The sequence below is a fragment of the Pyrus communis genome, chromosome 11 (genome assembly GCF_963583255.1).
Source record: "Pyrus communis chromosome 11, drPyrComm1.1, whole genome shotgun sequence".
NCBI classification, from domain to species: domain Eukaryota; kingdom Viridiplantae; phylum Streptophyta; class Magnoliopsida; order Rosales; family Rosaceae; genus Pyrus; species Pyrus communis.
Genome location: NC_084813.1, coordinates 3,537,836 through 3,602,948, shown reverse-complemented (window position 1 = coordinate 3,602,948; position 65,113 = coordinate 3,537,836). Strand labels below are relative to the sequence as shown.

General features: G+C 36.0%; 7 protein-coding genes across 7 annotated transcripts in view; 3 read left to right on the top strand and 4 right to left on the bottom strand.

Moving 5' to 3' along the window:
• LOC137708620 (uncharacterized) overlaps positions 1 to 1,648 on the top strand; it is a 1,739-nt gene extending 91 nt beyond the window's left edge. The window contains exon 1 of the mRNA XM_068447739.1: positions 1 to 1,648. This exon is cut by the window's left edge and continues 91 nt beyond it. Coding sequence (XP_068303840.1) covers positions 242 to 1,042 — 801 coding nt within the window. The 5' untranslated portion in view covers positions 1 to 241 and the 3' untranslated portion in view covers positions 1,043 to 1,648.
• Positions 1,649 to 4,974: 3,326 nt separating this feature from the next.
• On the top strand, positions 4,975 to 10,893 carry LOC137708056 (uncharacterized). Its single transcript, XM_068447036.1, has 5 exons — positions 4,975 to 5,810; positions 5,928 to 5,992; positions 6,105 to 7,886; positions 9,687 to 9,798; positions 9,977 to 10,893. The coding sequence occupies exons 1-5, from the start codon at positions 5,654 to 5,656 to the stop codon at positions 10,699 to 10,701; spliced, it is 2,841 nt and encodes a 946-aa protein (XP_068303137.1). The 5' UTR covers positions 4,975 to 5,653; the 3' UTR covers positions 10,702 to 10,893.
• A 311-nt stretch (positions 10,894 to 11,204) lies between these two features.
• On the bottom strand, positions 11,205 to 12,176 carry LOC137749157 (uncharacterized). Its single transcript, XM_068489271.1, has one exon. It carries the CDS (start codon positions 12,036 to 12,038, stop codon positions 11,358 to 11,360), a length of 681 nt encoding a protein of 226 aa, XP_068345372.1. The 5' UTR covers positions 12,039 to 12,176; the 3' UTR covers positions 11,205 to 11,357.
• A 1,252-nt stretch (positions 12,177 to 13,428) lies between these two features.
• LOC137707942 (chloroplastic group IIB intron splicing facilitator CRS2-B, chloroplastic-like) lies at positions 13,429 to 17,680 on the bottom strand. The gene is made up of 9 exons (XM_068446886.1): positions 17,553 to 17,680; positions 17,038 to 17,254; positions 16,865 to 16,949; positions 16,708 to 16,775; positions 15,880 to 15,930; positions 15,691 to 15,764; positions 14,029 to 14,087; positions 13,844 to 13,920; positions 13,429 to 13,631 (listed from the first exon to the last, which is right to left on the bottom strand). Exons 2-9 carry the CDS (start codon positions 17,248 to 17,250, stop codon positions 13,515 to 13,517), a joined length of 744 nt encoding a protein of 247 aa, XP_068302987.1. The 5' UTR covers positions 17,251 to 17,254; positions 17,553 to 17,680; the 3' UTR covers positions 13,429 to 13,514.
• Positions 17,681 to 20,047: 2,367 nt separating this feature from the next.
• Positions 20,048 to 21,644, bottom strand: LOC137708881 (tryptophan synthase alpha chain-like). Its single transcript, XM_068448041.1, has one exon. It carries the CDS (start codon positions 21,440 to 21,442, stop codon positions 20,489 to 20,491), a length of 954 nt encoding a protein of 317 aa, XP_068304142.1. The 5' UTR covers positions 21,443 to 21,644; the 3' UTR covers positions 20,048 to 20,488.
• Positions 21,645 to 24,990: 3,346 nt separating this feature from the next.
• Positions 24,991 to 26,368, bottom strand: LOC137709340 (tryptophan synthase alpha chain-like). The gene has a single exon (XM_068448428.1). The coding sequence runs from the start codon at positions 26,197 to 26,199 to the stop codon at positions 25,243 to 25,245; it is 957 nt and encodes a 318-aa protein (XP_068304529.1). The 5' UTR covers positions 26,200 to 26,368; the 3' UTR covers positions 24,991 to 25,242.
• Positions 26,369 to 40,929: 14,561 nt separating this feature from the next.
• LOC137709524 (plastidic glucose transporter 4-like) lies at positions 40,930 to 47,023 on the top strand. Its single transcript, XM_068448610.1, has 14 exons — positions 40,930 to 41,084; positions 41,368 to 41,644; positions 42,274 to 42,388; positions 42,618 to 42,685; positions 43,036 to 43,168; positions 43,253 to 43,352; positions 43,445 to 43,557; positions 44,278 to 44,371; positions 44,504 to 44,657; positions 44,735 to 44,881; positions 44,969 to 45,042; positions 45,728 to 45,816; positions 45,916 to 46,030; positions 46,602 to 47,023. Exons 2-14 carry the CDS (start codon positions 41,374 to 41,376, stop codon positions 46,782 to 46,784), a joined length of 1,656 nt encoding a protein of 551 aa, XP_068304711.1. The 5' UTR covers positions 40,930 to 41,084; positions 41,368 to 41,373; the 3' UTR covers positions 46,785 to 47,023.
• Positions 47,024 to 65,113: the final 18,090 nt, after the last annotated feature.

Here is a 65,113-nt window from a genome sequence, read left to right as displayed (position 1 = left end):
CCAAATCAACTCCATCTTCTTCATTGGTTCCATCAACAACAAAAAACAATCTTAAGTTCACCACTTATCTTTGTGTGTGGATATGAATTCCCTGTTCTATAAAATCTAGACTTGGACTTGTCCATGTTTAAGTTTTAACGCGACATGTTTTCTTGGTTTTTTCTAATCCCAACTTCTTCAGTAGTCTGAGTATTTTCTGGCTTCGGCTTTTCTTTAAATTCAATTTTAATCTTAAGGGAAAATGGTAGTTGAGCTGTATTCAGATAACCCTAGCAGCATGGGCGTCATGAGTCCTAGGATTTCATTCTCCTATGATCTCTGCCAATCTGATGTTGCATCTATGGAACAGCAAACCGACCCTCCCAGATCCAATTCTTCATCCTCAAGAATTATGAACTCGAGCATGGAGTTCGACTTCTGCGTCCGTGAGAGCTTCGAGCAGGAGTCCTCCTCCGCGGATGAACTTTTCTCCGATGGGAAAATGATCCCAACTGAGATCAAGAAAAAGTCTTCCCATCAGCCAAAGCAGTTGGACCAAATCATGCCTCCATTGCCAACAGCGCCGACTACTAACCAACGTGACACAAAAATAACTATGGCGAAAGAGAGCAAGAACATGACGAGGAGTAGTAGTGAAGGTGATGAGAAGCAGAACTCAAAGTCTTTCTGGAGTTTCAAGAGGAGTAGCAGCTGTGGAAGTGGATATGGCAGAACCTTATGTCCTTTGCCGCTTTTGTCAAGAAGCAATTCAACCGGTTCTTCATCATCATCAAGTGCGAAGCGATCGCTGTTTTCAAAAGAGGGTCAGAATCAGAAGCAGAATTGCAATAAATCTGCATCCAAAAAGCCCTCCTCCTCCTCCTCACAATATTCTGCTGCTTCAATGAGCAATTACCAAAAGCCTCCATTGAAAAAGGGTCAATATGGATCATATGGGGGCAATGCTGCTCCAGTTAGTCCTGTCCTAAATGTTCCTGCAGCTAATATGTTGGGTTTTGGATCAATCTTTTCCAATGGCAAGGATAAGACCAAGAAGAAATGATGATATGCTTATGGGATTGAGTGATTGACTTTTTTTTTTTATTGTCTAATTTAGTTTCTTGGTATTCTTTTTATGTGATTTGTAAATTTGTTTGGACATCATCTGTACGCCGGGGTTTTGAAGGTTGAAGACAAAGAGATAAAGAGGTGCATGAAGAGAGGGGACATACCAAAGGGCATCTGCATAATTCAAGCCACATGCTTGGAGTGCTAAAAGACAAGGTAACCATAGTTTTTCTGGGTTATTCCACATGCTCTTTTCCTTTTTTCTTGCATTATTTGGTCTTCGTTCTCACATATAGATTTATGTGTATGGTTTGTATTTTTAATTTTTCTCTGAACCTGTATTAGTGAAAAGTTAGAATTCAGAGAGGTCTGATCTATGTATTTGAGGAGTCGTTGAAATTTTCTTTGAACTTGAGTTTGGTGTTTCATTATTTTAGCTTGTTCATTTTTGTTTTAATGAATTTTACATTTGTGTGAGAGTATCAATTTCACATAAGAGAAAAAATGGATCTAGTATGTACTTATGAGGAATTCGACTACTCTCTATATTGGGAGTTAGTTTTATAGCAGAACTTCAACTTTTTATAGTATCAGAGCAAATTGTTTCAAGTGTGAAGCACAACAATCCCACGTGCTCCGAGTTATCCAATTTGTGTTATTCTCGTGTAAGGTTTGAAAATTCGTCACATGTGAAGGGGCGTGTTGAGTGTATCAATTTCACATCACGGAAAGAATGGACCTTGCATATGCCTATAAGTAATTAGACTACTTGCCATATAGTCAGTTGGTTTTATGGAGAAACCTCAACTTTTTTCGTGTATGTACAAGATGCATTATATGAATTGGGTTCTCATTAGTTTGTGCAATAATTATTCCAAGTGATCGGGAACATAAATCATGATAAGTCTGAGATAATCGGATAACTTTGTTGATCAATTTGTTACAATATATGAAAGGAAGATTCGATCACAAAATCAATTGGCAATAGAAGAGTATAACTTTTAATAAACTCATGCAAGGTTTCTTATTGGTTTTTTAGTTAAACACTTACACATGCTATGCATTTGAATAAAGGAAAACTAACGAAAAATCCAAAAAAACTTTAGTTTTAATGAAAAATGACAAATAAAGATATAGTGAATAGTATTAGAAAAAGGTAAAAATGTAGTTTTTCGTTAAAAGTGAACAGTACGTGAGTGTTTCGTTAAAACTTGATTTGAATAAAGCACCTATTGCAGATGAAGAGAGAGTGATGAAAAGATTGCGAAGAGCATTTTTATTTTCAAACTAAAGCAAATTTTTGTTTGGGGCTTATTTGTGCGAATGCATGACTAAGCTCGTTTATTGTTGGATTGCTGTAAAACGAGGGAATAAAGTCTTCGTATTCTTCGAATCTGATGAGTGAGTGAGAAGTAGGCCCAAAATATCTTGAAGGAGAAATGAGCCTTATGAATACACTGTTATTCTTCCAGCTGCTCGTATTTGGCTTCCTGGAGTGCTTTCAATAGCTCTGGAAACGGTTGAAGATGAATGGTGAAAAATTCTTAGCATGAGAGTTTGAGGTGTGGTAGCTAAAGATCCACAAGTTTAGACATGAGATAAATGACGTTCGGTTAGGCTTGATTATGAGATAAGGCTTTGTAAGATATTTTGGTTGCGGTTTAGTTGTTGATCATGGTGATGGAAGGGCTTTAAATGTAGAAGATTTGTGTTGAGCATTATCAACGCAAAAAAATTGGGAGGTCAACAAAAATCAATGTGTTCAATTTTTGGTGGGTTTGAGATGTAAAGCTAGATTATGGACAAAGTAACTTGAGCGGTTCACTCTAAAATTGGGCTACGCAACTGTAGCAATATGCCATATATTCGATTTGGAATACAAGAGCACTTACAACAATGCTGTGTAATTTTTTTTTCTCATGGATTCAACTACTTATAAGGGGTACTCAACCCTTTTATATAGGTCATGAGTGAGTTCCAAAAGTCTTGGACCCTTCATTCTATCATCGCCTCATCGTTTAATGGCCCGAATAAGTAAGCACGACCTATAAGCTACTTCTTCACTGTCCATTTGATAAGAGGAGAGGAAGTTTTCCTAAGTCTACTCGTACTGAGCACAATTCTCATCCACGACTTGTTAGATAGCATTTTAGCAAGCGCTAGGTCTGAGAAAAATTTACATCTCTTCATAGACTTCTTTCCTATCAATGGCCAATGCAAGACCTAGAGTTGACGTATGGGCATACCTGTCCTTCAAACTCCATGCCAGAAAGTTATCAGGCTCGCCAACTGTCTGAAGTGGTTGGAAAATACTTTAGTTTATACTCTCGTCTCTACTTATCAATAGACAATCTAAGGTCAAGAGTAGTCATTCAATATTAGTAGTCTTCTTCGTTGCTGCAGTAGTGCTCTGTCTATTGAGATCCTTGGGCTGATTTGTAGGTCTAAAGGTCTTGATCTTCTCATTCTTTAGTGGGCTCTCCAGGCTCATCTATTGGGTGTAACAACATCCATATATTATATTAACAGCATGGCTCTAGAAGGTCATCGCACTAAAAAGTCACCCAACTCATTGTTAAAGTATTTCTTCTTGGGCATGAAGTTGTCACGGTCGGTCGATCCTTAAGAAAATATAGGGTTGGGTTGTTTTTATTGTTGTTTTTTGCAAGTGTACAACGCTCTTTTTACTTTTCTTTTCTTTGCTGAAGCGCTTGTCCTTTTAGAATGCCAATAGTCCTTCAATAGTTCAATTCCTTGCACAAGAGGGAAGTCGAAGCTAGGGGTGGGTGTGATCCAATTCCGCCATCAAACCGGAATTAGAATTGAAAAATATCAATGGTTTTATTTGATTCGATTTTGCTTAAATTTATTATTGAAATTGTACGATTTGATTAATGTTGATTTTGATTTGGTTCATGTTGTTTTATGGTTCTAACAAGAATTAAGAAAATTTGAACCTTCTACTTTCAACACCAAACACATATTTCAACTACATATTCAAGAAAATTTGTGTTCTCACACCTAGAAAGTTTGTGACCGCAAGAAATAAGATTGGGATGTAGAGAGTAAAAATTGACAACTTAAGAAGGGTTGAGGAGTTTTGACTATTAATCTCTTTGCATATGATCACGATGATGCTTCCGTTGAATGGTGGGCGAGAGAAAGAGGAATGGGAAGAGATTAGCGGCACGAATAAGAGATAGGCAAACACGCAGAGAAGAAGAAAATAAGAGAGAAGAAAGGGCAAAGGGAGGGGGAGAGAACATACACGAGAAATGTGTCAGGGTAGGCATGGTAATAGGATTATCAGTTGGGCTATTTGTGGGTATTTAACTTGTTTGATACTTAATAAGTTATAGTTTACTCACAATAAGTCCAATATCAACTACTATGTATTTTGACACGAGAAATAAGTGAAAATTTTCAAAGATTTTCTGTTATCTTATTTTTTTAGTATTGTTAAAAAGACACTTTTAAAAGCGGAATTCTCCATAAATCCTTTGATCTTCATATTTTTGACAGAATTTCAATGCTAACATTATAAAATAATATACCAAAAATATAAAACGGTGAAGAAGGCATGAATAGTTTCATTTTGAAAAAATCCCTTTAATATTTTTCATATTTTATAATATTAATACGATAAGATAAAAAGTTGAGCTGCCGGATAATCTAGAGCGGACAGAGTGGGAGAATCTCTCCCGGCTGCGAGTAAACATTTGCAGAGAGTATCGATTTTTTAAAAAGTTGAAAACACGGGTGCAAGATAGCAGACAGACGTAGACCCAACGAAATCTCCAATACTCTATTTCCAATTTTGTCCCTATTCTATTCCACCAAACCCCCAAACAATACCATTATTTTATTACAACCCCAAAAACTTAACAATATTTTACATTTCGCGCTCTGCAGTGCGCTTGGGCGCTTGGGGTGTACACTGTACACTGTACTTGTCGTCTTCTCTTCTCTTATCCTACGCACACGCTACTGTACAAAAGCCAAAGCCTCTTTTTGCAGTGACGAGACTGCGAAAATGGCAGAGAGGAGTCTTCTCCATCTTGGTTTCGATCTCTAGGGCTTCGCGACGACATACGACGTGTCGTTTGCGCATTCCCTTTTTTCTCGATCGGCGCTTTTCATGGTCGTTATTCCATCGTCGTCATCCTCACCGTCAATCTGAATCGCTTCAGACTCTCTCTCAGCTGCTACTTTTCTCGGTCCATTGCATGCGAAAAGGGGACATATTTCATTAGACCTCGTCGTTTTACGGTGATAGGTTGCTTTCGTTGCTCTGCACTTGCAGGACAGTTGTTGCTGTGCGTCTGTTTTGTTCTTTAGTCGCTTGAAGGAGTGTAATTATTGTACGGACGGCGGGTTTTCTTTGTTTTTCTTGTATGTTTTTGGATATTTTCAGAAACAAAAATTGGGTTTGGGGGAAATGTGAGTGGTCAAATGGGGTTTTTTTAAATGGGATTTTGGTTTTTGTTTGGTAGATTTATTTGAGTTTTTGGCTGCAAAAGGTCTCAACCTTTTGGGTGGAAGGTGAGGTTTTTGGGTTTTGAAAGAAAAGAGCTTTGAAGTTTTTCATCGGTGGCGGGGAAGAAAAATGAATGATTCTATAGGGACAACGGCGTCATCTTTGGCGATAGCAGAGAAGAAGACGCATAGGCCGGGTGGTTGCGTCGGCATTTTCTTCCAGCTCTTCGACTGGAACCGCAGGTTCGCCAAGAAGAAGCTGTTCTCCAAGAAATTGCTTCCTCCATGTTAGTATTTTTCCATCGCGTAAAGCTACATTTCTCCTCTTTATTTCCTATTTAATTAAAAAAAAACGAAATATAAAAAGTTCGACAACATTTTTGTGTGTTAATTTTATGTATCAGCACGAGCAAACAAAGTTTCCAAGAAGTTTAGAGATGAGAAAATGCCGGTTTCGAAGCTTCATTTGGTATGCATCTTATTGCTTCTAAATTTAGATTATTTCTTTGTTTTGATGGGTTTGGTTGTTTTAATTCTCTTTCTTTTGTTGGGCATGCTGGGTATGTGTGTTTGAATGATAGATTGCTGATGAAAACCGTGGGGGTTTCCCAAATGCGAAGAAAAATGTGAATCGTAGCTTTGATTTTGTGCACAAGCATGAATTGCGAGCTCCAAGTTTGGTTGCTAGGCTTATGGGACTTGAATCCATGCCCGCCACACACGAGAAGCCCAAGAAAGCTTCCTTTGCTAATGCTAGGAGCAGCGGAGAGGAGACATTTATGAATAACCGTAGTGGTAATGATAGAGATGAATTGAATTTGGAGACGGAAAATGCAAAGCCTGAATCGAGGCCTCAGAAGCTGCAGAAAATGGGACCACATGAGAAGAGGGCAGTGACTAGGTTTGGAGCCGAGGCACTTCAAATTAAGAGTGTTATGTCGCGCTCGAGAAAGCATCACCCAAAGCTTGCTTCTCCATTGAAGAGTTCGAGTATTTCCTCTGGGAAGAATTCTTCGCGAACTTCTCGGTTGATTGATGCTGCTACTAGAATTTTGGAACCTGGACTTCAGTCTACGAATAGAGCAAAAGGTGCTCTCACTTACTCGCGTTCTTTTCATTATCCTCCAGTGGATGAGGTTGTGGAAGATGGAACAGCAGTTCAATCACTGGGGATTTCTAATCAAGCATGTTATAATGGTGGTGCAGTCAACTCTATGATGGGCCAAACTTCTTGCAAAAGTTGTGGTAATATAGTAGATGTGGACGTAACATCAAATGTGGAGGAACAACAACCTGCGTTCCCATCCTTTGCTTCAAACTTAGTCAATAGCTCTTCGCTGGTAGCAGAACAAATGCCAAAGTCATCCATATCCTCCTTTGGGCAAGAAAATGATGCAATTTTCCAGGGAACTCGGAACCAACCTGTATCAGTTCGTGGTCAAAAGAAAATACTATCCATTGGTGAACCTGTAACAGAAGGGAAGTCTCTGCCACCAGAAGGTCTAGCTTCATGGCAGTTGTCGTCAAGTCAACCATGCAAGCCTCAAAATGGAGAAGCATCTTCTATTACCTCAAAGAATAGGTCTCAGATGCAGCATCGAATGTCACTAGGAAGAGAAAGGATTCCACCCAGATCCAAACTAAATAGTCTTGATGGCAGAAGAGCCTCATCTGCTGCAAATGCTGTTAGAGGGACCAAAGACTTTGTTGCTTTGAACCGGAATCTGAGTGGTCGTGCCCAACCGAGGGTGCCTACCAAAGTGAACGATTCTAAGTTAGACACAGAGAGGAAAACTTTTCCTGGAAAAGATGACTACCCATCACAGCTAAGGACAACAATACGGAAAAGGAGGACGATCGATGATAGTGGCCAAGTTGAAAGTAGTGGTTTTGTTAGTTCAACTTCCACAAGACAGGAGAATTATCAGTTTGATAAGTCAACTGGAAAAGGATTAGGAAATGGTGCTCATTTGATGGACCACACTTCTGCTAGGAATAAATTAGCCGGTCGGAGAGAAGGTAGCAAAGCTAATGGCAATAAGGACACTGATGTTATTTCATTCACCTTTAATTCCCCTATCAGGAAGAAGACTGGAAACCCTACAGGAATGCAAGGTACAAGCACAGACAATTACATAAAGTCACCTCCCCAAGAACCATTACCATTGAGTGGAGATGATATTGGTGCCCTTCTGGAACAAAAACTGAGGGAGCTTGCATGTCAAGAAGATGATGACATGGCAACAGGTGCTTCATCCAAGAGGTCCACTGCTATGATTCTCCAAGAGCTAATATCTGCATTGTCTGCAGATCGTTCTCTTTCTCATGACAGACACATGGCCAATACAGATATAGCATCACCTGTAAGTCACTTTGTTTATTCAACTGTGTTTATTGACTTGGCATTACCTATACCGTTTAAGAAAAAAAAAATATGCCGGAAGTGTAACTATTTGAGTTTGGGAACCAGTTACAACATATTTGACTACTTTGAGAGAACAATGTTTCTAAATTTCAAGGCTTTTGCATTTGGTAACTGGTTTGGCGGCTTGTTTATAATATTACGATTCTAGTAGTTGTCTAATATGATGCATTTTTAGAATTGCGTTTTACATGTATGATTACAATTCTTAATATAACTGATGTATGACTTATATAACTGTTTATCAGAGTTGGCCATTACATGCAATATCTCCCATGGATAATAGTTGGGCGCTTTTCATGGTGGAAAGCGTTTGTATATTTTAGTAATCTTACATTGCATCACTGTTTAATCCCTTATACATGTCCCATGCATCATGAAATACTTTTGAGTTTGATTTACTGGATGCTATATTATAGATATGGAAAGTATTGCTTAATAAGTAGTGGTGACCTACATCAGATAAGCTTAGATATTCATATTCTCGTATAAATTGAAGTTTCTACAGAGTTATCACACCTGCTATTGAGATTGGATGTTCGTGTAATCATAAATGGATGGTACATGGGTTCCAAAACTAAAGTCCCAATTTTTTTGTTTTTCTTTTAATTTAAGAACTTTTTCATGGTTTATATAGTTGGTTGATTTTTTGTATATTTTATGGACACAAACAGAAAAATTCCTGAACTGGGATGACTACAATGGATATATCATTGTTTCCTGATGGATTTCATTAGACTTTCTGGAGCTTTAGTGCTTCCACCAGGCTAGTTTGGGTTATAAGAATGTGTCAGGAATTTGAAGTAGAATGGCAACTCTTTCTTAGTTATGAGGAGTTTGCCTGTGGATTCTGCTTATCAAATCAGAGTCCTTTGGGCATGCATACTCCAGTCTGGCAACAGTAGTTACTATGGCATCTACATGGTATGGAGCTTGTCCATGTATTTTACTTGTAATTTAGATGATGAGTGGAATGAAGAAGAATTCAGGTCTTGGGAATATGTGCTATTGCATTGAGATCAGGTCCTATATTTGGAAAACTATTTCAACAGAGCATGCTGCTTGAACCATTGATTTACTTTCCTCACCCTTTGCTTGTAAATACTATCCACAAGAATTTCATATTGCATTGATGAACCAGGGGCAACTCCTTGGTTATATTCACAAAAGTTACTCTCTTGGTACCTATAAGTTCTAACCAAGTGAAAAAAGTTATCAACTTCAAAGGAATTGCATTCATGAGTTGGTTGCTGGTAGGATGTTTGCTGCCATCTCTTGTGTATGTATTAGGGAAAATTATATGAAGGAGATGCCGAACCAATAGGGAGAAAAAGTGGAGAAAAGGAAGAAAGAGAGGTCAGGAAGAAGAAGGGGTTAGCTAGGATTTAACATTAGTATATTAGATGATGCAAATTCTCAGTAGTACTCTAGTTAACATCTCTAATCAATCATTTGCTGTATGCTTCTTAATTTGTTATTTGCTTCTCCTCCAACTTTTACTGCTTAAGTTTCTGTGGAACTATCGTAGTTAACGCTCGATAGCCTTTGTCATGCAAAATTAGTTGTTTATATTGTCCTTTAATTTAATCCTCACTGTTAACTTCTTGAGAAAGTAGGAATTATTGTCAATCTCTGTTAATGTGACTGCATTGTGCGCAACTTCAGATTTTTCTTCTGCTTGATTAAAAGGTGTTTCGGTACACATTTCTTGACTCATTTAGCTTCTATTGGTCGTCCTCAGGTTCGTGGAAAGACAGATAGATCGGTTGGAATCTTTCATGATGGTCATCATTTGAGCCCTGGGTCTGTTCTTGAAGCTTCATTTTCTTTTAGTAGTCTGGATGATAGCTCAGGTAGAGTACTTGAGTAATAGTAGAAACTGCTATGCAAAACAGATACATAATTTCCTTTTCTAAACTGAGGTGGTAGAGTACTCGGCTAACCCCCTAAAGCTAATTGTGATTTTGTTTTCTTTCGTATCGGTAAGATCCTCTGAATGTGATTCTTATCTTTGTATTGCTTCTGATACAGGGAATAGGTCCGTCTACCCTCACTCAATGGATTACTCTGATGATCAGTTGCAAATGGGTCATGATACTGATAGTGTAGACTCTGCCACTTCAGTGGACAAAAATAAGACTGGCGGTGAGATAATAACTGCTCTTTTCAATAATGTATTGAGGATATTGCATAGCATCGATGCTGGTGGGGAAAGATTGAGTGGAGGCAAGCTCACCCATGCAAATGAAGTTATATTGAATGCTGAACTATTGTTTGGAGACGTGACTCTGCACAATAAGGGGAACATAATGGAAGGTCTTTTCATCAGTCCCTTGCTTCTTGATCTGGAAACTATTGCCGACACCATGATGACAAAATTCTGTTTGTTCAGTAGTTTTGGGGACATCAAAGAACTTGGTGAATTCCTTTTTGACTTTGTCATAGAGTACTTAGACTCAAAATATGGCCGGTGCTGCAATTCCGGATTCAGAGTTTGGAAAAAACTCCCCGTAGGCATGAACCAGAAGTTGATGATTCAAGAGGTTCGGGAGGAGATTCAGAAGTGGACGGATTTGGCTGGAATGATTCCTGATGAGTTGATAGAATGGGATATGAGTCATTCCCTGGGTAAGTGGACAGATTTTAATACCGAAGCTTTTGAGATCGGTTCTGAAATTGACGGAGACATTCTTCAAAGTTTGGTTGATGAAGTTGTGATCGACTTCTGTGAGTGCCAGCTGCTGGGTTCCTTTTGAAATTCATGTCAACTCTAGCTACCATGTTTTGAGTTCGTATGGTCTTTTGATCGGCCATGTCACAATGTTAAATTCTGTCTGTTAAACCAAGCAAATGTATTCTTTTGTACAAATCAATGGAAGGCTTAGTTCAATTTTAAGATCAGTTACCAGGATATGCAAGAAGATTTCACGGTAATTTTTTTTTTCCCGTTTGAGTGTCAAGTAAAATTGAGTTGTATAAAAGTTAAAGCAACCTTTTGCACTCCAACTGGTGGGTTGTCCCGGTAGTTGCTGCCTCTCTCTTCAACCTATTGTATTTCAGGTTCGAACTCTTTCCCCTCACCTTAGTATAGATTAGTGCAATATATCGTTTGTAATTGGCTAAATACGAGAGGAGAAGATGTTTTCATACTCACGTTCTCTCACTCTTTTCTTTTGGTTTTCTTAACCTTCGGATGATAAATATTAAAAGAGAATTAAGGGAAGAAAAATACATCCAGAAGTCGAAACAATCCATCAAACTTTATCATTTACTAGTTACATTCCGAAACAAATTAAAAAAAAAAAAAAGAATTTTAAGTGGTAATCAAATTCCCAGGTGATAAAACCTCAAGCAAAATATTCAGCAATGAAAGAATGAATCGAGACAAAAAAACCCAAAAAGCACCGAACTTTCAGAACTGTCTGTATCCCAAAACAGTCTTTGGCATTGCTCTGCCATTGCCATTGGCCTTCCTTCCGCCCCTTTTTTCGCCGCTAATAGCATTAGCGGCGGCGGTCGACAACCCCTTCAATTCCTCCATACTCGCGTAGCTCTTCCTCGCCATGACCCCTCCGCCATTGTTGTACCTCTTCTCCCCCGCGCTCGCCGACTTACTCCCTCTCGAATTCGACAAAACCCCGTTCGCCGCTTTCGCCGAACTCTTCGCCGGCGGGGTCATCTCCTGCAACGACGGAAGCCTCGACGGCGGCTTGCGGTTCTCTTTTCGCAACACGGCTGAGAAGTCGGGCACCGATTGAGCGAGAACGGAAGACCCTTTTCGCGAATTGGTCAGATGGGTCTGAAACTTGACTTGTTTCTTCGATGGGGTCGATTTCGATTCGGGTTCTTCGAGCTCCTCTGGGCTCATGTACTTCCTCTTTAGCCGCGATTCTCTGAGCTCCGCGTAGGCTGTGTATCTGGGTCCTCTCTCCATGGGGTAGCTCTCGGTGGCGAACCTCAGGGGGGCTGGATGTTGATCTGGGGCAGGGTTCTGGGAAAGAATGAGAGAGATGGGGTCGATGGCTTGGAAGAGAGATTGAAAAGCTGGGTTTTGTTGGTTGGTTTGTTGCAGAGAGCCGTTAGTCTCTGCCATTGTTGAAGAATTGGAGGTCCCAGCTAAGTTTTGTTTTCTTCTTTCGTCTTCTTTCCCTCTCTAGAATCTCAATCAGTTTGCGGAGAGAGAGATTTGAGTTTTTGTTGGTGATTCAATAATGGCATTTGTAGTTTGTGATTTGGGTTTTACTTACTTTGCAATTGAAAATTTTGGATTTGCAACGGTCGATAAATGGAAAGACAGAAAAGACGGTGACTGTGTTCCCTTTTGGTTACTCTTTTTCTTGCTTCTCAACGTTCGGATTTTAAAATCGCTTTGGATACCCTATCGACGGTCTGATTTGACTGAATTTCCGTGATGGATTTTCCAGAGCCGTTGATCTTTTTATTGTTGGTCATAGATTGCCGTAAGATGATATGACTTTCCAAGAAAGTTCTCTCTCTTTTTGTCGTGGGGAAAGACTTTTTAGGATCTTTAGACAAGCCGGAGATTTGTAAGGTTTCCACTTGGAGGCCCGTTATGCCTCCATTGGTCAAATATTGTAAACAATGAGCCGGAGATTTGCTGTGTGCGAATGTGTGATATTCATAGGGTTAATTGTAGCAAATGGTCATTTATTATAGTGGTAAAAAGAAGTTGAGTTTCTGCATGACGGTGTGAGTTGGAACTCCGTCAGTGATTAATTTAACAAAACCTATCGTTTGAAAAAAAAGAAGAAAAAAGAAAAAAAAAAGGCTAATTGTATTTTAGTCTATTTGAGGTGATTTTTAAGATGGATTATGAGGTTTTAATTTTTTTATACAGCACCATGATGTTTTAAAATTTTATCAGTTTATACTTTTGTCTATTTGAACGCCCACCTTCCCATTGAATTAATAAGTTTTTTTTGTTAATGTGATGCAAATATGACTTACATGTTAAATCAATTTTGAATGTCACGCTTACCATATCATCTATTTAATGAATATTCAAATAATTTATTAGAAAAAAAAATAATTAATATAATTTTAAAACCTATATAAAAAAATTAAAACTTTGTGGGCCGCTTTGAAAACCACCACAAACCTAGGGGCTGTCAAATTAACAAAATTGAAACCTTTCGGCTTCAACAGAGGAACTCCTCACTACTGACTGACTGCTAATGCCTGAAATTAACTATATCTCAAGCAGCCCATATCTGTGTTGTCTGTGCCGTCGCAAGAACTCCAGTTTTTTACACTATCCTTCCGAGAACAGCGGCGGGCCGGCGGCAGAGAAACTGGAAATTAATTAACGGAAAGATGCGAATAATTCAAGTGTTGATTCCAATTATACCATGCCAGCGTACTTAACGGAGCTGATGGTAAACTTGACGGAGGGGGCAAAAAGGGACTCAAAACATCGGTCAAGAAGGCAAGATGAGTGCTTTTAACTATCAATACACGACGTGAAAATAAGGTGCCATGGCATTAATATTATGCAGATTACAAACCTGTTTCAGAAGAAAAATGTGACACACAAAAGGATTTGTGCAAATTACACTTTGTGATATTTGTATTTCTGCCTCAAATTAAAACTAGTGATGCTCTGGTCAAATCCATTCAGCACCAGGGTCCTTACAGCTTCAACCCCTTGATCCAGTGCTGCATTAATCTGTTCACATATATAGCAGATATCGGTCAGAATTGATATTACAGGTTGAAATTCACACCAATTGAAGTGAACAGACAATGTAAATTGCAGATGCATGAACATTTGAATGTGCATGGCGAGCGTGCGTGCAAGCAAATATTTTCTGACCATTTAAGTGATCAATGAATTTCCTTAATACCATGAGTAAGAACTATTTAGAAATGACGTTATACCTGATGTCTCTCGACTGTACTGAATCTCTGTAGAAGATAGGCTTTCATGTCCATAGTTCCAGGGGGATTTCCAATACCTGAAACATAATTCATACTCCTCTTTTAGTTTCCAATTAAGGCAAGTATAGACCCTTTTGGACTAAGACACCTAACCATCGGTTGAAAATGGTACTGAAGAAACAAACCTATACACAGCCGAGGAAATTCACGGCAACCGTCCAGATGGCCCATTACACTTTTTACACTGCAACAAGGAGAAAGCAATTATAAAAAGTTTGGAACATGAGAGGAGTGGGATTCAGCAGAAGCGTTATTAATCAGTTTTGTATTGCCTGATATGGAGTTACGTGGATCAGCATTTCTAAAAGAATGTGTCACAAGACAATTAAGTTCAAGCTGTTCATAATTATATTCTTTCCTTCCTGCCTTCCGTATGCTTTCAACTAGAGAGCAGAGAAAATAAGAGAGAAAAGGAGGAAGAAAAAAAAGAAACAGAAGTACTAATATTTTTTGCGTTTGCTTACCAAGAGAAAGCTAATAAGAACAAAATGTAATTTTGGTTAGGGGCAGTACGAGTTGGGCTAAATCTGGCAGATAAAAAAAAGTAGTGGTTTAATAAGGACAGGAAAATATGCAACGCTAACAAGCTAGAGAAGAGTTTGACTTTCAAATGATCCACGCGAAGCACAATTTTTCTGAGACACAGATAAAATGTTACTGTTGTCACTTCCAATATTATCAAACAACCTCCAGTCTATAACTTCACCTAACCACAAATTCACATAAAACCCAGTAGCACACATATCAACAACTTTGAGTGCGCCCCGACTCTTCCATTTTTCTACAAGATTCTGAGAAGAGCAATTGAAATTCATTTGGACTTTTAAAGCTCTAACTGTATGGAAAAGGGAAAGATTTGTTTTGAGAAGATTTCAAACAAACAACCCCGGAAAGACTATGTATAGTCTTTGCTTCCTTCTATACTAAATCATCCGAGCCAGATTGGCTTGTTCTTTTTTTCTAAGCATATCAAGGAAAAGTGATGCATAGTTGTAACCAAAAAAAAACAAAGTGATGCATAGTTACCCTTTGATTTTGCAAGGAAATAAAGGCTTAAAGGTAAACAACTAAACAATCTACAGAAAAATTCTCGGTTTTCTGTAGCCAAACTGTCAAACCTGTCAAATTAAGTATGGGTAGCTAAAATATGAGACTGAAGTATCCCTTTCTAGAATCAGTATAATGTTTATTTAATTTCTAGTTCGGAATCTATAGATAAAAGGACACAAACAGGGTGTTTCTTCATCCACTTGCTATTCAGCCAACACTAAGAACCTCAAACCCCTTACTTTACTTCTTCTTATGACATCACCACTAATACACCTCTAATTGAATCTAGTAAGATTCCTGCTCCATATCCTTTTTAATAAGCATGGAACTTAATCACAATGGTACATGAAAACTTACTAACAATGGACTATACAGAAAGCATCCGTGCAAATGTACCTTCACAGGATACAGATTGCAAAAATTGAGAAAATGTCTTTAATACTTGTTCATTAGGAATGTCAACACAGTTAATTTAGCAGCTCTCGTGAAAGACATCAATTAGAACATACCACGGAAAATATAATTTACTAAAGAATCCACCTCATTTTGTAGGTCAGTTATAGAATTTTCAATTCTAAGTCAGAAACTAGTTGGACAAACTAACATTATGCATCGTTAAGAGATAAAAGAATCAAACTACTTATTCTTGATTTTGAAAACATATTTATTCAAGAACATAGGAAAGTGATAGATAAATTTTCATATGAATTCTGTTCAAAATTAATATTCACACATACCCATTGTGGTAGCCATGTCCACCTTTTGGCTGAATCCTCAGAACACCATTTGGTAAGCTCATCTCATCATAAACCTACAAGTCCATGGCTCCCATTTATGTAATGCGACATTGAACTTGATGAACTAAATTAAAGAAAGGAATTTATTAATCTTGTAAAGCCGACATTAAGATACAAAAAAATGCATACCAGTAAAATATGGCGTAGGGGTACTTGATAATATGCCGCAAGTGGTCCAACCTTAAGAATAATGAAAGGAGAATAAATGATGGAAAAATGGAATCGTAAGGTAGCTCTAATCACACTGGCATTTACTCATTCAACTAAAGAAAAGGAGATACATACTATGATGCTCATGGATATTTTGGCAAAAGTGCAGCCATAAACATGAACATGAAGAAAAATATTAATGAAAATGGCACACTGCTTCATCACGTTATCCCATTTTGCCAACAAAATTGATCACAGTATTATAATTTTTCATGAGCTCGAAAATGTCAATCATCTGATTACACACCACAATGAAAGATATGGTTTGAAATTTTCAGACATGTAATGATATAGAAATCACCATTGCTTAGTTCACAGCCAGGTTAAACTCTACGTGAGTGAATGGTAAATGATTGTAATCAATTGCAGAAAGCACACTCTGGAGCTAATTAATCATTATTGCTTTTACATATTCCTGGAAGACGGTATTTCATGAAACACAGCTCTTCTTCCATAAAAAACTGATTGCAGCGTTGAGGAAAATAGGAATAATTATACTAAATGAAAGCTCCTTTTGAAGTTTACTTGAACCCTTCCATTAGGTGCAACAGAAATTTACATTATGGATTCTCAATCTAATGGTCTGTCCAGTATAGAGTATCCTGTCACTTTCGTTGGGACGTCACAGAGTTTAGGTTATAAGTAATACAAAGTTATCATAGAACATTTATGGGTAGTGGAGTGTATAACAGTTATGTGAGCCAAAATTGACACCAAAAAAAGCAAACAGAAACGATGAGAACACACCGATTCTCCGCTATAATTCATGTAGGCTTGAGGCTTCACCAACAAAATTGGTACTTCTCCAATGGAGCCTGTACTGATCACAGAGAAGAATCTAAATGAACACCAAAACACATGAAAATGTGGAATCGAAACACTTAAAATACTACTGAAGACCCACCTATTCCAATCAAGGCCTTCGACTGTATTGTATTCATCGCAATGCCTTCTGCTTTAGCAATACCATCAATCATCTCGAAACCAATCTGGTGTACAAAACCCACAGGAAAAAAAGGGTAATGAAAAAGAATTCAACCGAAACACTTAAACTAGTTTATAAAGGTGGAATATTACATTGTGCCTAGTTCCATGGTACTTGTTGCCAGGGTTACCCAATCCAACAATCAGCCAAGGAGTGTACTCCACTTTAGCGCCATTGGTATTATCCGGTAAGGAAGCTTTCACACGAAAACTTGTGGAAACCGAATACTTCCTTAGAGAAGTAGGGCTGCAAGGTCTTCTCGGATACGATATGCAATAGTTTGGGGCAGAGACAGCATACCACATTGACCTAAACATCCAAAACAAAAATTAGAAGTAGGGTTAGCAATGGGTTTGAATCAAAAACCACTTAGCACTTCATTAACTGGCCAAGTTTCAACATTTTTAATACCCCAGTTGGCTAAATTCTGAGATTATTTGTTCTTGTTTCCTCTAATTAATATATTCTTCACTAACTATAAGCTTAAGCAGAAAAGAAATACACACAAAATAAAAATAAAAATAAAAGACAAGCTTGGTAAGAGCAGAATATGGAGAAAGAAGGAAAAAAATCACGAAAGAATTAGAAAACGAAGAGCAAAACGAACCTGGCTGTAAATTTTGGAGCTTGAATTTGAAGTGGGGGATATATGAATGTGAGGAAGTTGGACAGAGAGAGAGGAGGTGCTTCTCGACGAGAGCTTGGAAGTTGTTTATGGTTTGCAGTTGCAGACGGAGGGAGTTTCAGAGGATAGAGTTAATAAGAAAGATCTAAGATACCAGCAAAAACCCCAGAATTTCACTTTCAGTTGGCCCAATGCACCTTCTCAATGATGGGTTGGCCCAATTCATGTTTTGACAGATCTTATACGGTGTATATACAATAAATTCATCTAAAACAAGAGCCGTCATATTCTATTAGATTAAATTATCTATAGACTCTTATTTATATCTGTAACTTATTGTGCACTAGAGAAAGCCTCATGGATACAAATTGAGCAAGTTTTGTACGATGTTTCTATTTTCACATCTAAATATAAACCGTTAGATTGAACTCGACGAACTAGATGCAAATTATAGTTAAGTTACAACCGTGTAAAAAAAAAAAAAACCTAATTTCAAACAATTTCAATTTCAATTTTTAGTTTAAAAAAGATAATAACCTATACATTATTACATTATTGTCAAGGACTTTGATTAAAAACTGAAAACTAAAAATGTCAGTCAAAGAACATTGATAGCTAGGGACTGCATTCAAAGTCTTCTAATACTTAGTTGCCAAAATATTACATAAACTCGAAGAAACTAAATCTTGCAAGACTTATTCTAGCCGAGTTACTAACATCTTATAATAAAGAACTAATCCTAACCCTAATAAGCAAGGAATCCAAATCTTTACCCTATGAGAAAACCTTAAGTCAAAAATACCCTAACACAATAATAAACCAAAGTGCTAACAAGTTGATTGTTTCAACACCCCCGTTAAACTCATGATTATAAACAACATGAGTTTGCCAAGAAGAAAACTTATGATAACTTTCAATGCTAATACAAAATTCCACTGGTTCCAGTGCAAGATTACAATACCAAGGTCAATACCAGTGCCAATGCAAACTTCAAATTCCAGATGAAAATAAATGCATATGTTGATGTTGTGGTCTTTGAAAAGAAACATATGAATCCCCCGCGTCCCTAAATGAACAAGTTTGTCATATTCCAACTACAACACAAACAAATAAAAGTATTACCATACACACAACGTTAGAAACTTCTTGAGTGGTTTGGCTACCAGTCCAAGTACTCTAGTGACTTTGTGGTGGGCAACAACATAACATACTATATATAGAAAACTAAATTTTAATCCCTAAATAAGATGAAGTTTAGAAAAATGTCTTATACAAGATTAAAAATTGATTTTAGTTCCTAAACTTATTTAATGCTAACATATGTATTCAATGTCTCTTTTTATTTATAATTTTATGAAAATATTATAAATTTTAATTCTCATTATGGTAAGCATCTTATATAAGAGAATATTTTCATAGAGATTTTTCGGTACACTTATGTTTTTGCATATTTTCTTATCTGCCACTAATTCATTACAATATATTTAGGTACGAACATTTCGGTACATTGGGTTAGTATAACATGTTTAGTTATGGACATATCGGTACACTAGTTTAGTATAATATATTTAGATACCGACATTTCGGTACACTAGTTTAGTATCATATAGTTAGGTACGAAATTTTTAGTACACTTATGTTTTTACATATTTTCTTATGTATCACTAATTCACTACAATATATTTAGGTAGTGGCATTTTGGTACACTAATTTAGTAAAATATATTATGATACAGACGTTTAGGTACACTAATTAGAAAAAGTTAAATAAAATTAATAATAACATTAAATAAGTTATCTATTAAATAATAAAAAAATATAATATGAATTTGAATTAAGTACACATTAAGGGACTAAAATCAATATTCAATCTAACACTAATTTTTATTAAATTTTAATCTACTTGAAGGATTAAAGTTCAAAAGTCCCTAACATATATGCCCAAAAGTAGCAATCCTTATCATGTCGCCAATATGAGCCCCAAAACCAACCAGTGCCTCACCCCCTTGATTTCCGAGTTGCACGTAATCAGCAGCCCATGTCATACCTGGTCTTCAGGTTAAGACTTCACGGGACTGCAGGCTTTAGGGCTGCTTCAGATTTTCAGCGTTTTCTGTAACCTAGTTTTCAACGACAACTAAGGCGTCTCAACCCAAATAACAATTCCCATGGATCTATAATATAGAAAAGCAGACAAAGAGACGTAGAACCGATGGACAAATTGATACCAAGCAAGAGCAGATTAAATTCGAAGGATTTAATTTGCTCTGGTACCATCTTAAAAATTAAAATACGTAAAACAGATTAATTAACGGATTACAAAATTATAAATAATACGTAATTCGAAAAGATTATACACCTTGCTATAAATTTTTTTTTTTTCCTAAGATAAAAGGACATGCAAATTCATTGTATGAGAAAGAGCTAATACCCAAAAAAAAAAAAAAAAAAAAAAAAAAAAAAAAAGAACTAGCCCAATAAAGTGAAGATAGCCAAAGCCCATTAAGCAAAAAGGCAGACATAAAGGCTGACCGCTGCCAGTGCCATCACCTCGCCAGCAACCACACAGGTAATCGTCCAAAGAAAATCAACTTTTTGTTGAATTCGACGAAGGGATCGCATCACAAATTAACAAGCAACAAGGAAAAACCCCCAACCAAAAATCACCACCAAAATCGTCATACCAGAGAAGAACCAACAAATCTGAACTGCCAAAACAAACCCCTACATGTAGAACCAAAAACCAAAACAAAAGGGAGAGGGATGAGGCTAAGGGTCATCTAAAATTCTTCATCCTAAAAAATAACCTAAGACATAAAATACCCCATATATTCCAACACAATAAAATTAAACCCACACGGTACATTACAATAGTACAACAATTAATAAGGTCACTGCCCCCTAGTACTGTTTCTTTCTTTACAATAATGCAGATTTCAAAGATTTGATGAAAGTTTCAAGTTCTCTTAACCCTTCCTTGGGACATTTAGCTTCACCCAACACCTTCACAATGGCACTACCAACAATAACACCATCAGCTCCCCACTCGGCTACTTTCTTCAAGTGTTCAGGCTTTGATAGCCCAAAGCCAACTGCCACAGGCTTGCTTGTCGCCTCTCTAATTTCCCTTAAAAGGGTTGGAACTTGTTCATTCACCGATTCACGTACACCGGTAACTCCCACGGAGCTCACAAGGTATACAAACCCTTCTGAAGCTTCAACAATGTCTTTCATTCGATCCGTTGGAGTAGTTGGTGTAGTTAGTAGAGCCAACTCTATCTTATTTTTCACAGCTTCTTGTCTCAAACTTTCTGTCACTTCAAATGGAGCGTCTGGAACCACAAGCCCATGTACCCCAACGTCCATAATGTTGTGCATGAACTTTTCAACACCATGGTTAAGAATCGGGTTGAGGTACGAAAATAGAACAATTGGACAAGACAATTGTGGCACCACCTCCTTCAACATTGACATAATTGCGTTGAAATTCGTCCCCCTTGCCAAGGAACGTGTGGCTGAAGCCTGAATAACTGGACCGTCTTGTATTGGATCCGAGAATGGCACGCCTAATTCGATCACGTCTGATCCGCAAGAATCGAGCATCTTCAAAGCTTGAGCCGTGGTTGAAAGATCAGGATCGCCGGCGGTGATGTAGGGGATAAATGCCACTTTACCTTGGTCCTTGAGTTTTCTAAATGTGTGTGAGATGTTGGTGGTAGGGGTAATGCTGAGAGCAGCCATTGGGGTTACAAGTCTTTTTTGGATTGAGAGGGTACGTGTTTGAGAATGAGAATGGAGATAGAATGGGTTTTGAGGATTCTTAAGTTGAAAGCCAGTAACAGAAGTATTAGTATATCTGAGAAAAGTAGCCATTCTTATTAGGGTTCGTTTGAATGAACTTTTTAAAGAGTTGAAAATGCTTTCTTATGAAATAAAAGCACTTCGGTTGTGAAAAATGGTTGTTTGACAAAATTTTCAAAAATGCTTTGAATTGAAAGTAGAAGCACTTGAAGTAGTACGATGATGATTGAGCTGCCTTAAACTGGTGGAATATTTTGGTGGGAGGAACTGTGAGTTGTGAAAATATATATAAGTTCGTCCCAGGAACTAGAAGTTGGGAGGAGCTTTCACCAAAACAGAGAAAACAAGTTGAGAAAGTAGAATAGTCATCGATATTCAATTAAACGTGGAAAACTTATTTCTAATAAACATAGCGTGAGAAATGTCCTTTCTTCTAGAAAAGATAGGATGCCACACACAGTGTGTTTGAGAGTGAGAAGTTAATATATCATGAATAGTATGAACAGTATTAGATAGTATGAATAACGTGGAAAATTTGAAGAGGCCATGATAAGTGTAAGAGCATGAATAGCATGTATAACGTGGAAATATTAAACACGGCATGATGAGTGTGATGGGTGTACGTCAAAGCACTTCCATCCATTGCAACGGCAAGAGGGAAGGACGTGGAAATATTAAACACGGCATGATGAGTGTGATGGGTGTACGTAAGAGCACTTCCATCCATTGCAATGGCAAGAGGGAAGGGTAGTACTTGGGCCATTATTATTTACTAGCTTCTTGTCACACGCTTACACATATTGCAATCGACTATTTTCTAATGTTTTACTTTTTTTTTTTAAGTTTTACTTATTTTAGATATTATTGTTTTTCATTCAAAATGTTGTTAATTACTATTTTATCTCTAGAAATAAATTGTTTTATTTTGGAAACCCAAAAAAAAGAGGGGCATTTCTTGGGATTTTAAAATGCATGATGGTGGTTAGTGGTGGCCGCAACAATGGTGATGACGATGGTGAGTCGTGGTGGTTGGGACTGCGCTACTAGTTTAGACTATGGCGGGTGGTGATGGCGGCGCCAATGGTAGTGGAAAAGGTAGTGTGGCCGTTCATGGTTGAGCTTCTTTTCTTTTATTTTTTATTTTTTATTTTTTTAACTCTCACTCATGGAATCCTAGAAGATGAATTTAGACTTGGAAGTTGGAGGTCAAAATTTCTAATTTTTTCACACAAAAGTTCAATATTTCTATGTTTCATGAATTCAAACAAGGCAATTAGATGTTAACTTTTAAATTTTGTTTTTGTCCTTATTTCTTTCATCCAAAGAGAAGGTAAGCAAGTAGAAAAATGATGATATGAGTTTGTAGTTTCTGAGGCAGACACACACCATTTGAAGAGAGAGTAAAAGCACAAGAGAATATTTTTCTTTTTTGATAATGTGATATTTTTTTATTGATTTTTGTGAATCTCTAGGAGAGATTGATGGTAGGGGTAATGGTATGAGCAGCTATTAGGTTATAAGAGCAACTTCACCCGTGTCAAAATTACTATAGCAAAATTCATGAGCCAAATTCCTTATGGGCCTAAGTTTTGAACGAGCGTTACTTCTAGGGATGACAATTCTAACTGTTAAAATCGATAACCGTGATAACCACCCGAATGTATTGAATTTGGATATGAAAATTCGGGTATATTTTGGATATGGAGAAAAACCGTTAATAATATTCGGTTAGTCCCCAATCTGCATCCGTCCCGAATCCGAACCAAATTATATATAATATAATAGTATTTATATATATATATATTTATTTATTATTCACCGAATTCATTTCCTTGAGAATACAAAAGTTGCACTGTGTAAGTTGCATTTTGTGGGCAAGTTAAAAAGTTTTGATATGAATCAAAATCTATGAGAATCCAGACCAATGATACTTGTGGGAGATATTAAAGATTAGCCAACATTATCAATGTTTAGCTTTAAGTTTTATGCTCCACAATATCCATTCATTAAATCATTTTATACATCCAATATGTAATGAAGAAATTAATATTTATTAAATTATCATGCGTCAATTGAACGAATATATTTTTTGTATTGACGAAGATAGGTATAACCGTTAACCGATGGGAAATCCGTTACCCGGTGGGAAATCCGTTACCCGGTGGGTATAGTTATGGATAATACCTTATGGTTAATTGGCAGTTATGGATATAGTTAATTTTTGTGGTTATGGAGATGAATATAGCATTTCCGTCCCCAAATCGAACCATTGCCATTCCTAGTTACTTCCCTCTTGTACCTTTCCTAGAAGCCAAGAAAGAGGGGATAGCCTCTTGGGTTTGGTCTAGTTTATTGGAGGGAAAAAACCTGATTCTAAGAGGTGCACATTGGCAAATTCTTAGTCGGCATTAGTTAAAAGTATGGAGGGACAAGTGGATCTCGTGCATTACAAATGGACACCCTAACCCTATTATTGATGAGGTAGTAGACAAGGATCAGGAGGTGGACTCTATTATCCATACGGAATTCATAGGCTAGCAGCTAGACTTTATCTCCAACTCGATCTCGAAAGAAGAAAGGAAAAGCAATTTCATTGATCCAGATTGGAGATTCCAGGGGTCCTGACAGGTTAATTTGGACAACGAATAAAAAAGGCAGATACTTGATCATATTGGGATATGGTTTGTCCCTGGGTTGAGGCGCTTTGGTTTGGAGGGACCTCTCAATTACAAAATTGACAGAGCTTCGATCTTTACATTTGATGCATGGTAGAGAAGGTAACTTTGGTAACAAGTAGGAAATCGAGGATTCTCACGATGGTGGCATTCACTTGTTGGCACATCTAGAAATCCAGATGCAAGGCCATCTTCAACCAAAGCCATCCGTCTCCTGCTCATACTATTTAGGCAATCTCATATGCGAGTGAGCTCTTTGTGAAAGCTAAGAGGAGAAATCCCATGGTCCAGGCCACTGGAACGACCTTTTTCCCGTAGGCATCTTCCTTGGTCCCCTCCCCTCCACGAATGGGTCAAGGTGAATGTTGATGCAAACTGGAAAAAAAAAAAATGAGATTCTAGGAATCAAGTGGGAATTTTTGTTACGGATGCTTGTCATAGGTGCCTAGAAGTGAGAAGAGTGAAGGTCATTGTCTCAAGTGCGATTATGGCTGAGGCTCTGGTGATCTGGGAGGGTAGGGTTGTCTCATTGCTCAGCAAAGGAATTTTTTACATATTGTCATTGAATCTGATTCCAAGCAGGTAATTACATATTTGAATGACTGTTTGGAGTGTAGTGATTGAGAGATTTTCCCCGTTTTGAGCCATGTGCCGGGGATAGAGAAGACCTTCCAAGCTTGCACCTAGTATTGAGCTCCAAGATCGGCAAATGCAACGGTAAATTTTGTTGTGTCGCATCACATGTCAAGGATGCGCAATTTAGTATGGGTCGATAGGCTCCCATCTTCACTTGTGAGAATCCTAAACAAGGATGGGCTCCCTTGCCCCTCACAAGTTGTAGGTATTCTGCAAGTGAAGTAATGACGTTTAGACCACTGGTGGCAGCGTTTTGTGCTTTTTCCTTTCCCCGCTTGATTATCTATTTGTAAGTTTGATTGTCGTTTCTTGGTTCTCTGTTCGGCTTGTGGCTCTGATAATGAATTTCTGGTTTAACCAAAAAAAAAAAAAAAAAAGTCAAGCGTTGCCTATAAAAATAAAAATAAATAAAAAAAGAAGGGAAGGGGATAAGGCTAAGGTCATCTAAAATTCTTATCCTTAAAATACCAAATCTATTCCAACACAATAATACTAACCCCACACAGTACACTACAATAGCACAGTTGATAAGGTCAATGCACCCTAGTACTCTTTCCTTTTTTACAATAATGCAGATTTAAACGATTTGATGAAAGTTTCAAGTTCTTTCAACCCTTCCTTGGGAGATTTTGCTTCACCCAACACCTTCACAATGGCACTACCAACAATAACACCATCAGCTCCCCACTCGGCTACTTTCTTCAAATGTTCAGGCTTTGAGAGCCCAAAGCCAACTGCCACAGGCTTGCTTGTCGCCTCTCTAATTTCCCTTAAAAGGGTTGGTACTTGTTCATTCACCGATTCACGTACACCGGTAACTCCAACGGAGCTCACAAGGTATACAAATCCTTCTGAAGCTTCAACAATGTTTTTCATTCGATCTGTTGGAGTAGTTGGTGTAGTTAGTAGAGCCAACTCTATCTTATTTTTCACAGCTTCGATTCTCAAACTTTTTGTCACTTCAAATGGAGCGTCTGGAACCACAAGCCCATGTACCCCAACGTCCATAATGTTGTGCATGAACTTTTCAACACCATGGTTAAGAATCGGGTTGAGGTACGAAAATAGAACAATTGGACAAGACAATTGTGGCACCACCTCCTTCAACATTGACATAATTGCGTTGAAATTCGTCCCCCTTGCCAAGGAACGTGTGGCTGAAGCCTGAATAACTGGACCGTCTAGTATTGGATCTGAGTATGGCACGCCTAATTCGATCAAGTCTGATCCGCAAGAATCGAGCATCTTCAAAGCTTGAGCCGTGGTTGAAAGATCAGGATCGCCGGCGGTGATGTAGGGGATAAATGCCACTTTACCTTGGTCCTTGAGTTTTCTAAATGTGTGTGAGATGTTGGTGGTAGGGGAGGTAATGCTGAGAGCAGCCATTGGGGTTACCAGTCTTTTTTGGGTTGAGAGGGTACGTGTTTGAGAATGAGAATGGAGATGGAATGGGTTTTGAGGATTCTTAAGTTGAAAGCCAGTAACAGTAGTACTAGTATATTTGAGAAAAGTAGTCATTGGCTTTATTAGGGTTCGTTTGAATGTACTTTTTAAAAATCTGAAAATGTTTTTTTTTATGATGTAAAAGCACTTGAGTTGTGAAAAATGGTTGTTTGACAAAATTTTCGAAAATGCTTTGAATTGAAAGTAGAAGCACTTGAAGTAGTACGATGATGATTGAGCTGCCTTAAACTGGTGGAATATTTTGGTGGGAGGAACTGTGAGTTGTGAAAATATATATAAGTTCGTCCCGGGAACTAGAAGTTGGGAGGAGCTTTCACCAAAACAGAGAAAACAAGTTGAGAAAGTAGAATATTCATCGATATTCAATTAAACGTGGAAAATGTTGTAATATAATATGTGGATGGCCCCACTTGAATAGTTTGTTATTATTCATCCAATGAAAAAACTGATGAATGCGGAGGAAGGAAGAAGAAGAGTAAAAAGAAAAAAGAGATGAGAGAAAAATATATAGAGAAAAGAAAGAGGAGTTATGGAGGAAGGGAAGAGAAGAGGAAATAAGAGAGATACAGAAGAAATTACAAGTGAGTTAGGCTAGAGAGAAAAGAGAAAATAGTGAAAGTTATTTTGTACTCCTATTATTTCAGATAATTAAATAAAGTACTATTGTGCCCCGAGAACGTAGGCACATTTGCCAAACCTCGTAAATATTATGTCTCTTTTACTTTTATGTTCCACTGCACACATACCATCGACTTTACAACACGTTATCAGCACGAGAAGTTCTCGTGTTAGTGGAAATCACACAGCCATAAATCTAGTGAAGCACTAACTACCTCTCACATCTGTATGCTGGAATCTCACAGATAAGAAAATCTTTTCATTTCATTTTCATATCTCTGTATGACTAATTTTCTTAAAGTAAATATACAATTGGTTATATAACTATTATCATTATTATTGGCAGAAAATCTCGCAACCATGTAAACAGCCTCTGAACTCCAACCATCTGACCTTGGATTGAGATACTTCCTTCTTAAAAGTTGTTCGTCCATCCAGTACCTATAACATATCAAATTTTCAGAAAATTCCAACGATGCGATCGTCGCAGATGTCTAAAACACCAACTTAATTTCCAATTCCGTAGAAAACTGGACAGTCTTATGAGTACCGAAACTCCTTTTTCAGTAGCTCAGATCGAAATTGTTTCTTCATGAAAGTTGTTTGGTATCCTCCTATCCATATCATACTAAAGTTTGAGCCAAATCTAACGGTTTGATCTTCTCATAAGTTGCAGACACCACTCTTGACTCCAAATTTTATGGGAACCGTTTCAATTTTTTCAAAACTCACTAGAGGAGAAACACCAATTGGGACTTATTGTTACTATTACTCCTTGGGTAACTAAAAAAAAGACTTAAAACTATGAAATGAAAATAAAATAAAGAGGATGAAACAAAAGAAAGTGGCAAACAAAGAATAAAAATAAAAGAAAAGTGAAATGGGGCCAAAGGCTTTGGAATGGTATGTTAGCACCATGTGAGGTATTTTGGCACCATGTGAAAAGGAGAAAAAAACATGATGATATTAAAAATGGACCTGCCAATGCCCTTCTCTCTTAAAAGGGTTTGATACTTTTGTTTTATGAAAGGTGCTAGTTTAAAGCCCTTTTCACAAGTTTTGTTTATTTAGAATGGGTGGAATTATTACCTTTTGTTTTAAAGTTTTGATAATTATGCAAATGGCGCTCAATCAAAGCCCTTGTCACAAGCTTTATTTACTTAAAAGCAATTTATTTACCATGGCTGGAATTAACGCATATTGCTTTCATTTATTTAGTGTACTACATTTTATGATGAGTATATAAAAGGACCCGAAGTTCCTTGATTAGGTTAGAACCTGAAGTTTCTTGATCCTCATCATATAAAATGATAGGACCTAAAGTTCCACCATTAAAAAAAAAAGATCAGACCTGAAGTTCCTTGATCATCATAATATAAAAAGATCGGATCTGAAGTTCCTTAATCAAAATCAAAACCTGAAATTTTGAATCAATTAAGAGAGCAGCAATTCCTCAACTAAATTAAAATGATGGCCACAAGTGCCTCAGTCCACAAACTATTAAATGAGGGCCAGAAGTTCTTTGATTCGTGTAAATGAGGACCATAAGTTCCTTAGTCCATGTACAAATTAAGTATGGGTATGAATTCCAAAAATATGAACCTAAAGGTTCTAATGATGTCGATTTTGAAAATAAATTTCAAGTATATATGAATAATGTTTTGACTTGAAGTTCAAAATATGAATAATGTTAAGAACTTGAAGTTCTAACATTTTGTGTAGACGTATGTTATATGTGGTATGAATTAATTATCACAATTTCTATTATACCTGAATTTCTTCCTTTTAGGAATAAGAAAATGGTGAACTTCTGATTTTGTGACCATCGACATCTTACACAAGAGATACTTTCATGAATTCATAATGCCCAAGGATTCATGTGGAAGCATATGGTATTAGAAAATATCTATACTTAAAGGCTCATTGAATTATATTCATGGAACTAGGTGTTTCCGTCGTTTCCCATTAATTCATTAATTATGGAACCAGAAGTTTCCATGGGTTCCCATATATAACAAGCTAAAGTAGAAGCTTTCACACATGTATAAAATCAAATGGGAGATTTTTTTTTTTGGTTACATACACATGAGTTACAATTACAAAAACAAACAAATGGGGGGCTTTCACAAAGGTTGCTCATGTGAAGCCTCACTACTTGACAGTACTCCAGAAAGGGGAGGCACTGGAGATTGATCATGTGATGCCCCAGAACTTGGCAAAACACCAGAATGGGAAGGCACTAGTTGCCTTTAGAATCTGGCCACAAATCTCTGGTGATCACTTTGGATCCAACTTTCGAATTCCAGTAGCTGGTCGAACTTTCTTTTCATTCTCGTCGAGTAACTATTTGCAAGTTTGTGCAACTGTTTATTCTCGTGCTTGAGCCCTCTATTTTCTTGTGTAAGACTTGCCACCTTAGCCTAATGATTCAACTTGGTGAGTTCGAGCAAGTAGACATTGGCTCGTGTTGGATACAGAACCTGCACATTGAACACTGAAAGCCAATGAGCCTTGAACAACTGATTCGTCAGACTTTTTTGAAAGTGTTCTTTTATCTCTAGGAGTGAGAAGATTCCTAGCTACCATTGTAGTCGTTATGTCATTCTTCATCATAGAGTCCCTAACCGTAAAAGGACCATTAGAAGATAAGACGGACGAGCGCCGTATATTATCCTAACGCGGCCCACCTATATTCATCCTGAGATTCAGATTTAAACAATGGTTAGATGGGCAAGCCATTCCAGAAATGATCAAAGAAAAGGGTTTGATAAAGGGAGATCTTTGAAATACAACAGAGACAATTTTCATAGGCAATAACCCTTTAAAGCGTGCATTTTGAATACAACTGATATCTCTATAAAAGGAGAGGCAATACAGCCACCTATTCAAAAATCGAAGAGATACTGCTCTCTGAATTTCAAAAACTGGATTTTTCTGAATAAAGTTTGTCAACATTTCTCAGACGCAATCTCATTTCTAGATACCAAGGACAAATTTGTCAAAATATCTCTGGCAAAGTTAAAACGCGTAAAGTTCACTATTCCAACTACACCACTGTTGCCGACAAGCGTAGGTGACAAGGCCACATCTGCACCACTACCTACTATTGGAAAATCCCTATATATGTCGACTTTCGTCCTCTATGGCAAAGCACACCTCCAAAACGCTTAACTCTCCTTCTTTGCCGAGAATGCATTTGCAACCAAACCTCTCAACATATTTAGTATTCCTGCTCTTTAAGAATACCTCTTCAAGTCCCTTAAAATGTCAAACTCATTTCCTCAGCAAGAAACCCCTTTCGATTGAAAAGGTTTACACCAGCATCAAAATCTTATACTTTTCTTTCAAGAGCAAAGGTATCCTATATCATCAGGATCGAGAACAAAAGTATCTCATATTATGTTATTTCCCCATCTTTTCCTTTGCTCTTGCTCTTACCTGCAAGACAAGTAGAAAGAAAGCATTCAGTCAGAACCTGAAATCAAACTTCCAATCAGGAACCGACTGCCTGGGACCTTTCCCTAATTGTTTACCTTGCATTGCTCTCAAGTAGTCATCTTCAACTATTGTTGAAGTTGGGTCTTAAGTCACCAACACCGCAAAATAATTGGTACGCTGTTGGCTCTTTACACTGAAGTTGCCAAATATGGATCAGTCACCAAGAAGTGATGGACCATCCAAAGGTAAAGGTTGCGCACCACTTATACTGTGCAAATGACTAAAGCAAAAAAATCAACGATGAGCCCATAGAAGTCCAAAAGGAGAAATTTAGTGGCTGATTGAGTGAATAGAGGATCAAAGTTCAATGACAGGAATTCTACTCATAGCCCCAACAAATGTATATTGATCCAAAACACTAATGCAATTTTTTTTTTTTTAACCAATCAAATGTATATTGATCATTCTTATGGAAGAGGAGGAGAAGAGGAATATTATGGAAGAAGATTACTCGGCAAAATAACACAGGAAGAGAAAGATATTGTGAGGGAGAAACAAGAAAAGAGAAATTAATGGTTGGGGAAATGAGAAGAAAAAAGGAGATTTCAATCCCTAATCCTATAATTAAGGATAAGATTAACATTAATCACAAATTAAAAAAAACAGTAATTACTTAATAAGTCAATTTGAGGGTAAATTTGGCAAGAAAATACAAATAAGCTTAAGTGGATAATAAATCACTGGACCTAACCCAAAATTTAAAACAAAGTTGGACTCATATTAAGACGAAATGAGTTATCGGATGAAGACGAAATGAGTTTTGAGGATTAAGTTGAAAACAACAGTTGTGGTATATGATTTCTGAAACATATCCGTCGGTTCGAGTATATTAATGTATGATGAAGACTTGGGCTTTAATTTGGTGGGATACGTTGTATTGCCTCTACAAGTAGTATTCGATGTGAGCCGCATACCTATGTGAATCAGAAGTTGGGTAGAAAAGTCGGTGACTAAACATGGAAATCATCTTTGTCTTAATAAAAACGTGAAACAGTTGGACATGGAAGGACATGAGCGTTCTGAGACGACTCACACCGCGTGAGAAGAAAAGGGATACGAGTTTGTGGTTTCAGTCTTTCTCCTAATGCCATTGCTTTCACTGCTTTCTAGCTTTTAAGTGATGTCTAGACAATTCAAGTACCAAGGACCTCAGTCCTCTAAAGCCGACCATGGGCCGGGGTCTGTCCCTTTTGAAGGCTCTAAAGCCATCATGGTACTGGTTCTGTTTATTGATTTTGAAGGCTCTGAAACCATCATAGTCGACGGTCTATCTATTGATTTTGAAAGCTCTTTTATTTTATTAAATAAAAATTATCCTTATTTTATTTTATATATAATACATATTTACATTAAGGGGTAGAGAATAAAATGGTTATGAACTTTGTCGTTTTGAAAATTTGAATTTAAAATCTCTCACTTACAAGTGAAATTTTATTATTTCAATGCCTTAGAAAAAAAAAAAAAAAACTAATTAAGGATAGTACATGCCATAAAAATTAGTACTGAGAGCGAATAGTAACCAACCTCCACCTTCCCATGGTACTCGACATGGTAGAACGGGTGGAGTTGCTTGTAAGTCCATGTCGAAAGGGTGGGGTTGCTTTTAAATTTTTTTCGTTTGAGAGGGCACATATCTGAGTCGAGGATGAAGACGAAATGAGTTTTGAGGAATTAAGTTGAAGACATCAGTAGTGGTATAAGATTTCTGAAAAATAGCCATCTATTCGAGGATGTTGATGTATGAAGAAAACTTAGGCTTTAATTTGGTGTGATTCGTCAAACGTCTGTGTTGCTTTCTACAACAACTATGCGATGCGAGCCACCTACATATATGAACCCGAAGTTGGGTAGAAAAGTCGTGGGACTAAACATGGAAAGCTTGTTTTTATTTAATAAAAACGTGAAACACTTGGACATGAAAACTTGAATGGGTTTGTGGTCTCTGAGACCGGCAAAAAAAGACGATACGACAGAGGGACCACTTCTCTCCTTCCGTGAGAGACCTTCTCTCCGTCTGTGAGAGTTTCTTCCCTCCTTTTGGTGAGGGCCTTCATCTTGCCCACCTTCTCAGGCACCGACTCTGACTTTGGTTGGAGTCGGTTGCCACTTTTCCCTTTCTTCTTCTGTTTTCTTCTCTTCCTCTTCTCTGCCGTGTCCTCTTTCTTCTGTTCTTCTTCTTCTTGTTCTTCTTCTTTTCACTTATCCAGATGCTTCTTCCTTTTTTTCCTTTCGGCCTGTCTTGTTCTTCATCTCTCGTCGGTATACCTCTCCCCATCTCTTCCTCAGTCCGATCTTCAGCCACAGTTCCTTTTGAGATCGTGTGTAGAGCTGGGGTGTTTTTCCTAACTCGAGTGTTTCCCACACCACCATGTTCTCCTTGCTGTCTGTCGTTTTCGACAGTGTTGCTTATGGGTTTCCACGAGCTTGTTACTGGTAGTTGGCTAATCCCTCTTTGGTGCCGCGACGATACTCGATGGAGGCTGAAAGGCTGGCTTGGATCTTTGTCGGTGGAGGAGGTTTATGTAGAAGCTTCTCGGTTGGCTGTTGTGTGTTTTTTTGGGCTTCACTGTTGTGAGGCCTCTTTTTGTTGTTATGTTGGTTTCAGTCCTTTTTTGTTGTGTATATTTGTAAGTTGGGCCTTTGGTTTGCTTGTAATTTTGGGCTTGTTGTTTAATAAAAGTTGAGGGAGTTTTGGCTGTAGTTTTGCTACAGTCAAACTTTTTCCAAAAAAGATGATACGACAGAGATTTTTGTGTCTAAAATACGATTCAGTACATTAAGTGTAATAATATAATGGGTAGATATTTAAAAAAAATATTTTCAAGTACTTGTATTGTTACACTTGGTGTACCTAGCCGTGTTCCTGGCACATTAACAAGTTATCTCCGATACGAGTTTGTGGTTTCAATCTTCCCCCGTAATGTTATTGTTAGGATTCTCTCATCTCCTAATTTCATCCCCTTCTCTCTCTTCTTCTTACAATTTTTTTTTTTTGGACTTTCTCTCTCTATATAGAAGTCAACGTAAAATGTTGACTTGACTTAATCGTAACTGTTCAAAGAGGAGGGGGAGGGAAATGAGAGAAATTAAGAGGGAAGTGAATTCTAAAACCTCTCACTTATAAGTGAAGAAAAATATCATTACACTGTAATACTAATAGGCCAATAAAAGGTTTTTTATTCATGATGTTCGTGTGTGTGTATATGTGTGTGTGTATATATATATATATTTTTTTTTTTTCTTTTTTGGGTAAACACGCCCTTCATATTTTTGAACACACCCCACGTTACTTTTTCAATTAAAATTATCCTAATAGACAAATCTGGATAATGCCTAACCCGAAATCCTCATTTTTTCAATTAAAATTATCCTAATAGGCAAATCTGGATAATGCCTAACTAGAAATCCTCATTAGTATGGTAAGGAACCAACTTAAATGATGTAGTCAAGACGAAGCATAGGTGTCACTTAGTAGTTAGTATTACGGTCTAGTAGTATTCTTCTTCACTTGTAAGTGAGAGGTCTTAGGTTCAATTTTCGTCAAAAGCGAATTTGAACTTCATTATTGCTAGCTCATTGTAAAGCTGAGTTTACCCCCCCCCCCCAAACCCACCCCTTTTCACATAATATAAATATTATCATTTGTTCAAAAAATAAATAAATAAGTAAATAAAAGACGAAGCATGGGTAATAAAAAAGAATGAAAAACATTCAAGTCTTAAGCCTCTCTAAATTGTTGATTTCATGTTCTATTTGTTAAAAATAACTTTTATTGGTTAGGATTTTGCTCTACAATAAAAGGTGAGTGGCTTTGAGAGCTTGAAGAAAAATAATTCTTAGAATGCATGTTGAAAGTGGTTTGGAGTGTATTTACAATTTTTATTTGTTTTCTTGAAAACCTAATGAGGCCTAATAGTCATTTCATATTAGAATATATAAGTTATTTAATAATGATTTTTAGCGTGAGGTGTTTCCAACGATACCTGGTCTGCAAACAAAACAACTATAAGTAAAAACTATTTGCAGATCAAGTAGCCACCCATTGAAGTTATTTTCTAGCAAAAATTTCCAAGTTCCCCTTAAAGTTAGGAAATTTAATAAAATAGAAAAAAAAAATTTCTAGACCGGGTTAATACATGAGAAAAGTACGGAGTTCATTTCACAAACACCGCTTGAAATTTATCGCATTTTAACAAAACTTTTTTACATTTGAGAAAAGACACCAACACTCTCTAAAATTTTACTTCACTTTCACATCAAGCCTTAAAAAAAGAATTTACACTTGTATTTAATTACTTAAAATATAAAAATCATTACAAATAAATAAAAGCACAAAAGAAACCCTTTTCATCATCTTATCCTTGTCTTCTTTCTCTTCCAATTTTTTCTCTTCTTCTCATTGTTGTCAACACAACCACAAGCTAATGTCCCCCACCCATCTGCGTTAGCTCTTGCATAACGGTGTAGGTTTAAATCTTGTTGATGGCTAATCTAACATTTAACATTTAATTTAACAAAATCTATCGTTTGATAAAAAAAAATTAGACTCCACTAACGCTTCCACAACTATCATCCCTTATTTACAGAAAAAATAAATAAAAACATGGTGATAAGAATGGCAATATAGCATCTTCAAGTTATCATGCATCCATGCTTGGACAATTGAAACAAAAAAAAAGCCCAGCTTTTTCAAAAAGATAAGACAAGTAAAACAGAAACACGGAGTCTTTAGACATTGGGCCTCTTCGCACAGCCCATGGGCGTATTGCGCGCGACGTAGATAACGGAGAGAGAGAGAGAAATTGAATTATGACAACTAAAAGCATTTCCAAGATGTTAAAATTGCCATATAGGCATACAACAGTAAAAAAATAGTAGCAAACTCTCTCCAACCGAACCTTCAATTTCTTACGTGGCGTTGAGTCATTTGAAAGTAAAGCGTTTTGCTGTCACATTTGACAACAGATGTCAAATTTATTACATGATTTTTTAATAGATTAATATAATATATAACTAGCAGAGAGCATACATTTTGTGTGTGTGAACAATTTCTCTTAATAAGTGCATATTTTTTTAATATTACATAATTACTATTTTTTCCTCCTTATGTAAATATTGTATATCAAAAGTGAGGGTTAAATAGGAAAAATAGGGATATGATTGTTATTTTGTCAAAAGGTACAAAATTACTATTTTGCCCTCATTTTGTTAAGTGTGTATCAAAAGTGAGGGCAAAATAGGAAAAATGGGGAAAAAAGTTGAAAGGAGTGTTTTCTTAATAATAGTACTAGCATATGGGCACACACAAAGTGTGTGAGAAGTATTTTTATTTTTGTTTTTGAAATAGAAGAAGACAGGAAGAGAGTGATAGAGAATGTGGGAGTGAGAAGTTTTTTATTTTTTAAATTAGAGATATGTTATGATTACATGTAGTGCTTTGGAAAAAAAAAAGCAAAATTTGGTTGTGTGAAATTACATTTCTACCCCATATTTCTTATTCATGTTCTTTTTTAATTAGAGGGTTAAATTGGTAATTTCATAGGGTTTTGGTTGACAATAAGTGTTTTATTAATTAGTAGAGATATATAGATAAATGTTGTTATGTTTTTGAAATATTTGATTGGTTGCCTTAATTATTGGACTCTACAAAAAGATAAAAAATTTAGAGTGCTGATATTACCACCTCAGTGTCTTATTTCCCCACTCACCATTTAATAAAATGTTAGTAACATATTTATCCTTTTATAAGAAGACTTTAAAACCCCTATTTATTAATTACTAAAATTTTGAAAAACAAAAAATAATTTAAAATAATAACAATAATGGTGTGTGGGGTGTGATATCTGCGTCACAAAGAGGATGGGAAAGATTTGGGCTACAATCGATAGAAAGGTTGGAGGAAGGAATTGATGTGTGCTAGACGGAGGTGAGAAACTTCAACACAGGAGAAGGAGACTTGGTGGTGAGATCTGCAACTTTGACAAAAAAGAAAGAAGCAGAGTGATTTGTGATCCGGAGTTTCTGCGAAGCTACAATTGGTGTGAGTACTGGGGTTTCCGGTGTTGAACGGGGTTGGGTGGGTAGGGAATATTGGGCTGTCGAATATGGAATTCAGTGAAAATGGAGGGTGGGGATCTAGAAAAATCGACGTGGCAAATTTGGGGTTAGTGGAAAGAGATACTATGAAAGGTATGCCATGTTTTTAATGACATGCGTGGTTTGAAGGAGATGGTGGATGTCCAAATCTTGTATTTTCTTTCATTTTTATGTTTTAAATTATTTAAAGATATACTAGAGTTATTTAAAACAAATATATTAGGGGTAATTTGGGAATAATGGTGGGTGGAGAAATAACATTTTACTATTTTAACTTTTTATCTTGGGTGTGATTATCATGTGGGTGTGAAAATAAGACACTAGGGTAGGTCTAGTATCACTCAAACTTTATTAAATGACATCATTATTTAACATATCGGGTGGAGCAAAATATTGTACAAAATGTCAAATTATCACATAAGCTATCAACTATCATTTTGATGTTTAAAATTTGACATCTTCTTTGGAGATGTTCTAAAAGTGGGCATAAATTCTTAAGGACCAAAACCAAACCCGAACCAAATCGAAAAAAACTTGGCTGGTTCGGTTTTGTTTTGCTCATTTTGGTACAAGAAAAATAAATTAAACCAATTTTTTAATAACAGGGTTGTTATTGGTTCCAAGTTTGGTACCAAATCGAACCGTTAATTTTTTTTTATATAAATAATTTACCACATGGCGGGTTTTCTTTAGGGCTTATTCGAGCTCACATAGGCTCTGCCACATGGCTTCGAATTCCCCCTCTAATAGCCACTCGATCTCTCTTTCCTTCTCACTCTCAGACTCCACCTCACCTTAGACCTCACGACTGACGACCCTCACTCTGGAACCCTCTCTTCCAAACTCAAGTCTCAACCACCCGCCGACGCCGCTCCAATATCTCTCACTAGTAGTCACCACCTGTCACCATCCTTTGGAGATGATTGTGTGGATGATTGGATTGATTTTGTGGAAGAGAATGATGAGCAAGTGGTGAAGATGACGTGGATTTATATTTGTTGGATCCTTTGGAGAAGGTCGACAAGGTGCTTTTAAAAGTCTCTTGTGATGGAAGGCTAATGGTAGCAAGTATCCTATATTGGTGGCCAATGCAAAACATATACTTGGTATTCAAGCCTACATCGTGGCATCGGAAAGTGTTTTTTGTCACCCTTAACTCCTAAATCAGTGGATGCATTAATTTGCATACAAAATTGGTTAAGGGGTGTTGATGTAATCACCTTAGAGAACGATGCACTTTCATTTGAGCACCTAGGGTTCCAGGAATGTATTGAAGTGGGTAAGTTTCTTATTCATTATAATTTTTTAAAGGGTTTTTATCACAATGGTCCCTAAAATTGACTCTTCCCATCAAGATGATTCCTGAAATTGAAAATCAATCAATGGAGTCCCTGAAAATGGGTGTCCTAAATCAATGTGGTCATTCCGTCAAAAATTATGTTATGTGCTAATTTGGCACATAACTAGGTCCCACAAATCTAATTAAATATTATTATGTGAATTAAAAATATTTAAATAAATTTTTTTATTATTATTATTTTATATAAATCGAAACTAATAATAAATAAAAAATAAAAACAAAGAAGTTTAATTTTCTTCTAATCCCCATCCCACCCCGTTGTATCAAGCTTGCACCACCATACCCGCTTCCAGAGCAAGCAACAATAGAGAAATATGATGAATGTCAGAGATCTAAACCCAGCATCCCAACCCACCTCGCCTCTCATGTGACTCATTTCTCTCTCTCATCTATTCTCGAGCGAAATCGAAACCCAAATATCACTACCGTCAGACAAAATTAACAAGTAATCAAAGTTGGTGTATGGGGTTTGCATCAAAAGGAAAAAACATGAGATTCGTGAGAGTGGGTTTGGAGCAACGAGTTGGGGAAGGACCCAATAAGGAGGGGTAGCAATCTGATTAGGGTTTCACAAAAGAAAAACTAGAGCTTTGGTCTTCCTTCTCAGTAATTTCACAATAAAAAAATAGAGCTATATTCTTCCTCTGAAATTAAAGAATTTTTTCATCAAAGATTGTGTTAGGATTTTAAAAATGAAGTCCCCAACTGGATCGTTGTGACTTGTGAAAATTGGAAACAGGTGACGAGTTATATAGAAAAAAAAAAATCCCTTAACTCGATTTGGTGGGTTCTAGGTAGCGCAGATGCTTCTTGCTTTGTTCTTCACTAACAACCAACTTTTGTTTTTTTTTTTTTCTTTTCCACATCATAATATTTAATTAGACTTGTGTGACTCACTTATGTGCCACATCAGCACATAATATAATTTTTGACAAAATTGTGATGGAATGACCAAATTGATTTGCAACGTCCATTTTCAGGAACTACATTGATCAATTTTGAATTTCAGGGTCCATCTTGATGGGATGGGTCAATTTCAGGGACCATTTGTGATAAAAACTTTTTTTTTTTTTTTTAATTTTCTTCTTTTGTAAATTTACAAGTTGTATGTACTTTTGTATTATGTAGAGTTGTTGAGTTCAAGCATCTCTTTTCTCTTTGTTAATCCGGAACAACAAACATCGTCTTCACAAGCTATTACCCGGCCTCCTCGAGCTTCGAAAAAACCAAAGGCTCCTTCAAAGCCTCCCAAACCTTCAACCACCAAGGGTGTCAAGCATAAGGGGTAATTGCTTTTATATGAATTTAACTTACCTTTTCATTTGATTGTAACAGTATTAATGACATAAGGCATTTAGTTGAACTTTGCCTTTTCATTTGGGTTTGTACTGATGCCATAAGGCATTTACTTGAACTTTGATGTTGGATTGAATTTGTTGATGTTTGACATTGTTGGATTGAAAACAAATTTGTTTTTGACACTATTATGAGTTATGAAATTAGATGTTTTAATGTTTGTTGTGAAGAAAATGACCTATTTACATCAAAATAAAACACGCAACAAATTAAAGTCCAAAGCTAATTAGGCCTAGTTTCTTTAAAAAAGGCTTTGTTCCTAAAAGGCCAAAAACCGAATTGGACCTGTATTTTGGACCAGGCTGAACTTATTTGGTTTGGTACTAGTTTGGTGCACTCAGGTATACCGAACTGAACCGAACCAAATTTTTGCTATGGGTTCGATTTTGGTACCACCTTTGTACCGAATTGTACTGAACTGTGCATAGGCCTAATGATAAACTAGTGACTTAGGTTTCTTATTCTACACTAACCTCTTGCCGCACGTTCGTGTGAACGTGTGACAATTTGCTCTTTTATATGTTATTTCTTATTTGTCATTTTATCTTTTTGTTTTTATTTTTATCTTATTTTTAGAAAAAAAAAAATTTAAAGAAAAAAATTGTACAGTAGATAGGTAATTTTAAAATTTTAAATTAAATTATTTTATTTTAGAATCTTAATTAAGGAAGAGTATTTGGAATTATGCATGATTGGTCTTTTTTGCATTCTAGCTACAAGGACACTGGGTAGTTGGTAGTACTATCAGCAAACAAGGCTAGGCTAGGCCACTTCTGCAATGTTTGTAGATTTTGATAAGGCTTGGCTACCATCAGGATCCTCTCCTCTTTTTGAGAATTAAGAAAATCCATGAATCGTGTTCATTTATCATATATCGTGCGATCAGTTTTCATCAGATACTGTTTATGTTCCATTTTAAATAAAAAAATTTAAAATAATTTATGACCGCATAATTTACGGTGAACAAACAAAATTCATAAATCTCCAGATCTGCATCCTCTTGGCTAGGCTATACTCTGCAATGTTTGTAGATTTTGATTTGCTGCAGGATAAAGAAAACCATAGAGGGAGAGAGAGTGGGAGATTTTAACAACGGAGGGAGAGAGATCGCCACCGCGGGCTATTGATGGAGTTTGGCGTGGCTGGGGCACGCTTCAGTTACCAGAGACTGGATATGATTGCTTTTTTATTTTAAATTGTGATTGGTAAAAAAAAGTATTTGTTTTTCTAAATTCTGAAGTTAACAGAGTTATTGAGGGGATAAGAGGTGGGACTGCGTTTCGAAAGTTGGAAGCTTTGTCACAGGCTGGGGATATGTTTTCAGGCACAGCAGATTTGGACTCAAACGAATGACACAAGCCATGCTCTTCTGTCCCCACGTGGAACCCGCGACGACATCCCCAACGTAACCAAATCTGATCCGAAATCCCACGTATCTCTCATCCAAAACAAATAAAAAATATAATAAAATCAAACTCATTTCTTCAACCAACTATTACTCAAATGAAAAACTTCATAAATTAAATTGCTAATACATACAAAATAAAATATAAGAAAATGTCGCAAAAGTGCTCTCTTTATTACCATGTGATCAAAAAATACGTGGTCGCTCACATTTGAATTTGATGCAATAAAAAGGATAAACAATTCTTAAATTAAATCACACATTATTTATGTTAAGTAATTTAATACTAAATTTATTGATAAAATGTAATTTTAAATTATTAAATATATACAATTAATATTATTAGATTGTATTACTAAATATATAAAATTTAATTTTAAACCAAAAAGAATAACGAATATTAGAGTGACGGTGTTGAATTCTTCACCCGCTTGTTGCTTTTGGTGACAAACTACGCAAATAGTGCCACCTCATTATTTCAACTCACTTTCTGCGGACTTCTCGATACTCTCTGTCTCTCACTAAGAGCCCAATTCCAAAGCAGAACATCACAGATTGGTCGATCGCTTTCTGGGTTTTGCTTCTCCTACTCTCGATTTCAATCTGGTAATTGATTCATATCATTCAAATAATGGCATCGGTACAATTCAATTGTCATAAAAATTGGTTAATTTCTGATCGATTTCTTGATTTTGTTCATGCTCTGTTTCTACTATTTCTTCAATGCCATTGCCCTAATTTTGTTAATTTCTGCACTTTAATAGGTTATAAATCGCAATTGATTTGGTTTTTGAGTGTTATGCTGTAAAAAGTTTGATGGGTTTTTAACGTTTTATTAACTTTGACTTTTTTTGGCAAATGGGGTAATTAATCACCCACGATTTACCAGGTAAAAATGCAAGCGTCAACTTATGGTTCAGTAAAAGGGAAGTTGGGGTTTGAAGATCAAAACCAAAGAAGGGTATTGGGTTTTGGAGAATTGAAAAATAGAGCAAGTACAGGGTCCAGGAATCTGTGGGTTGCTGAGAGGAGAACTTGCTCTGGTGGATTGAGCCTCCGTGCCACAACGCCGGCGATGGGAGCCAAGCTTGCCGGTCTTAGAATGGGGTCTGATGGGATTTCCATGTCCACTTTGAAACCCAGATCAGTCCAGGCTCATGCTTCTGGTTTGACAATCATGCTTATTCGTTTTAGCTTTTGATTAATAATTTGGTGAAATTTGTATTGGAAGATAGTATCTACCTAAGTTTATTTAATTTTCAATCTTGATCTCCAAATTGGTATTCTTTTCTCTTTGTCATTAATAGCTGCTTACTACTTACTAGTGCATATAACTTTCTTGGTTTACTCAAACTGTAGCCTCATTGTATTGATTTTTGCTTAACCAATATGGGAGTGGGAGCTTGTAAGCCTCATTAAATTGTTTGACTGGGAGGATGAGGGTCTCTTTCATTAGAACTGTCACACCCTGTACAAATAGATGTGTAGCTGTAACAGCTGTTTTATGGCAATTTTGGCCACTTGGGTTAATATATTTACGTGAGATTGGTCTACCAAGTTTCATCAGAGAAATCTACCAGAGTTTTATCGGAAAACTGAGTTCTAAGTCTGTAGTTCAATTGCTTATGTTCATTCCATGAAAAATTCATTTTCAACATCATAAAACTGTCTCTATGTAACTGTATACTCTGTAGTCAATCTGGATGCTTCTTCAGCACATGTCTGTTTAGGAGGCTCCAAAGCATTATTCCTGAAATTTGATTTTCATTGTTCTTAATAGAATTATAAAATGCAGATGGGGATGTTGAGAATCTTATTCCCTCCAAGCCTCAGGGGAAGTCCTCTGGAACAGTATTGCCGTATGTCGGTGTTGCTTGTCTTGGAGCCATTTTGTTTGGCTATCACCTGGGGTACAGTTTAACTTAATTACTAATAGACCTGTTCCTCGTTTTTTTTTTCTGGACTTCTCTATTCTTACTGAGTCATTTAGGTTGTATCAAGGAAAGATATTATGTTTCAGTTGATCACAGGGTATGTGTGCAAGCCATGAGATCTTGTTATTTCTCTTTTGACGGTAGTTGAGCATATAACTTAATTGTGTCGGAGGCTTAATGTCGCATCTGTCTGTATTTTCTGCAGGGTGGTAAATGGTGCTCTTGAGTACCTATCGAAGGATCTTGGTATTGTGGAAAATGCGGTATTGCAAGGCAAGTCCACTATTTGGTCGTTTATATCTGTGAATAAAAGCTTGAATCAAGTAACTGTTCGTTTTTGTTTTCTTGTTTCTCATCTTATCTTAGTGTGTCAGAAACAAATTTGCACCATTTTCCTATTGCTTGACGACTACATTTCCAAATTAACAAAGGAACATATTGTCTAGTACTCCCATCATTTTGTAAAAATAAATAAATAAAAATGAATTGTGTTAGGTTATGCTAAAGACTCAGTGCGATAACTTAAGTCAGCGCACTATAGATATTGGGTTTGTTTTGCTTATACTACTTTCTCTTAAGATTTAATAGTTAATTGTTACAACACTATAATGTCTCTTTTGCAGGGTGGGTGGTTAGCACACTTCTAGCAGGTGCCACAGTTGGATCATTTACCGGTGGATCGTTGGCTGACAAGTTTGGCAGAACTAAGACTTTTCAAATAAATGCAATTCCGCTAGCAGTTGGAGCATTTTTGTGGTCTGTCTATTTCCAACAAGTATGAGGTTATGGTCAGTGATATGAATATAAGAAACTAATGAATAGTCTTCTTAAATGTTTCAGTGCCACAGCTCAGAGTGTGCAAACGATGATAGTTGGCCGCTTACTTGCTGGCATTGGAATCGGCGTCACTTCCGCTATTGTCCCACTTTATATATCTGAGGTACTATGTATGTTTATACATTTCCATCCTCAATTTGTTGGCATTTGGCATTTTGAATGTACCACTTACCAGCCCTATTTTCTAATCATCAGATCTCTCCAACTGAAATTCGCGGTGCCCTTGGATCTGTAAACCAGCTTTTTATATGTATTGGGATTCTTGCAGCACTGGTGGCTGGATTACCATTAGCAGCAAATCCCTTATGGTATTTCATCATCGCACCTTTTGTTTTCTATACAAATGATTTTGTTTACGTGCGGGCAAAGACATGTGTGAATGTGCTGTGTATGTGCGCGCATGCATGTTCACGCTAAATCACATGTATTCTTAAACGTCACTTCATTTCCGACATTTGACATATCAAGAAAGAGAGGAAGTACAAATCATAGGTAATAACTTGGCTAATTAGGATCTGGTTTTGATGCTTATCCTCTGTTATAAATGAAGTTTACATAGATTTTTCTGGTAAAGAGCCTCTTTCCTGAAGCCAGAAACCAGTAGATGAATAGAAAATTCTTCTTGTTCAAATGGGCAAAAATAAAAATAGAATGCATTGGATTTTTATTTTTTATTTATTTATTTTTAACTTGGTTGATAACTTTGATCTGATGTTTCTGGGGCTAATTTAACCTCCTAGCTAGATTGATCCATCAATTTTCTAAGGACACAATCTTAGTTACTTTACTCAAGTTCCAGAATATTGTAACCTCAGAAGGATACTCTCCTGGCTGAGGACGAGTATTTTCACAAATTACTAATTCCTTGTGCTTTCAACCGGCGAAAAGTGAATGTATAAAACCCTGTTTATGAACTTTGGTAGTACTGTTCTTAGATGGTAGCAGTAGTATGTCTTTTTGATCTTTAAATGTCAGCTCTCTCTCTCTCTCTCACACACACAATTTTACTCTATTATTTATTTTTTCAGGTGGAGGACGATGTTTGGTATTGCAGTAGTACCATCTGTTCTATTGGCATTAGGAATGGCTGTTTCACCAGAAAGTCCAAGATGGCTTTTTCAGGTTTTCAGGATCAAACATCAGCACAGATGTTATATCTGCTTTTTCATTGTGTTCTCTTTAACTGTTAGTTTTATTTGAATTTATTTCATGATTACTTTCAATGAAAATGCTAAACCAATCCTTTTTTCGCAGCAAGGAAAAATTTCTGAAGCTGAAAAGGCTATAAAAACACTATTCGGAAAAGAAAGAGTTACCGAGGTTATGCATGACTTGAGATCATCAACTTCAGGTTCTGCTGAACCTGAAGCGGGCTGGTTTGATTTGTTTAGTAGCCGCTATTGGAAAGGTTTGCCTAAATTTCACAGGAGTCATGCTTGAGATGTGCTGTGTTCGTTTTCTTAGCTAACATATGTCTTTATGCAGTCGTTAGTGTGGGTGCAGCACTTTTCTTGTTACAACAGATGGCTGGGATAAATGCTGTGGTCTATTATTCTACTTCTGTCTTCCGCAGTGCTGGCATTACATCTGATGTTGCAGCAAGTGCTCTGGTTGGATTAGCAAATGTCTTGGGTTTGGCTCTAACTATCTTTATTCTTGAAGTTTGGAATTATTTTTTATTTTTTATGCGTTCTATAACCAAGAATGGTCTCATTCCAGGCACAGCTGTTGCATCCTCGTTGATGGACAAACAGGGAAGGAAAAGTCTTCTACTCACAAGCTTCGGTGGAATGGTAGGGTTATTTTCACTATCAATCTATCTCTTTATTTGACGTGAATGAATAATTCATTGCGGGTTGGCCACTCAGACCATTTTAGCAATTTGAGACTAGTGGCTGCAGGAGAATCCATGAATTTAACAGGGGCTTGAAGGGTCCTTTATTCAGATAAGTAGAGGGATTGCAATTAATGACCATTATAGTAGTTTGAGACTAGCGGCTGCAGTAGAAGCCATGAATTTATCAGGTTCTTGGAGGGTCCTTTGTTCGGATGGGTAGAAGGATCACAATTAGATCACATTAACGCAACATTTTTCAGGAGTGATTCGTGCCTAATGATTATAGATATTTCGTCTGCAATCTGCACTAACCCAAGTGCACTACACGTGTGCACTTCAGTTTCAGGTTCATTGTCTGCATACATAGCAATTAGATCACTGTTATAGGTCATGAGGCCTTGAAATTTTATTTACTTGGAAAACTCACGGAAAAATGGGACACACGATTTTTCCTCTTATGTAATTAACTTAAGTGGCTTCGTCAGTAGGTGTTGTTTGTTATAAAAAATTTTCATGGTCCAACATATTCAGAAAAACTTTGACGGTGCTGCTTTAATTGAATTGTGATGAAAGGTTTATGTTTTTTGTTCCTCTCTCTTTCTTATGTATACCGATAACTCTCTCCTTGTTTATTCGTTAAGGCTGCTTCGATGTTGCTGCTTTCACTGTCCTTTACATGGAAAGCCCTTGCTCCATTTTCTGCCCCCCTTTCTGTCGCTGGAACTGTTCTGTAAGTTAGAGGCTTACATTAAAAGATAGATCCCCGTACTCTTTTCTCGTTTAAAGTTTAATTTCCTATCTAATAACGGTTTTCATTTTATATTACCAGCTATGTATTGTCCTTTTCACTTGGCGCTGGCCCTGTGCCTGCTCTTCTTCTACCAGAGATTTTTGCTTCAAGAATCAGAGCAAAAGCAGTTTCTTTGTCACTGGGCATGCACTGGGTAAGTGGTTGTAGACACTGAAATTTTACTTGATACTATTTTGTATACGTTTTCTTGTTTCATTGTCTGCAGGGATTTTCGTGTTTACACTGGTATTAGGAAACTCTTATTTGTTTGTTTATTTCAACAGCTTATTGGTAATAGTTAATGTCTTGTCCAACCAATCAGTTTGTATTGACTAAGATTTTCGATTAATTACCTCAGCATGTCTTTTATTTATATTTTAGATGGATGAAGCAAGACAAGTTTGTTGGACGATTAAATTGTCCAAACCAAACGAACTTGATTGCAAAAGGATATTGATTTCACTTTTAAATGACCGTGTTATTGTCTCAACCTGCATTTGGATATGTATATATCCGTGCCTATCTGTGTATGGATACATATCTGTATGTCTGTTTAACTACGTAAACCTTTACGTGTTTCTGCGGAATGAAAATGAATGAAGAAACTGATATTATGCTCGCATTAATTATTTTGTTTGCACAAGAATATGTTGGATGTGCTTTTTATTCTTCATTGATTCACCTCTCGTCTCATATGTTAACTGAATGTTTATATGTTTCATCAGATTTCAAACTTCGTCATAGGCCTCTATTTCTTGAGCCTTGTAACTAAGTTCGGGATCGGCACAGTGTATTTTGGATTCGCTGGCGTCTGCCTTCTGGCTGTCTTGTACATAGCTGGTAATGTTGTTGAAACGAAAGGTCGTTCGTTGGAGGAAATAGAGCGTGCTCTTAGTGTTGTCACTTGATTACGATATGATTCAAACTACGAGCAAAAATCTCCAGCAGCTTCGGATTTTGGCCTTAAGCACTGACAGCATCACCTCCTTTTCCTGCTATGCGGACTAGTTCATTCCCACCTCTTCAGGACTTGTATTTAGAGATCGAACCTTGATTGTAACCACATAAAATGGTGTCTATGGATTTCCATTACTGTAACACACTACCACCTTGGCGATGCAAATAATATTCTAGTTTCTACCATGAATTTTGGAACTCTTTGTAATTTCTCAGATCGAATGACTCGGAGTACAGTGCCGTCAAACGGTGGGAGGTACCGATACAAGATGAATGAAAAGGTTTAGGCTGTTTAGCAGATGACAGATTGAAACGCGGTTTCTAGTTGAACATCTAATAGAAATACTTGTCCTAGTACTGGATGAGATGTCTTACTATTGGATGATGAGGGATAAGGCTTTTTTCTTATTTTTGTTCTTTCTTTTTTAACAGAATAATTCTACCTCCCACCTTTAAACTGGACAAGTATTCAAGTTTGCATCAATTTTTTCATTCAACATTTTTTTGAAACAATTTTAATTCAACATTTTAAATTGGATTATTTTTAGCTACGCTATTTGAAATGACATTTTGATCTCACTTTGCTTCATATAATTTAAAAGAAAATTTTGGTAAAATAATCAAAATTTGGACCTCATATAGAATAATGACCATCTTTTTAAATTTATGATAATTATAACAAAAACTTGATGGAAACTTACTAATACACCCTTAAACCTAGCTTTTTCACTGAGTGTGGCATCCTAAGCTTCATTTCTGCTGAAAAATAAAACTCTGTTTCTTCATATCTTGTTCACCGAGGACAAATTGCCTCATTAGCATAGATTTGCTGGCAATCTCTAGGAATTCAAATGAAACCCAAAAGTCAAGTCTACAATTCTGTCCTAAATGTAGCTTTTGCTCAGGGCATATTTACTTGGTAAGGGATTATCTGATGGTGGAAGAAGTTTGGATATTTACGGTAGTGTAGAGAAAAACCAGAAAGAAAACGGAACCAGACGCAAAGAAAACCATTCCCAAATCAATTTATGTTGCTGCATTTCCTTCCACGTGTATGCTCCAGACTTGTGGCTCCAAAAGCAAATAACAAAATGTCAATTTTTTTGGGTTTGATTGTATAAGCAAGAATAGAAGTACCAAATTAGAGAAGGAAGAGTCGAAGAGATCTATGGTGGACTATGGAGGAGAAAGAAGTGGAGTTCATTGGAGAACTTTATGGGTATATTAGTACTTTCATATTAAATTTTGGTTATTTTTCCAAATTTCCCAATTCAAAAGTCACAATTTTCGTTCCACTTTAACTTGTTGACTCTCTCTTCTCCCTAAAACTTATAGGTCACCTCCTGAAACATATGGGACCCAACACCTAATAAGACTATGTCACATGTGCAATAAATTTGATTAATTCATTATGTGTTAACATTCAACAATCAAAGAGTATTAAGTTTAAAAGAAATTGAAGAGATGGAAAAAATAATTTGATTTAGCCTGGGGCACCCAAATCAAACCAACACGAGAAATTAAAAGATCTAATTAAGGGAATGTTGAGCGAATTTAGAGTTTTATAGAGACGACTTTCAAGTTTTAGAGGAAAAATGGAATCAAAATCGAGTTTCTGGAGCAAAGTGGAGCAAACTATGAGTTTTAGGGAGTAAAGATGTAACTTTTGAGTTACAAGGAGTAAAGTAAGACTAAAATCGAGTTCTAGTAGAAGTAGCTAAAACTATCAATCCACGTCAACTTTAGACTTCATAACCACCTTAACATGATGGTGATACTCGCCACCCTATCGATTACCATAAAATGAGTTTCATTTAATTACTATACAAATGGTAATTAATTGGATGGTGAGAATTACCACCACTTTAGAGTAATTAATAGGGTGGTGAGAATCATCACCACTTTAGGGTAATATATGATGGGTTAAATTTTTATGTGTAGTTGGAACATGAGTTAGTACATCATATGTTGTAATACAAGTAGACAACAAGATTGATATGTCCCATTTTTATGGTATGTTTTTCAATATCTCTCCACTTCTATTATGGCACGTGGTTGCCGTCTTGTGTTACGAGTACACCAAAATATCTCTCATGTGCAGGGTGGAGTATCTTTATGTAGGGTTTAAAAAAAATCTAAAAAATAAAAAAATCAACCAAAAAAAAGTAAATAAATGAAGAAATAAAGTCACTTAATACTACATTCTTGTTAATATTATTCTTCACTTGTAGCATTTTTAGATTGTAATCTAGTTAATTATGAGTTCGGTACAAATTTTTTCTCACTTTTTATGTAAATTAGCATCTTGTCACGCGCTAACACGTGTGAGCGTGTTGTACTTTACTTTTTTTAGTTTAATCATTGTTATTTTAAGATATTTTTAATTTTATTTGTTACAAAAGATTTACAGTTTCTGATTTTAAATTTTATTTGAAAAATAGTTAGCAACTCCTATGTGAGGTTGTTTTCTTTTGATTCTTTTAATAATTTACTCTTATTTTATTCATTTTAAAAGGAGCAAGAAGAGAGGAATATTTTTTATATTATGAATGTTTCAAATTTACATCCTTTATACATAAAACAGATATATTATATCGTATTAAGACAATAAAAAAAACACATCTCAGCCCGGGCGGGACCACTTCCCGGGCTCGACTCTACCGTAGCACGATATTGTCCGCTTTGGGCCCCCAGCACACCCTCACGGTTTTGTTTCTGGGAATTCACACGAGAACTTCCCGATGGGTCACCCATCCTGGGAATGCTCTCGCGTGCTACTCGCTTAACTTCGGAGTTCCCATGGAACCCGAAGCCAGTGAGCTCCCAAAAGGCCTTGTGCTAGATAGGGATGAGAATATACATATAAGGATCACTCCCCTGAGCGATGTGAGATGTCACAATTTTTATTTCGACATTGTTTTGTCAAAAAAAAGAAAAAAAAAGGGGCTTTAATGAAAAGGGCTTGGACCAACAAATATTTAACCAAAAACCATCACAAAATGTTATTTAACCAAAATGGCTCAAAGTTTAATAAAAAACCATCCAAAACTATTGTCCACGGGTCAAACTTACAAGCCCAACCCACTACAAATCTACACTTCTGTAAATACCCCTAAATGATTTGATATTGTCTTGACTTTTCACCAACCTCAACCCAGCACGAAACCCCTATAATAACTCCATGTCTTCCTATCAAATCGAATTCCCCCATTTCAAAAACAACCAAATCAAAGTTGAAAAAGGAAGCATTCATCGGAACAAAGCTGCCGAAACAAGTTCAAAGAAGTTTAATGGTAGAAACCAACAAAAAAGTGTCTGGAAAAAAAAAGAACCAAAACATAAAACTGTTTCTGGATAACCCAAAACATAACACTGTTTATGGGGAAAAAAAAAAAAAATCAGATACAGTGTTTGTTTTGTCTGTGCACAAACAAATACTGTATCTGGAAAGAAAAGAACCAAAATTCAGAAATAGTGACTTAAATTTTAGAAACAATGACTTAGATTCCAGAAATAGTGACTTAGTTCCAGAAACAGCCTATGTTTTAACTTTTGATTGTTTCTTTGAATCACATGGTGCTTATTTTGCTTTAAATCCAAATACAGTGAATTTCACTATTTCTTTTCTAGCTTACATTTAAGAAACAGTGTGTCTATTTCATTTAGATCCAGAAACAGTGACTTAGATTCCAGAAATAGTGTTACTTAAAATCAAGAAACAGTTTTTTTTTTTACAATTCAGAAACAGTGACCTGTCGTTATTATTGAATAACATGCAGATCTCAAATTTATTTTATGAAGAAACAAACGATGAACTCCATTGACGATATAACTATGATCACATTTCAACAAAATAATACAAAATAAAAATTAAATAGCATGAGGATCTATATTTTTGTTTCAAAGAAAAAGAAGAAGGTTTGCAAAACAACGATGAAAATCTACAACTCAACTTAAAAAAGTTAGGGATAAAATCAACAAATCATAATTTATTATAGTTGGGCTATTTTTAATTGGACTATTTTTAGTTGAACTACTTTAATATGGGTCTTGTACTAACCATTAAACAAAATTTATAACATGATTTTTTATTAAAACTAAAATTTTTCAAACTATTTTCATTAGTTTTCCTAAAAAAAAAAAAAAATCCAAGACTTGCTAGTTCAAATTTGCGACCTTGACCCTAGGAATAGGCCCTGAGGCCTCCATGACTAGGACTTGGGAGCCATAGTCAAAAGAATGACTTATATAAAATTGTGACAATAAATTTATTTCATACAAGTTACTCTTCACAGTGGGCGATAAATTTTACTTTTATTAGAATATAGGTATCCAACACTCCAATTTAAAATTTATATTGCCAACAAAGTCACTTTATAAATCCATTTAGTTGAGAGCCTGTTTTCCATTGAACGTGAAACAGACATTTCTGTCTGCTTTTGAATTCATCCTCCAGATATTTAAGTAAAGAAGAAAAAGCCAAAAATCAAATGGATTGGAGGAAGAAGATAAGAACGTTACTTTTCTTTAACTCCTATGCAATTAAATACACAATGAAACTGCCATTGAAACTTAATTACAGTGTGGCTGCATGCAAAACGCGCACAGATGCGAAAAAAAGACAAGAAAAAGTGGGGGAAAAACGTGAACATTAAAGGCACTCACCACAATCCAAAGAAACCGAAATGTACATAAAAGAAACTGTAATTTTCTGCATGGAGAAAGTCCGCGTGGCTTGGCTGCATGTCCACCATTTTTATCACGTTATATCTCGAGATAATACTATTGATTCGTAGGAAATTGAATTTAAGAACTTAAGCAATTAAACTGCTACATACAAAATATAAGGTATCGCGATAAGTTTGGGTAACGATATCATTTTCTTGAGTAAAGAGTGACTCTCAGGGCCGGTCCAGGTCCAATGCGAGCTGAGCGATCATCCGAGATCCAAAAAAATCAGAGGCACCAAATTATTTCAGGTGTTATATTCATATATAATTTCATAAGAGTATAAATTTATAAAATTTGGTTAAATAGTCAAGAAGTTTAACTAGACCTAGTGGTTTATTTTGTTTAAAATTAACAAGAAGGTCTAGGGTTCAAATCGCTATATGTTTATTCACTTTCTAATTTTTATTAAATTTTTATAAGGGTATAAATTTATAAAATTTAGTCAAATGATTAAGTTTAAACAAGGAGGTTCTGGGTTCAAAATGTTATGTGTGTTTTTTCATTTTTCATATTTTTTTTTTATGAATTTCTTTTCATAAGGGTATAAATTTTTAAAATTTTGGAATTTCTTTTCGTAAGAGTATAAATTTTTAAAATTTTGGTTAAATGATCAAGAAGTTTAATCAGAAGCAATGATTTCTATTGTTTAAAAGTAGCAAAAGGTTTTAAGTTTGAAATGCTATGTGCTTTTTTTTTTAATTCTTTCCAATTTTTACCAATTTCTGTTTGGTTGTTAATTTCTTTTTAATTGCTAGCTAGTAGCTATGTGGATTGCAATTTTTAGACATTCATTCCAATTTAAGTCTAACCTTTAACAAAAAAAGTAAGGGAACTTTAACGAAAGGCTTCCGGTACTGTTCACTTTAATGAAAAATCACATTTTTTATACTAAAAAGTCAATTATGGTACTATTCACTTTACCCTTTATTTTGTCCTTATCGTTAAAACTCAAAGTTTTTAAGCTCTTTTAATTAGTATTCCTAAAATGTAATGCGTAGTAGACCAAATTTTTAGACAAAATTTGCAACACATGACGTGTCACTAATAAGAAATAAGTACGTTAATCAACATTTAAGTAATAATCCATCAACAATCACATCCTACAATTTACAAATTTTGGTTTAAAAATTTTGGTATCCCTAGCATTAGCTGTCAAAAAATTAATGGATGCATGTCTCATTCATTGTCTATATATATCAACTAAAGATTCGAAAATATGATTATTTTTTTAGTCCCATTTTGACAAGGTTAGTAAATAAGAAAAAACACCGCACGAGTTATATAAAAACACTTTAAAAGTTTAGATAGAAGGGAAACAAAACTAATTGTGACAATCCGTCCTTAATTTTACAGGTTTAATAATTTTAAAAGAGTGAATTGATGAAATGCCCATAGAGGCGAGATTGTTGACTTCCATTGACCGTCTTTTCGTGGTGTGTACGAGTTACTATTTTACTGTGTTCTCGAAGTACTTGACGGTACGAACGTGTAGGCATAAATGGAATTGAATTCAAAACTATGATGAAAATTTTACGGAACTACGAATCTGGAAAATTATCTTTGTAAAAAAAAAAAAAATTTTAATTAGTTTTATATTATTTTATAATATTTTCTAATGAGATATTTGGGGTTGTGGGGCCTACACGCCATATTCACCCACTCACTCACTTCCACGTGACACTCTTTTCCCTACACATCCGAATTCCCTCTTAGCTCTCTCTCTCTCTCTCTCTCTCTCTCTCTCTCTCTCTCTCTCTTTCCGGTCTCTCTCTCGCTCTTCACTCTCTCTCTTAATCTCTCTCCTTCGCTGATAGTAGACCACATCACCACCACCACTCGCGGTTCTGGCGAACATCACCCACGGAACCTCTTCATCACGAACCTAACCTAGGCCGAGACCCGTCGTCTCCTCTCTGCATAGTACCATCATTGATTCGGCGAGTTCTCACCGCCTCCGACGAAGGTAAGGCCGGAAACCTTCCTATAAATTTGTAGATCGTGCTTAGGACTATGATTATGATGTTTTTGAGACGGTTTGGTAGTGTTTGGATGTAGGAACCACGTCAGGGAAGAACTTCCCAATTTTCGGCAAGCCATCCGTGAGTTGTAGGTGCTTTTCTTAGTTGAGTTTTACTAATGGGTCCCAATATTATACTTAGATGCGATTACTATCGGATACTCCGGCTTTCCCAGCTCGAATGGATGTTACATCACAAGTACCTGTGAGTGGGTCTTTTCTTTTATATAACATATAGATATTTGTTAGTTTCCATTTATACATTTGATAAAGAATTTTCTACGTTACACCTAGATTAGGGTAACGTATATAAAATTATCGTATTGATGAAATTCATGCAATTATACTACGTCCTACGGGATGCATAGGTATGTGTATTAGTATGAATGCTTTAATAGTATTTAAGGTTATGAATAGCATTGCATTGATTAGAATCATCAAATTATCGATTTACTATGGCATGATCATATTTACGTTATCTGCTCATCGTGTGCTGCACTGGTGTTAGTACTCGCCCGGGCTATGGCCAGTCTTTCACGTGTATGTTCACATCGCATCAGACGCTCAATTTGGATCCATTGTAGGCGCCAGTTTTGTCCTAGATTGCTATAGGCAATTAGGACTTGTATGTGATGCGCATAGTGCTAGTCTTCATGTGATTGCAGTACTAGAGAGTAAATCATTATTACACCCAGTCCTGTTCATGTCAGAATACATCTACATGAACTTATGTGTCAACATATGTCAATAAGCACTTGATGTGATATGTTTATTTCTGTGAGATATTGTTGGAAGCTATATGCTTATTTACGAATTTTATGATGTTTTATATTTTTGAGGTATTGCAGGTTACGGTAAGTATTTTCATATTATACGTAGTATATCTATTTTAGAAACTATACTTGTTTTACGGCGAAGGGTTATTATGTTTTAAAGGTTTTTACAAAGCTTTATTTTTTTGAGGCCCACTCACCCTTATTTTTTGTCCCTCCGGGTATTAGTGGCAGAGTTTTCGTGTTGACGAGGATTTCTAGCAAAATGTTGTTATGTCAATACTATTGACGATATAATTCCTCTTTATCTTTACTGTACTTTACTTATACTCTGACATCATGTGTGAAATGGATTCATTTCTGCTCACATCCGCACTCTTATATTTAGGCACTTTCAAGTTTAAATTTATTCACATTTTCCACATCACTACACTTTATGACTTTGTCACTCTTCTGGTGTCGGCCAACACAGCTCGATTCGAAATCCAGGTGGACATTCCGGGTTGGGGTGTGTCACTCATCATCTATCTACTTGTAAGCCTGGGGTTTTTTGGTGCTCTTCTCTCAATACAAAATAATTTAGTTTTTTCCATGTCTAAATTATTGAGTTTGTAGTGCTTTTCTAAGTATAATTTTATCGAAGTCTTATGCGTGAAAACAAATAAATTTTTTTTTATATGAAGTTAGGGTACATTTTTTGGGTCGCCCTAGGCCTCAAAAGTCTCAGGATCGGCCCTGGTGACTCTAGAAACCAAGAAGAAATATCTCTCTTATTTCATCAAAACCCTAATAGCTAAGTGAGTTGTGTATATAAGAGAGCAACTTCAATCCCTTCTGTGCTCAAAGTAAGCTATCTTCTTCTCTATAGCTACTACTACATACCAGCAAGCTCATCCAGACTCTCTCTCTCAAGAAAAGAAAATGACGAAGCAGACAATGAGCTCATCGAGCAAGGGAGGAAACAAAAAAAAAAAAAAAAAAAAACAAAGAAAGAAAGATGATGAATGCCGACAGATTCCATGTTGGGTACGGAGTTTTGACCAGGCAAATGGCAAGAGAGCTTCAAATGAAGGAGGAGGAGGTGAAGAAAAAGGACGAGGAAGAGGAAGAAAAAAAGGAGGAGGCCCAGGAAGTGGTGGAGGCCAAGGAGCCGAGTGTCACTGAGTAACCTGATCAAAATGTTGATTGGGTGAATGCTGTCACTGGCCAAGACGTGCATGTGGGACCACAGCCACCGCCGGCTGCCGATACTAATGAAGATATGGCATCGGTACTTAATGTTGGAATTTTAAATAGAAAACTAGTTTTTAATCCCTAAATAAGGTGAAGTTTAGAAAAATATTTTATACAAAATTAAAAATTAATTTTAGTTCCTATACTTTATTTAATATCAGCATATGTATTTAATGTTTCTTTTTTTATTTATAATTTTATGAATTTAAATTTTATGAAAATATTATAAATTTTAATTCTCATTATGGTAGGCATCTTATATAAGAAAATATTTTTGTAGAGATTTTTCGGTACACTTATGTTTTTGCATATTTTCTTATCTGCCACTAATTCATAAAAATATATTTAGGTACGAACATTTTGATACAATGGGTTAGTATAATATGTTTAGGCATGGACATTTCGGTACACTAGTTTAGTATAATATATTTAGATACCGACATTTCGGTACACTAGTTTAGTATCATATAGTTAGGTATGGAATTTTGGTACACTTATGTTTTTACATATTTTCTTATCTGCCACTAATTCACTATAATATATTTAGGTAAGTGTATTTCGGTACACTAATTTAGTAAAATATATTATGATATGGATGTTTAGGTACACTAGTTGGAGAAAATTAAATAAAATTGTATAATAATAAATTTAAAATTTAATGTAATAACATTAAATAAGTTATCTATCAAATATAAAAACTTTCACAAAAAAAATTCTATTAAATATAAAAACAAAAATATAATATGTATTTGAATTAAGTACATATTAAGGGTCTAAAATCAATAATCAATCTAACACTAGGTTTTTTTATTTTTTATTTTTATTTTTTAATTTTAATCTTTTTGAAGGATTAAAATTCAAAAACCCATTTTAAATCGATGGGCCCGGAGGCCCTCTCATGTGGAACCTCATTTAAAGGTCAGCTCATACAGAGTCCAAATTCTTTTGGGAGTTGAAAGTCAGAGGTCGACTCTAATGGAATCGAGACTTGTTTTCAGTCCTTCCAGGAGGTGATGGAGTTGAAAGTCAAAGGTCGGCTCTAATGGAGTCTAGATCCTTCTCGGAGTTGAAAGTCAGAGGTCGACTCTAATGGAGTCGAGACTTGTTTTCAGTCCTTCTAGGAGGTGATGGTGTTGAAAGTCAGTGGTCGACTCTAATGGAGTTGAGACTTGTTTTTAGTCTTTTCAAGAGGTGATGGAGTAATCGTGCGCTCTGATATCATGTTGGAATTTTAGACAACACTGATACATTCCTCAACTTGGTAATTACTATCTGTCTAATCCGTCATGTGTGAGATTTTACCACAAAAAATTTCGTTATTAGTTAAAGTAGAGTAATTATATTGAAAGTCATTGTTGACTTCCCCCACCGATGTGGGATAGCTAACACTTAATTTGAGTCAGTGGGGGTGGACTCCCTGGAGAAGCAAGGAGGAGCAGGATTTGGGTTTACGGGGACTTTTCTAGTGGGCTTGGGAATCCCTACGGTGATTGTTTTGACGATCTATCTTTTACTTCTGTATATAATAGTGATGTTGCAGGGGATGATCTAGGGCAAAATAATGCATGGGACGGAAGCCTTTGGAATTTGGAGATAATTCGTCTACTAAACAGTCTATTATATGTTGTGCTGATGGTTAATTATTAATGTTTTAGAATTATTAGCTTGCTGCAAATGTCTCTTTATTAGTCAATTACTTGTTTTAGTCATTTTCTTATTGTGATTTTTGCATTCTCCTCCTGTATATGCTGCTATTTATCGATAACAAAATGATAATACTCGGCCAATAGGTGTAGATTTACTGATACTAAATCATCGGATAATAAAAAAAAGCTTTGAAACATAATTAATCAACAAGATGAGGCTTCTTAAATCCTCTTTCTGTACAATTTTCCTTAAGTATTCCCAAATACATCTGGTATTCGCCAACACTCAAATTTGAAAAAACCTTACCACGAAACCAAAACTTACGTGCGTTGCAAGTTACATTTCTATACAACGATTTGCAAGTGAGCTACGTTAATTAACGCTAAGTTAGCCATGCTCATTGCATCTACTTAATTACACATGGTCACAACATTTAATAAAGACTTTGGATATCATAGATTCACCATAGTAGACCAAACCAAAATACACCATTTTAATATTTATAATGTGTGATGGAATGGTTTTTATTTTTATTTTTAATTTTCATGTACACTATTACTTAATAATTATTCAATTTTTAAGAATTTCTCATAATTTTGTTAGCTCCAGACTTTATACAGAACTAGTTACATTTTAGACATCAAGTTTAAGTATAGAAATTTATTATTTTTGAATGAGGTTTCCATGAACTTGGCAATTGAAAATATTTCTCGTCTCCTACCGGTGGTTCCTTTAGATGATTACGGGCCAACAAGCTCATGTAAACCCATAACAATGCTACATGATGAGTAGATTTTATATTATATATTTAACTCTATTCTTAGTATATTTTGGTTAATATTTTGGAAGAATTTTGATACTTTGAATTGTATTTTTGATATAGGACTTTCGACTTCCTCTGGAGCAAAACAAGACCAAATGGACGAATTTTGGAGTAATTCCAGTTAGAGGATGTTCGTGAGTCACTTGGCTTGGTCGTATCAAGATATCAGATTTTTCCACCAAGCGGCGATTTTCTGGCAATGAAATAAAGGAGTAGTGCGCGGTGTTGGAATAGTGACGTTTTGGGCTTGAATTGTGTTTTTGGAGCCCAAGGTGACCTCGGTTCATAGCCTTATGGAGATGTGTTCAATCTTCAAAACAAGCTATTATGGGCCGGATTTGGAGGATATCTGAGGCTAAAACGTGGCTGGACAAGTATTTGGCAGATTCTCCTAGTTTAATTAGGACTTTATTTTCTATTTTATTTTATTATTATTTAGTTTCTTAGTGGGAATGAAACACTTTGTTGTTAGGGTTTGTGCGCTAGCTTTAGGGGGAGATCAAAAGGGTTTGGCCAGTTCTAGTTAAAAGAGGGGTTGATTATTATTCAACTTCACACTTTGTTAGGGTTCTTGGAGATTTTCTAATTTAAGGTGTTTTCATTCTTTTTCTTCTTAATAATATTTTCTTTGATTTTTATTATGAATATGCGTAACTAATTTCTTTGCTAGGGTTAGGCCATAAGCCTTAGCATGAATATGTGATTTTATTAATTTGCTTATGAATGGATGCACACTTGCTTTGAATTATTAATCATTGCGATTAAAACTATCTATATATTTTAATGATTGATCACTATTAGGGTATTTAGACAAGTAATTTGATGCAATTTCTGTTGGAACATCACTCTGAAATTGAGGAGGGCTTCTTGTGATTAGTAATTGTAAGTTCACTTAAGGCGAACATCACGCTCTTAAGGGTTGCATGGTTTTTCAGAGGGTTTTCACGAAACTTAATGAGTTTTGCATGTTTATATTTGATCTGAACATCACAGACAGATTGCATGTTAGATATACGTTTTCGCTTGAACATCACAAGGTAAATATGCATTAGGAAAACCTAACCATCAAAGCATATATGTGGAAATTCATACGTAATTGATAGCTTTGCATAGGATTATGACGGTGACGGCTGAACCCTAGATTTCTCTAAATTGTTAATTTTAAAGACGTTTTTCTTACTTGCTGCCATTATTTTCAAATTGTTATATTTCTTTTATTGTTAATTTAATCTTTTCAAATTCATAAATCTCAAATCTTTGATAAAAATCTGTTTTAATAGTTAATTAAGAGTTGATTTAATTACAAATTAGTCAAACAATCCTTGGGGACAACGACCTTGCATGATCATTTATATTACAATTACCTTGTATTCTTGCAAGTATTTCCAGTGATTTTAACCCTATTTACACAAGTACTAAAAATCCTATCATTGCAAAACAGGTAATTTTGGCAACCTAATCAGCACACAAATCACTTCATCCATGCCTCCAGATACTGTACTTTCTAATTTCTAGCCATATCTTGATTACTGATACCATCAAGAAGGCCAACAAGCTCAAGTAAACCCATAACAATGCTTCAAAACAGGTAATTTTGGCAACACGATCAGCACACAGATCACTTAATCCATGCCTCCAAATACTGTACTATCTCATTTCTAGCCTTATCTTGCTTTTAGTTACCTTTTTTTGCATTACTGAATTAAAGAAGCCTTGACCACTTTAACAATAATTTGCTAGAAATGGAAGTTGTCATATAGGTCGCATTGAGTGTGATAAATAATATTCACAATCTCATAGCTAGTAGCTACATACATATATTGACATCACTGTGTGAAATTTAGGGTATGGTCACCACGTGAAGATTTGAGCACGGTATGATAAATAAAACTAAATATCTTATCGTGAATTGTTTCGTCATTGATACTTCACGTGAAAAAGAACGTCTTTACAAAACCAAAGAGTGCATAATATGCATATATAAAGGCCTCATTCCTCTTAGTCTAGCACCATCCTCTTCATTTCCGCCACTGAATATTTCTAGCAAAGCTCGCCACTTCCTAATACCAATCTTTTTCATTCCTTTTCTCACTCATCACCTCAGATCTTTCACTGTTGACTTGTGGTTATTTTGCCTCACAACAGCTTTACCTCGCATCTAAAATTATCTCTTGCAACAATACAAACTGTGTCTTAGTCTGACGGCCGGTCTCACCTCAAGCCCTTCACATCTTGAAAAGCTTACTCTTTGAAAGTCACTTATCTCTCAAATCACCCTTGATCTGTGGTCGGATTTAGTTTGTTGCTCGTGATATTTGTAGGTAAGATGAATGTTTTATGAAACTTTTTTTCTTATTACAATTAAGTAGAGTTTCTTAATAGTACTGACATCCTCAAATTATTATTGTTTTTGGCAAAAAAGGTCAAGAATCCAAAAGTGAAACAAAGAACCAAGCTCAACGCGAGATCAACATAATAAATTTCGTACCCAGCTAATTTTATCAAATTTATGAATATGATGTGGAACATATATCTCATAGAGGATATTCGTTATGTGTCCATAACGGAAAGGATGGTCATGTTTCACCCTCTAAATACATTAATTGGGCTACTGTATCTACTTATAGTTTATTTATCTATTTATTTTTGTTTTTGTTGCAGAAAATTCCAGTAAGACCTTTTGATTATCGGGATGAAGCTTTATTTCAAATGATATGCATATTAAGAATGATGGCATTCATCTTCTATCGAATCGATGATTTACCAGATTACTTAATTGTATGGTATAACCAAGATATCTCTTTAAGTTATACGTGTTTTTTATTGGTCTGCGAATAAATACTTTGATTATGCATGATCAGGCAGCTCATGAAGACGAATGGCAAGAGAGCTTCAAGCAAGGCCGGAAACAAAAATAGCTCAGAAAGAAGGATGATGATGAATGCTGATGGTTTCCATAGTGGCCATGGAGTTTTGACAAGGCGAGTCGTGTATATAAGAGAGCAATCACTTTCACTCCCTTTTGTGCTCAAAGAAGCTCAAATTAAGCTATCTTCTTCTCTCTATAGCTGCTACTACATACCCAGCAAGCTCATCCAGACTCACTCTCTCAAACAAAGAAAATGAAGAAGCAGATAGTCAGCTCATCATGCAAAGGAGGAAACAAAAAAAAGCTCAAAAAGAGGGATGATGATGAATACTGATGGACTCCATTGTGGCCATGGAAATTTTACAAGGCGAGTGGCAAGAGAGCTTCAAATGAAGGAGGAGGAGGTAAAGGAAGATAAGGTGGAGGAGGAAAAGACAAGGGAAGAGGAAAAGAAGACAAGGAGGAGGCCCAAGAGGGGGTGGAGGCCAAGGAGCCGAGTTTCACTGAGTCACCTGATCAAATTAATTGTTGTTGGGGTGAATGTTGGTGCTGCTCAAGATGTGCCTGTTGGACCCCTGCCACCGGCCGCTGCCGATACTAATGAAGTAGATATGGAAACAGTACTTGGATTGAGTCAGTGGGGTTGATTCCCTGGAGAAGCAAGGAGGAGCAGGATTTGTGGTTTGGCGGGAAATTTCTAGTGGGCTTAGAAAGTTTTGCCTAGGTGGTTTAAATAATCTTCTCTCTTCCTTCTAATTGTCATTTGTTTTTAGATTAAATGCTTAAATTTTAATATGGTATCAGAGCAGGCTATACTTAAGTTTAACAATTATATATGTAAATCGTGCTTTCGTAAATACCAATCCTTACCATTGTTTCTTTCCACATTTGTGTTCCAAGAATGAGAACTAATTATGCCACTGAAAATGACTAGAGAAACTGTGCCAAGATACTTTAATCAACCAAACTTTGAGCAGCCCATTACCCTATTAGTCTTTAGTTTACAAAAATTTGCATTAACAGCTTGACAAGAACCATAACCATGTGGGATTAAGTAATACGGAAGACAATACAGTAGTATACTACCCTAGAAGATATGTTTTATTAATTGAAAAAACTTGTAACTTTGTGCTTCAAGCAAACAATGCATATGCAATTGGTGAATTACGTTGATGGATAAGACTTGAGAGACAACCCATTGCTTATCGGGTTCAAACTCTCTCCCATCTTCTTAGTGTTGGAACTTGTGAGGGACTTTGTCCCACATCGCCCATACACCTTTTCTATTTCCCCTTTATAAGTGAGTTAGCTCACTTATTATTTGAAATGAATTGGGTCAAAGTAATAGACCGTAGGCCTTGGACTTGGAAGGCTTGGATGGATGAAAAACAGAAGTACAATTTTTACGTTTTTGATTTCAAGATTCATTTTTTCCGAAAGGGTAAGACTATTTACAAAAAAAGTTACATCTTTTTTTAAAGGATAAGAATGAACAGCCATAATTGTTAAAAAACGCCATTATATATATGGCTGTGATATCAGAAACGTATATGCAATTCCATTGCTCTTTAATCCTTCACAGAGAAACACATAGTAAATTCGCCGAGAATCCAAGTTTGAGTGCAAGAACTTGGGTTAGATAGTTGTATCCTGAAAGATAGATGTTCGTTGAACTACTGCACCTATGTAGGGACGAAGTTCTGTCTTACAAGATTGCTACTGCAAGCCTCTATTTTCCATAAACAAGTCAGTGATTTTATATGCAATTTTATTAATTGTTCATATTCTGGTATATTGTATCTATAGTGAAATTGTAACTCGACATAAAATGTGCAAATTATTATATATTGTATAATTAACATTTGATTGGTTTTAATAATCTAAGAGAGAAATTTTATTCCATGGATCAATCAAATGTTGGTGTCATCAAGCCACACGTTGAGAAACTTGAGAAATTCAAGGGAGTTGATTTTAAATGTTGACAATAGAAGATGTTGTTCTGCTTGACAACTTTGAACTTGAGTCACGTCATTACTTCTGAGGCTCTTGAAGCACCAGAAGAGGGAGATATTCCTGTTGAAATTATGCAGGTTATAAAAGCCTGGACTCACAGTGAATTTATATGTAGGAACTACATTTTGAATGTTTTAGATGACTCTTTGTATGATGTTTATTCATCATATAAGATGGCTAAAGATCTGTGGGAGTCTTTGGACAAAAAATATAAGTCTGAAGTGGGTAGTTCCAAGAAGTTTGTGATCGGAAAACTTTTGAATTACAAGATGAGTGACACCAAGTCTGTTGTAAAGCAAGTTGAAAAACTCTAAGTGATTGTTCATGAGTTAGATAAAGAGAATCTTGGTCTGAAAGAAGGCTTTGTGGTTGACTCTATTATAGAGAAACAGCTTTTGAATTGGAAAGACTTTAAGATTTATCTGAAGCATCTAAATGAAGACAAAATCATGGATCAATTGACTCTTAAATTGCGTGTGGAAGATGATCATCGCAAAAATGAGAAGTATGATGCCTCATCGCTAGAAGCAAAAGCCAATATTATGGAAAGAGGAGACTCACACAAGGTAAAACACCATCAGAAAAACAAAGGCAATGATGCTGCAAATAAATCACTAACTGTTGCAAAAGGGAAAACCTTCAAGAAAATCAAAGGAGGTTGTTGAGTTTGTGGAAAGATAGGTCATAGGGCAAATGATTGCTGCCACAAGAAGGATTAGAATACTGAGAATTCCAATCAAGCAAACATTGCAGAAGACAAGTTTGTCGCTGTTGCATCTGAGGTCAATTTATTGACTAATTCCAATGACTGGTGGGTTGATACAAAAGCAACACGACATGTTTGTGCTAATTGGAATTTATTTGTTTCTTACTAATCAATTGATGGTGGAGAAAATTTGTACATGGGAAATGCAACTGCATCTGCCATTGTAGGGAAGGGAAAAGTGACGCTTAAACTCACTTCTGGAAAAGAGCTTTCACTCACCAATGTTCTACATGTTCCTGATATTCGTAAGAATTTGATTTCTAAATTGCTTCTGAGTAACAAAGGTTTCAAATTAGTCTTTGAATCTGATAAGTTTGTAATCACCAAGGGTAAGGTGTATGTGGAAGAGGGCTACTTGGTTGAGGGGCTTTTTAAATTGAATGTACTTTCTGCTGATGCTATTAATAATAATAACAAACCTAGTGTTTCTTCTACTTACTTGATTGAGTCCTCTACATTATGGCATACAAGTTTACGACATGTTAATTTTTGTTCTCTTCAAAGAATGGTTAACTTAGGCCTATTGCCGAAATGTTCCATGAACAAAGTATCTAAATGTGAGATATGCACAAAATCCAAATATGCAAGACATTCATATAAATTAGTGGAAAAATCCAATGAAGTACTTGGTTTAATCCATAGTGATCTTTGTGATTTCAAGTCCACACCAACTCGTGGAGGAAAGAACTACTATATTTCTTTCATTGATGATTGCAGCAAGTATTGTTATGTCTATTTGATTCATAACAAAGATGAATCTTAAAACATGTTTAAAACATTTAAAGCTGAAGTCGAAAATCAACTAGACAAAAGAATAAAAGTCTTAAGGTCGGATAGAGGTGGTGAATACGAATCTAATGACTGTAGAATTTTGTTCAAAACATGGAATAATACATCAAACAACAGCACCATATACTCCTCAACAAAACGGAATAGCTGAATGAAAAAATCGAACATTGAAAGATATGATTAATTCCATGTTAAACAGTTCTGGTGCACCACATAATTTATGGGGTGAGGCACTCCTTGCTGCCAACACGATATTGAACCGAATTCCACTTAAGAAGACTAATCAATCTCCTTATGAAATCTGGAAAAGTAGAACCTACATATAAAACTTTGAAAGTGTGGGGTTGTCTTGCAAAAGTTCACGTGCCTCTTCCGAAGAGACAAAAACTTGGACCAAAAACGGTGGATTGCATATTTATTGGTCATGCTAATAATAGTTCAGCATACATATTTTTGGTTCATAAATCTGAAATTGCAGGCATTCATGTAAATACAATACTTGAATCTGTGGAAGTCGAGTTCTTTGAGGAAAATTTTCCTTATAAAGATAGGTCATATGTTTTGAATAAAAGAGTACATGATGATACTACGAAAAATAATGACGATAATCATGCTTCAA

Excerpts from the sequence above, each read along its gene's own strand:
- LOC137709524 (XM_068448610.1), top strand. The coding sequence starts at position 41,374 with ATGCAAGCGTCAACTTATGGTTCAGTAAAAGGGAAGTTGGGGTTTGAA. Across the intron at positions 42,389-42,617 it reads TTGTTTGGCTATCACCTGGG|GGTGGTAAATGGTGCTCTTG; the intron begins GTACAGTTTAAC and ends TATTTTCTGCAG. Across the intron at positions 44,658-44,734 it reads TAGTAGCCGCTATTGGAAAG|TCGTTAGTGTGGGTGCAGCA; the intron begins GTTTGCCTAAAT and ends GTCTTTATGCAG.
- LOC137707942 (XM_068446886.1), bottom strand. The coding sequence starts at position 17,250 with ATGTGGTATGCTGTCTCTGCCCCAAACTATTGCATATCGTATCCGAGA. Across the intron at positions 15,931-16,707 it reads TGAATTATAGCGGAGAATCG|GTTGGACCACTTGCGGCATA; the intron begins GTGTGTTCTCAT and ends ATTATTCTTAAG. Across the intron at positions 13,632-13,843 it reads GTACAGTCGAGAGACATCAG|ATTAATGCAGCACTGGATCA; the intron begins GTATAACGTCAT and ends ATATGTGAACAG.
- LOC137708056 (XM_068447036.1), top strand. The coding sequence starts at position 5,654 with ATGAATGATTCTATAGGGACAACGGCGTCATCTTTGGCGATAGCAGAG. Across the intron at positions 5,993-6,104 it reads CGGTTTCGAAGCTTCATTTG|ATTGCTGATGAAAACCGTGG; the intron begins GTATGCATCTTA and ends TTTGAATGATAG. Across the intron at positions 7,887-9,686 it reads ATACAGATATAGCATCACCT|GTTCGTGGAAAGACAGATAG; the intron begins GTAAGTCACTTT and ends GGTCGTCCTCAG.
- LOC137708881 (XM_068448041.1), bottom strand. The coding sequence starts at position 21,442 with ATGGCTACTTTTCTCAGATATACTAATACTTCTGTTACTGGCTTTCAA.
- LOC137749157 (XM_068489271.1), bottom strand. The coding sequence starts at position 12,038 with ATGGCAGAGACTAACGGCTCTCTGCAACAAACCAACCAACAAAACCCA.
- LOC137709340 (XM_068448428.1), bottom strand. The coding sequence starts at position 26,199 with ATGACTACTTTTCTCAAATATACTAGTACTACTGTTACTGGCTTTCAA.